General features: G+C 40.8%; 5 protein-coding genes and 1 long non-coding RNA gene across 6 annotated transcripts in view; 1 reads left to right on the top strand and 5 right to left on the bottom strand.

Annotated features, from left to right (window-relative positions):
• Positions 1-734: 734 nt before the first annotated feature.
• On the bottom strand, positions 735-18,051 carry LOC124149137 (RNA-binding protein 39-like). The gene is made up of 12 exons (XM_048397398.1): positions 17,893-18,051; positions 14,853-14,925; positions 12,968-13,008; positions 11,727-11,768; positions 10,383-10,577; positions 8,983-9,100; positions 7,779-8,069; positions 5,958-6,023; positions 5,051-5,255; positions 4,232-4,436; positions 2,489-2,673; positions 735-1,668 (listed from the first exon to the last, which is right to left on the bottom strand). The coding sequence occupies exons 2-12, from the start codon at positions 14,904-14,906 to the stop codon at positions 1,508-1,510; spliced, it is 1,563 nt and encodes a 520-aa protein (XP_048253355.1). The 5' UTR covers positions 14,907-14,925; positions 17,893-18,051; the 3' UTR covers positions 735-1,507.
• Positions 18,052-20,057: 2,006 nt separating this feature from the next.
• On the bottom strand, positions 20,058-40,430 carry LOC124148717 (tripartite motif-containing protein 2-like). The gene is made up of 3 exons (XM_048397399.1): positions 40,407-40,430; positions 35,906-36,197; positions 20,058-23,480 (listed from the first exon to the last, which is right to left on the bottom strand). Exons 2-3 carry the CDS (start codon positions 36,195-36,197, stop codon positions 21,700-21,702), a joined length of 2,073 nt encoding a protein of 690 aa, XP_048253356.1. The 5' UTR covers positions 40,407-40,430; the 3' UTR covers positions 20,058-21,699.
• On the top strand, positions 34,552-34,974 carry LOC125381149. Its single transcript, XR_007221707.1, has 2 exons — positions 34,552-34,684; positions 34,730-34,974. It is a non-coding gene; the product is annotated as an uncharacterized LOC125381149 (long non-coding RNA).
• Positions 40,431-49,216: 8,786 nt separating the features above from the next.
• On the bottom strand, positions 49,217-56,019 carry LOC124149056. The gene is made up of 3 exons (XM_048397403.1): positions 55,834-56,019; positions 51,293-51,563; positions 49,217-50,950 (listed from the first exon to the last, which is right to left on the bottom strand). Exons 2-3 carry the CDS (start codon positions 51,561-51,563, stop codon positions 49,323-49,325), a joined length of 1,899 nt encoding a protein of 632 aa, XP_048253360.1. The 5' UTR covers positions 55,834-56,019; the 3' UTR covers positions 49,217-49,322.
• Positions 56,020-58,061: 2,042 nt separating this feature from the next.
• Positions 58,062-66,451, bottom strand: LOC124148496 (tripartite motif-containing protein 2-like). The gene is made up of 3 exons (XM_048397400.1): positions 66,076-66,451; positions 61,035-61,326; positions 58,062-60,791 (listed from the first exon to the last, which is right to left on the bottom strand). Exons 2-3 carry the CDS (start codon positions 61,324-61,326, stop codon positions 59,107-59,109), a joined length of 1,977 nt encoding a protein of 658 aa, XP_048253357.1. The 5' UTR covers positions 66,076-66,451; the 3' UTR covers positions 58,062-59,106.
• Positions 66,452-70,109: 3,658 nt separating this feature from the next.
• LOC125381148 (E3 ubiquitin-protein ligase TRIM71-like) overlaps positions 70,110-72,089 on the bottom strand; it is a 5,876-nt gene continuing 3,896 nt past the window's right edge. Inside the window, exons 2-3 of the mRNA XM_048397402.1 lie at positions 71,971-72,089; positions 70,110-71,816 (exon numbers count right to left, since the gene is read on the bottom strand). The exon at positions 71,971-72,089 is cut by the window's right edge and continues 173 nt beyond it. Coding sequence (XP_048253359.1) covers positions 70,177-71,816; positions 71,971-72,089 — 1,759 coding nt within the window. The 3' untranslated portion in view covers positions 70,110-70,176. The remainder of the gene's footprint in view (positions 71,817-71,970) is intronic.

Below are 72,089 nucleotides of genomic sequence, written 5' to 3' on the forward strand. Positions count from 1 at the left end.
CATCACAAATCCCATTTGACATGAATATCATTGCTTTTTAAACTGTTGTAAATATAGAATTCTAAAACAAATTAGACTGAATACAAGCTACATGATGATCACATTACAGTATCTTTGAAAGGTAAACAACATAATTCATATTGGTATATTTAACCCAGCACACTAATGAAATTGTCTTCACCTGCGAATATTTAAAAAAAATCCTTTCATGTTAATTCACTTTCATTTACATCCATAGTTTACTTTTGTGATCCATCTACAGTAAGGCTAACAGAAAGAATAGATCAGAAAATACCTGGATCAACAAGCCATAATATTTTGTCAATATTCGGTATATAACGGATGACTTCTGTAACCAGTGAACAAGCCCCAAATATATGAGTTTGGTTATTGCCGCAGTGAAGAGCATTTCAGTCATGTAAGTGCACGTCAGTTGATGTGAGAGGAAAGACTTAATAGATGGTTTGAAACATGGTGCTGACAAACGTTAAACCACAATCAGGATGAATCTGGGATTCGAACCCATGACCACAGCTTTCTGGCACATCAAAGGGATGCAATCCTGAATGAATTGTGGCCACTTTGACTGTACCACACATACTCCTCTCCCAACATACAAGATAAAGTATTGTGCCCATATAGTGTTCTTTTATAGTCAACTAAACCTTTCCATCTGTACGTTCCTAAACTCAGCCTATGTTTTTGCCACCTTAATATCAATGAATATCACAATCTTAACACATATGGATCACTTTTATTTACAATAAAATACAGAACACTGTGTGTACAAAGACTACACTGATGAATGCTTAGGACAAATTCAATATATACACTGTACATGTCATGAAAAATGTTTCCAATGAGATAACATGATGTGGTTTAAAATCCTGATACTCCTTGGATAATAAAAACATTCAACACATCCTCAACTTTAAGAACCATTCTAATTTAACATGTCACTCAATAGATTTAACAGCCACATTTAAAATAATAGATGCATTAATTGATAACACAGAAAAATATACAACAAGAAATTGCAAGGCTAACATTATTCCCCCACATGAATGTGATCTATGCACAACAAACAGTTTATCTTACATGTGATAAAATAAACAGTAATACCTATAACTATTGAATGTGAGCTCAATGAATGAATTTGTGCTGAAATTATTGCTGCGTATGATAAAATTCCTTTGGTACATGACATTTGAAACCTTTCAAATTTCAGGACAAGAGATGAAAATGATAAGTCAATGGAAGTTACAAAAGTTCATATATTAAACTTCTGGCGAGATGACGAAGCATAGCAATTTTGGGGTAGAACACGCAAAAACTATACTCTTTTACTAATTGCATCCTTGGTCAATTCTACCCTCAACTGAAGACATTCCACCATCACGTCTACAGATAGATTCCTGTTTGACTTCCAGGAAGTCGTCATTAAATCCCTGATCAGTGTACACGGCGTGCAGCTGGGCCGCTTCACAAAACATCCCTGGTCATAGTCTCATCGAATCACTTGCTGCGGAACACCAGACATGAAGCCACTGAAACCAGCAGCTTGCAGAGCCTGTGCTGAGGGCATCAACAGGTGGTTAGCACGCACAGCATCAGAAAACAGTGCATGGTAGTTAGGCAGAGGAACATATGCTGCTGTGATCACTCGACCTGAAAGAGACATGTATTGTTCAGGACCCTGTTCCGCAAAATAATCATAGTGCTACAACTGTCACAAGTCTATGCTAAAGTATGGAAGTTACAATTACCTTACCGCTGCGATCACTTTGTGGAACGGGGCCCTGGGCTTTATCTAGGATTTCAAACTAATTGCTCATTGCAGAAAAGTTGGAATTGCTTTCAAAAATTTGCTCAATATTGGGATTAAACTAAAGTTTTTTATTTCCTGAAATTCATAGGTATCTTACCAATGTCTTCTCAGCATTGCATCTCATGCAATACTCTACAACTAGGCATGAAAACCTCTTCCTCTTTATCATGTTTATTATCCACATTATCAATGAAATATAAGTCTCTACAAGGACAATACACTAGTATTTCACCTATAACACGGCATGAATGCTCAATGTGGGAGGAGAGCCCAAAGTGAGGCAGGTCTTAGATCTTTAAAAATTCGGTGAAACTAACGAGCACAGGTATCGTGTCGACAAACCTAATACATCATCAGAACTTGGGTTTGAACCCATGAAAATGTTTGTCATACCCAAGACATGCAACTCTGCACAGAGAATTGTGGCGTCTGACACAAATGGACCACCTGTGCCCCCTAGTTTGGCGATTAGCAATTTAAAAGTAAAACTTATTGTTCCGACAAGTACCCAAATTGAAGTATCATTCAAGCTACAACATCATCAACCAAGTTCAACAGAATTAAATATAGGACTCCTGAAAAGTGTCCTGCTCCATGTGTCTATTTGCCTCAGGAGCAATGCAACTTGTGAAAAGGAAATGCAATATTTGAAATACGTACCTGCAAAGTACCTTCCATGAAGAGAGTTGACTGATGCAACAGCAGCAGCAATACTTGGACACTTGACATAGACATTGCCCTGTGGCGACGCCTTATCCACATAAATATGCAATACTCCACCATGTTTATTACATTCTTCTATCACATCATCTCGGATCTCTTGATCCCAGCTGCTTCGCGTCTCTCTGTGGATGATGCAACAAGAAGAGCTGACTAGGCATATTTGTAAAGTGAAGAGCACTGGGGCCTTGTGATATGAACAGCAACAATATACAAAAAAACAATAATTCTTTGTTTAACACAGTGGTGGCCTGGACCTGATCAACCAATGGTTGGTATGACAATGCTCTATGTTGTCAGAATGTGACAGGTAATAGTTCCCTGGTAGTCATTTGTCAACTCATAACATACAACCATTGTGACAACCAGAACCCAACTCTTTAATTCCTCTTGCATGAAGAACCAGGAAACACGTACGTGCTACAAGCTTCATGATCAGTCAAATTTGAGCATGTGACCTTAGGCAGCCAATCAAATTACAGCAATGGTACCGTCCTCGTGTTTGATAAATGTCAGATTTTGACGTAAGGTTTTTGCTAAATTGTGTTATTCTGAATGTTCAAAGCAGGAAATCACAATTTACATTAAAAATATGGAACTTCGTGGATGTGTCGTGCTAGGTTACGACCTGCGAGAAAGGATTTTTCATGCATATATTTTGGCATTAAACATCGTGTCTGAGACGAGAAATCGAGGTGATGAAAGACGATGTCATTTGACTTGCATTACACACGAACGCATGAAATGATGGAAATAACTTAGATGTAAGTTTGACAACTTTCAGATACATTTTTGTTGATTTTATTTATCACTTGTTATAATATATATAAAGATTTGCTTGAAACGTCCTAATTTTGCTCTTTGACATGTTCGACGTGGAGCCGTTGTCAAAGGGTGTGTCAGAGAATATTTTTTTCAATAACATTGCGGGAAATAGTAAATAATTTTTTAATCTATCGATAGTGAGTGAGTGAGTGAGTATGGTTTTACGCCGCTTTTAGCAATATCACAGCGGGGGACACCAGAAAGGGGCTTCACACATTGTACCCATTTCGGGGAATCGAACCTGGGTCTTCGGCGTGACGATCGAACGCTTTAACCACTAGGCTACCCGACCGCCTCTAATCTTTCGATAAAAAATGATAAATTGAAATGGAATACGTATTTCAGACATTGTGAAATGTGCTAGATTTTAATATATGAATGAAATGACAGGTGGGTTCATAAAATTATATACTATTTTGATGTGACTTGGCCGGTCTTCCACCCTGCGGTGTCCGGAGACTTGAGGCTTCTTGGCCCGTGTACCGGCCTACGGTGTTGAAAGAGTTAAACACTGTTAAGAAATAACTTTTCTACTCAAATTTTGTTTTTGTATGGTAGAACACTTTTTGGCTTACACCATGCAGTCGTTAGAGTTAGGTTTGCAGGGAAATGGGACACCATAGCCTTGACCCAGTCATTTCATACTTCAAGTCACACTATGTGTGGTCAAAAGAGGTCACAGGGTAAGCTTCATGGGTGTATAGATACGAAAGATTTGCATAAGTAAAACACATCCATCCTGGGTAACCAGGCAGTTTTGAATAAAACATTTGTTGACACAACTCTAGAAAATATCAAAACTTATGACAGACTAATTCTAATAACAAGCTTTGCATATCACATTTCAATTCTACTTACGTGTTAGGATCAAACATGTTGGAAAGCATGAAGCACTGTGTTGCTATAGGAGGGGCCCCGCCCCCTGCTGATGGGGCTTGCGTTGATGCCGCTGCTGCTGCTGACCCTGTAGCATTGGCCACAGCAGCAGTCAGGGTTGCACCTGGTGCAGTTCCAGCCTGATTCAATGCATTAGCTGCATACTGGGGGATTTGGAAGCCGGTACCTATGAAGACAGAGTAACAAGTAGTATTAGTTTTATCTATAATATATTGATTATTTATGTTTTTCTTTCCAACAAATTTCTTTAGGACAATGTTTGTTGTTTAATGCTGCACTCAGCAATCTTACTCCTATATGATGGTGGTCTGTAAATAATCAACTCAATCCAGTGATTGTCATCTTTAGCATAGATCTAGGCAATAGGGATACCATAACATGCATCAACTAAGTTTGTGAGACTGACCACCCAATCTGTTAGTTGTCTCTTATGACAAGCATGGGTTGCTGAACACCCAATTCAAACCCCGATCTTCAGGAACAATTAGTATATTCAGAGTGTATTACTTTTGATCCATTATACATTAATCATACATGATCAAATTTCGAAAAAAAAGATCCTTAGGGGTGTATTTTGTGTTTGAACAAGATCAGACTATTACAAGGAGCAAGAATTGTTTTTCTCTGCAGTTCTGCGTTCAGCAATCAACCATGACATACAATCATTTCAGTTGGCTCTTCCACAAGCATTGGTACTGGGGGCCTGCAATGCAAAGTAATCCCCCAAACATGGGTGTTTGAAACCCAACAATTTAAACAAACAGCCCTGATTACACATACCTTCAGCAAGCTTGGCCATAAGTTGGAGTCTGCCTGTGGCCCCGAGGTCAATACCAGCCCGATCCATCTCATCACTGTCCAGTATCGATGCTCCCTGACTCTCTGCTGTCCTTTCCGTAACATGACCTACTTTCATGGGTCGACCAGCAAGCTCGAACCCATTCAACTGTTCAAGAGCCTTCTTTGCATCTTCTGCATCAGTAAACTGAAACACCATTGATCATCGTTAAAAGGGGGAAGTCATAAGGTGTGCGTGTGAGTGTGTTCTAGTTCGGACTGATGCTTAGTTCATAGTGCTAGCCCACCAAGATACCTTGTCAGACTTCAACATGAATACTCCACAGGGTTAGAACTCAACTCAAGTGAACAATCTCAATTGGAAGGGGTGCTAATGTACGCAAGACTTATTTATTCGTGTATAATACGCACTCTTGTGTTATATGCACCCTGAAATTATGGGCAATTAAATTCTGGAAAAATATATCTGTCGTATATAAACAGTCAGGCCGTCAGCATAAACCACGAAATTTATCTTTCAACTCTGTTTCTTCCACAAAAATAATATTCTAATAAGAGCCCCCTATTTCTAATTTTGAGAGCGCCCTGGGTGCTTATAACGTTGAATACGGTAATTTAGAAAAACAACAATTTCCTATAGATCATTAGAAACAAATATGAAGATGTCCAAACAAATTCATGCTAATTTCTAATTTTGTAACATGTACCATGGGCCAGTGGCTTTAATATTAAAATAAAACTGTTAATCATTTAACTGGGTTTTACATTTTTACATAACATTTTATCAGTTCTAACTGTGTACCAAAAATGTTAAAATCGAGTCTGGTGATGAACTTAACCCACAATACATATTCATAAGATGACGTTCACATGAACCAACATTACCCACCGACATGAAGCCATAGCCTTGAGAGCGTCCAGTTTCATGATCCCGAATTAGTTTAATGTCATCAATCTGAAAGAAGGAGACAATTAGATATTAAATAAGACAAACATTAACATTTAAAAGAAAAATCTAAATCAATGTTCAAATTTAGGAATGTGATTAAAGGTATCTTTTTTATGATGAAGAAAAGATTCAGGAGTGCTTGGATTCCATTTACAAACAACAGTCATCAGAAAATGACAAATCCCCCGCCCCCCACAAATTTGAAATAACAAATCATCTGAATGTTATTTCTTAGTCCAACTTAAGAGAATTTCTATCTAATCTGTCTGTCTGGGGACAAGAGTAATCATTGAGGCATCAAAACAATCCCATGAATGTGGGTATTTGGAACTTTGTATTTCTATGTCAGGTACACAACAATATGAACAGTCAGGGTCAAACTGGTTGCCATGAGAAGGAAAAAATCCGTAAATTATAAAAAAAATCCCTAAATAGCAAATGGCAGCTTTGACAATCTGGTCTTCGTGTGTGCACAGTTTAAAGAAAGAGTACCTATGACTTTTAGAGAGATGGTTCAGATAAACACACCATTATGAACCAGTCAAAGTCAAACTTGTTTCCATAGAAACGGAAAAATCAATTCCTTTATAGCAAAAGGCACCACTTCAGCCCTTGATTAATACATGTAGCAGGGTTTTTTATGAAAGGTATTTCACGGTTTTCCAGTTGTGCTCTGGAAATGAAATCCACCACCCCTTTTGAGACTTAGGTCCAAATTGTTTCTATGGAAATTGAGAAAAACAAAAATGCCAAAAATCTGCAAATAGCACAGGCACCACTTTTAAAACAAGAGTCATCAGAAAGATGACATATCCCCCCCGGCAGCTGTCTGTAAAGTAACCACTAGTAAATGTGCAATTCTGTATGTAATGAGTCAACAGCTGAATGTTCTTTTAGAAGCATACATTGTTTAACCTACTGAATGGTTTTCGAATTCTGGCCCGGAAACGAACCCGTTCCCCAATGGAGACTAGGTCCAACTTCTTTACATAAAAATTGTAAAAAATAAAAATTCGTAAAAAAAATAATATCAAAAGGCACCACTCAGTATGTGCCTGATAGCTTTGCCAAGTTTCCATCAAATACACTGAATGGTTTTCGAATTCTGCCCCGGAAAGGAACCCCATCCCCAATTGAGTATGTCCAACTTCATTCCATAAAAATTTAAAAAAATAAAAATGAGAAAAATCCCAAAATATCAAAAGGCACCACTCAGTATGTGCCTGATAGCTTTGCCAAGTTTCCATCAAATACACTGAATGGTTTTCGAATTCTGCCCCGGAAAGGAACCCCATCCCCAATTGAGTCTATGTCCAACTTCATTCAATAAAAATTTAAAAAAATAAAAATTAGAAAATCCCAAAATATCAAAAGGCACCACTTCAGTATGTGCCTGATAGATTTGCCAAGTTTCGATCAAATACACTGAATGGTTTTCGAATTCTGCCCCGGAAAAGGAAATGATTACGGACGGACGGACAGACGGACGGACAGACAGACTGGCTGATCGCTATATCCCCCCGCATTATATGCCGGGGGGATAAAAAGAAAAAAGCAGTCAGTCTTAATGCCTGACACTAGTGACAAAGCTATTACAAGTTATTGAATCTTGTTAATTTAAGCTATGACACAACAAAAAAGAAGTTTCTGTTTAAAGTAAAAATTTATAAATATAGACAGTTTACAAATAGATGTTTTTTAATGACATATGTATTCATCATACAAGATATTTAACAGTTGATGAAGAAAGACATGTCTTACCTCACCAAATGGAGCAAAGATACCCCTCAACATATCTTCGGTAATGTTGAAATGAAGAGAGCCCACATAGAGTCTCATGGGACCTGACGTTCCCTTCTGCAATAAGCTTGTGCTGCTGGCAGTTCGGTTCTTCTCTGCCTGAGAACTCTGTACAATGATGGGAACACCCAGCAGCTTTTGATTGTTGAGACCCATTGCTAGAGGCACTGAATCAGTCTCGGCGAACTCCACATATGCAATGCCCTTTGACCGTCGAGTTTTGTTGTCTGTAATAAGACGTACATCTCGAACCTGCAAGATAAAAAAAAATTCAATTGTCACATTTTTACATCACATTCCATTCAAACAAGTCCATACACAAATTTTGTACATTTCATTTTGAGGGAGTCCTAATTTATTCTAAACACTTGTAACATTGGTGAATTCTCATAGTTTTAGAGCTTGTTACTAATGCATGATCAGGATGGTATCACAATAATGATAAAAATAGCAGTTAGAACACTGCAACACTATTGATGTGAACAAATGTGTTGTTGCTTGCTGACAAGGTGTGAGGTGAGGTGAAATTGGGTTTAACGTCGCGTCCAAGATTATTGCACTTATATAGCGACGTGCATGCACGTGTATGTGTGTGTGTGTGGCTGCTTGTACTAGTCAGGACTGATGCCGATTTATAGTGCTAGCTCACTGAGATACCATGCCGCAGTTTAACATGAATACCCCACTCAGACACAGTATACTGACTCCGAGCCGACCAGTCCTTGTTTTAGCCCCTTAATGCCGAGCGCCAGACAGGGTAACAACAAGTACAATCTTTTAACGTCTTTTTGTATGACGCGGCCCGGGATCGAACCCTGGACCTTCCGCTCTCCGGGCGGACGCTCTACCACAAGACCACGGAGGCGGTCTGACAAGGTGTGAAGGTGATGACTTGCGTACAAATATATTATCACCTAGCTTCAGAAATAGATATATATATAAAATGTAATTCCAAACCTGACATCCATCAAATACATTTGATTTGCAAAGTTGTTCCAGTTTTAATTACATGGATTTCAAAATTGCAGCAAAGGGATTGCAGCATGTTTCTCAAGGACATTGGTTCAGCATTTGGATTTGAACATCAAGAAAATTGAAAGGGCCACCTTGAAATCATTACTGGTTTATCATGATGCTTTCATTTGTGTGTGTGCGGCAACCTTACCTTTCCAACTGAAGAGAAGAATTCTTCCAGGTCCCTTGGTCTGATTCTTGCCGACAGCTGCATACAAAATATTGTCCGAGCATCCCTTTCTTCTGGTGTCAACTCGGGGAGGGTCTCTCTGTGGGAACAAAATCAATTAAAATTTGAGAAATTTAGGAATAAAACAGGTACCGTATATAACCGTGGATAAGCCGAATTTTGAGGACCAGAAAAAAGATTCTGAATGATGATCCGATAGATTACAACTTCCCGAAAGTTTGGAAGTTGCCACGACTAGAGCCATTATTGTTATAAATTATCAATAAACTTATTATTATACACCAATGTTGTCATTTAAAAAAAAATATTTATGAATGTTTCAATTGAATGTTCAAAGTTTATTGTTCTTCATTAACTCAACAATCTTTACATTTAACAATATATGTAATCCGCAGCTAAAATATATAATCCACAGATGAAATCGCCAATAGCTATTTTGCAAAAATCATAAATTGATAGTGAACAAGTATCTACCTTTATTGAAAAAGGCAAATAAACAACTGTAACGGCGAGTTATTCCATTCGCCATTTGCAAAAACATGTGATCAGCTGTTTCCTGTGACGTCACAAACGGTGACCACTGTGATTGCTTCCTGTTGTTTAAAAGGCAACACGGTACTCAAGGAAATGAGCACTGATAATAAAGGGGCCGATTGGTATTGTTATGTTGTTTACACACACAAACACTCTCAAGTTGTGGGTGCTTAGCGGTTATGTTTGGAGTAGGGGCTTAATTCCTTTGTTTTCGAGAGATTAGTTTAATAAACTGGAGAAGCCTGTGAGTAAGTGATGGTCATTTAATTTGATAATGTATATATGTTTTTATTTAGTTATTTGTACACAAAACAATAACCAAAAATACAATGATTTGAAACTAAACATTTGACTTGTGTTTTCATTTGTTAGTACATTTTCTCACAGGTTCATAATTCTATATACACCGATTCACAAAATGGCGCTCATAATGAGATTAAAAAAAGACAAGAGAAACAGCTTCCCACATTATGAAAGTGGATGACTGGTTTGTTAAATCTTTATTAGAAATAATAATGACTTTTTCAATATAATTACAACGTTTTTCATCTTATATTATTGAATATCTGCGAGTACCGACACATGTCTTGCAGTCCGACTTATCAGTGTTTTTTGCCTTTCACTTCCTGGTTCGGCTTATCTGCGGGTCATATCATTTTCTTACGTATTTCAATGGTCAAATTAACATCTCGGGTTATCTACAGGGTCGGCTTATCCGCTGTCATATACGGTAGGTGTTCAGATTGTATTGTATCAGAATATAATGATTCTGTGATCCACTAGTTCTGGTAAGGGAATCATCACAAGATGTTTTGAATTGTTCATACCTGACTGGACTTTTGCTTATACTTCTTGGTCGACGTCTTTCTTTTGATCGACTCCGCCTTTTTCTGATGGGAGATTTGCTTCTACGTCTTTCTTTCTCCTTGCTTCGACGTCGCCGATCTCTATCTCTGCTTCTGCTCCGCTTATCTCGGCTCTTGCTTCGACCTTCACCACCTCTTCGTTTCCTATCACGATCTCTGCAAAATAAATTACCAAAACATTTACAGTTTGAATTTGGTACAATGGTCCTCAAATACTCTACAAGTAATCATGTTTCTAACTCTGAATCCACATTCAAACCTAAAACCATCTTATTATGAGACATGAGGTCATATGGCAGTTACTATGACAAAAATTGCTCCAGCATATCTAGTGATTTTACACTAAATCATTCTACTTTTCTCCAACGTAAAACTAAACCTTTGTAGAGGTAAAACATTAGCCAACTTATACATAAGCATGGTTTACAAGTCAGACAAGCTAAATAATCACTTGCAAAATGATACTTAGAGAGGAATGTTAACATGTGATAGTGTTGCTCCCCTTGGCTTACATAATATAAGCAAACAATTTCTGTCTCCATTCTACAAAAAGTTCTTGCAAAGGTAGAAAGCCTGGACAGAACACTGATTATAGTCTTTGGGTTAACAAATGGAAAAGAAGAAGACAAATCCCCCCGTCCCACAAATTGGAAAGAACAAATTAATATGACTGTTACTTTAAGTACAACTTGATAAAATAATTCCTATCTAATCAATCTGTATACAAGGGTAGTTATTGACCTATAAAACAATACCATCATGGCATGGAATTGGGACTTGAAACTTTGTATTTGTATGTCAGGTACACAGCATCAAACTATAAAATCTAAATCTAAATTCTAAACATCGCTAAATTACAAAAGGCACCCAGTTGACCACCTGGTTTTTGTATGAGCAGTTTCAAGAAAGAGTACCTGTTAGTTTTAATGGTTAATACATATATACCAGGTTTTGATGACGAGTCTTTCAGAGTTTCCAAGTTGTGCTCCTGAAATGACACCTACACCCACCCCAACCCCATTAAGTCCAAATTGTTTCCATGGAAATCGAGAAATATGAAAATGCAAAAGGCGCCACTTCAGGATCTGTTGGATATATTTGCCAGGTTTTGTTGAAAAATATTGAATGGTTTTCGAGTTACTCTCTGGAAAAAAAACCATGGACGGATGGACGGACAGACGAGGTATCAACTATATCCCCCACATTATATGCGGGGGAGGATAAAAATAACAACATAACCTCATTGTTTACAAGTTACATGAAATAATCGTTGTGGTAGCACAAAATAAAAAGTTCTCATTTTACCTTTTCCTGTCACGGCTTTTACTTCGGCTCCTCTTCTTTCTGCTGAGAACAACATATCTAGTTCAACATATAATGTTAAACTTCATCTAATACCCAAAAGAGTCTTAAATTGTTAAACTTTAAGCTGAAGTTATGAATAATCACTTTTAAGCAGTTACATTAATTACCCAAAGAGACTGAGCAGTGAAATGGGAAAGCTGATTACAACTTTTGAAATCCTTGCTCATATTGGTATCTTATGACAATAGTTAACTAACATCCATCACACTCAATTTTATTTAGCAGCGCACTATAAAACACAATGCAAATACTGTTTCCAGAACTTGCAAAAATATAGTAAATTTGACAGCTCATATGCAGGCACTTATGAATCAGATTTCATAAACTGTTTGGCAAACAGCTCCCTATGAAATAAATACCTCATGGACACAATTAAGGAAACTCTGCATCAACCTCTGCAAGTAGCAGTTTGTTCTATGTCCCTTACTTCTATTCACTACAGTGAGCGAGTCCTGTACCCCATTGAACATAGGGCTCACATACCTGGTTAACGCTCAGGTTAGCATCAATTTCAAAGACCTTGCTCTTATAGCACTCAAAGAGATACCTATTTCAATATACAGAACAAATTACAATTAGAAAGGTGGCCGAAGAGTTGTTAAGATTCGGGATAGCTGCACCCTAGAAAGGAAATAAAACGCTGATGAATGACTCCATCATGAGCACAAAATCTGGAATATTGTAGTCATCTCATCCCTTCTTAAACGAGGGAAAGGACCATTTCCATTATTTGTGGTGATAGATCTTTCCTTTGAGAAACAGCCAAACAACAAAATTAATTTGAGAAACAGCATGGTCAACTTTTCTTCAGGATGTAGGGCTCCACACCCAAAAGCCTACAGAAACCATCATATGTTAGATTGAAACAGCTGGTATTCTGAAGAGAAGATAAATACTGGGAGTGTGTTCTACATAGTTGACACTATCTTGCTTCCAATACTTGCCTGAACACAACACTGTCTGACAGCTATCTGATCTATTTATTAGTCTGGACTTTCCCTCAACACTTTAAGGTCCATTGATAAACAATCCTGCCTTTCACAAGGTCATTGATTTCCTGGTGAGTTGGGGTGCAGGATAAACACCCTCAGCAGCTACTTCATTCCTTATAAACAACCTTTTGCACAACTCTGTCTACACTATGCAACTCATCTACAAAGATTACTGGTTTTAACACTAACCTTTTCTTATCTTCATGAGATCCACTTCCTTTTCTTTCTCCCTGCGAGGCCAAAACAGCACATTGATGAAATCAGCACAGCAATGGGTGAAGGAAGGAGAACAAATCACAAAGCATTAGTTCAGGTGCAAATTAAAAAGGCCCTGTTACAAATGTTACCCCTAGAATATCTGACATGTCCCACATTACCATATCTGGGCTGAAACAAAAGGTGTCAATTTATCAGCAAACTTTGGGACCCTAACACAGAAGATTGGAAACTTTCAAAATTTGAACTTCTTTCCATTCCTAATACTCATAGTTACTTTACTAGTGACAGACACTGGAGTTTATGACTGAATTTTGATGCTTGCCAACTATTAAGAACTGAGAATTGCGAACTGAAATTAGAAATACTGAAGACTCCTCTATAATTTGGAAAGTTTCCAATCTGCTTGCCAACATCACAACACTATCTTGTCGAGCACACATACAACATGATTCTTAGTATTGATGCAAGGTGATTAGAAATCCAGTTCTTTGTGGAGCGGACTTTGATGAATCATGGCATTAAGTCAGGATGCTAAGATTCCCCACCGGACGGGCTGGCTCCAACAGCTGCTGTCCAACGTCCATGTGTTATCTGAGGTGAGATGGAGGGGCAAAATTTCAGTTGGCTTTCTCATACTCAAATTATACAGAATAACAACTTATGTTTTTGTTTAAGAATGAAGTCACTTAATCAGCTGGAATAGAAGCTCTCATCTGAACTGGCAAATAGCTTAAAGCGATTTTGCTTGAAGTGGTCCCATTGAATCAGATGTGATCAATCTTGTTATTTGTATACATCTTCAGATAAATGTGCATGCATAGGTTTGGTACTTGGTCCATGGGATGGCACTTATCTCATTTGCGACTGTTACTTATTTGAAAACTTATACTTAATTATTGACCAATATACAAGAAACCATGAATACAAGTGAGATGCTTTTCTTGTTGTTGCAAGTGGGGGATACCTGGATTTCTGTCATGTATGCCATGAAGCACAGTAGGGGATAGCTGTACATGTAACAGAGTTGGCAATCTAAGACGAAAAAAAATCACCAGCATAAATATTGTATTCAGTCCAGTTGTAAAACAAGTTTTAACAAAGTTATTAACAGGACACTAACAGAACGCATCAAGAAATTCCCAATCCAAATTTTACAAACACAAAGCAAGTGCAAAACAGTCCTGTACATAATGGAACTAATCAACTTCATGAGAAGGATAAAATAAGGAATCAAACCAAATATATCCATGAAAAGAATGAGTACATATATTGTACTTTGCAAAACTGATACACACCACTGCACAATGTCCATATTACATAAGGATCTACATAATAACAGGTCTTGTGTATCTTAAAGAGGATCGCTCATACTCAATCACCTCACCTTGTCACAGATACAATTTTTATGCACCGTCTTGTCCAATTGTTTTTGATATCCTAAATTTTAACCTGTGTGATCTGTAACAATGTAAACCTGCTGCTAAAGTATATCATCATGATCATCTTTCACTGCACACTTGAAATATCCTGAAATATTACAAGTTGGTCACATCATGATAGTAAAACTCATGCATGCAACTAAATACTTACAAGGCACACTTGCAGCATAGCATATACGCTTACAAATGATATGTGAAAGCTGTCACTTCCCAAATCATGTTGTTACAACAAAGTATTAAATGCAAATAACTGTGCTTAGTGACTCTTTCAACCCATACTTTATCACATTTGCACAAATATGTCCATGTTGGACATTCAGAAATATCTTACATTTGACGTAACCTTTGAAATGCAACCTCTTTCAAATCATTGTGTTGGCCATTTAGAAATAGCAATGTCTCATATAAAAACGAACCTCTTTATTGAAGGGAGCCTCTAACATTGCCTCGACATCAAAATCCTCAGACATTGTTCCTGTTGAAGAAGACCTGTGTGGAATAAAGATATACAGTATTAGTATTAAGATACTGGAGCATTTGATATTGGATATTCAGCATTCTGACCCCTTCCCCCCTACACCCACACCCCGGTTGCTTTTTTTCCACCAAGGAATTGATGATATAATTCAGTTATAGATATTTTTAGCAGTAATATTTACCAATTTTGTATGCTAAAGTTGGGTATATAAAAGTATTAAAACAAGTATAAAGAGTGAGTGAGTGAGTGAGAGTATGGTTTTACGCTGCTTTTAGCAATATTCCAGCAATATCACGGCTGGGGACACCAGAAATGGGCTTCACACATTGTACCAATGTGGGGAATCGAACCGGGGCCTTTGATATGACGAGCGAACGCTTTAACCACTAGGCTACCCCACCTCCCCACAAGTATAAATAATCAACATTGTGATAACACAAAGGTATCAAAGCATGTTAGTAGTACAAAATTTCCTAATAAATGTTTTTGTTTCCACAGAACTTTCCAACCAGAAACCAGTATCATGAACCTTTGTCCAATGCAGTACTCTGGAACAGTAGTGTCGTTAATACTCCTAGCTAACAACTAGGGCTGTTACGATTCACTCGCGTATTCTGTGAAACGAACCGTATCCATTCATGAATTGAATTTGTTATTCTTGGTCACTAGAATCGAATATTCATCATGTTCATGAATATGCAGTCATGAGCATTTACATACCCTGACCCTTAAAATATTTTAATCCATCTCATTGTCACATTTGAACAGACACTAGTACCTGGATTAGTGAAGTATATTAATGTATAATAAATTATTAATTTACAAGCCATTTCAAATAATTATTTCGTTATTGATTCACTGAATATCATAAATAATACATCAACTGCTGACTTGTTATTGTATTCGTGAATAAATATTTGTATTTGTTACCCTATATTCATTATATGAATCGTATTCGCCTTATATTCGTTGCAGCCCTAATAACAACCAGTTATAACCACATCTGGTTTCAAACCAAAAAATAATGTATTTTATATTTTTACAATAGAATGTTTGGTGACTTTGACTATGAGGAATGTTAACAGAATAAGACAACGTCTACTTCACACAGTGACCTTGACCATCAAAGTCCCCAAAGTAATGTAGGAGGCACATGAGGTATGAATTGTCTAACATGTCACAAGCACAAGAAAAATCAGTGGTAGAAACTAACCGTTTTAGTCCACTAGTCCTTATGATGATAACGTATAGCAAATCCCTTTAAAATAGAAAATTTCTACTAGTCCTTAGTAAAAGTAATTTGAGGTAGCAGATGTTTATTGTTTTGAAGGTTGTTTAAAAAAAAAAAATTATATATGAGGGAAATGGTGGAATTGTACCGAAGCATGAATATATTGTGATACAGATTTAAAAGTTGCTAGTTATTATAAGTATTTAGGACTATTAATGTCCTCAAGACGAAATTGGTCCAAGGCTTGTAAGCACTACGGGCAACTAAGGCAATGTTTCCTGTTTAGGAATTATTTAAGGAAAACACATTTATCTTACTTTCCACAGCAAATTCTATATTTAATGGTAAAATTGCATTGTTATTGTTATTGTTATTATTATACGGCTCGGAAATAAGGGGCATTAAATATTATGATTCCATTGAAAAAGTTCATATTTTGTATTTTAAGCGATTTTTATGCATTGGTAAATGTGCTTCAAATAAGGTGCTTGGTGAAACAGGTCACTGTAGTATAGATATATACCCTGATACCTTAACTATTGAGCATTTGGGCAAGGACTATGTGACTAGTGCCAATTTCTAACACTGAAAAACCAATGGTGTTGTAGCTCTTTGAGCAAACACATCAAGCAGCCATGTTACAAGGCAATGATTGCTTCCAAATATACTATTGCTTTGTTCAGTCAGGGTTAGAACAATGTTTCTTTTCAACAGTAAAACATTATCTGATGGATATGACAATTGACATTCACGTAATGATAAAGCGGTAGTCCACAAGAAAGTGTTGCTGGCTCTTCCTGAAGATAACTCTCAGACAAGGGGACTGTAAACATAGACATCCCGTATTCCAATTACCAAAATTATTGACAGTCTACTAAGTCATGCAGCCTGATCAAACAACCATTCAGTTCTCTCTTACAAAGTGCAAAGGTTGGCTGGTGACCTACTGAAACCTAGAATACTCAGGTGTTCCCCAAATCTTTACTCCACATGGCTCTACTTCATTCAATACAGTTTTTGGATGTTAAATAGGTTCATATTCCTATCCCATCCAAAACCGAACCACTTGTCCAGCATGAATTAATTAAACTAACATTGCCTCCTGTTGGTGTTAGCACCACATGGGAAACAAATGGCATTTGCCTGAAGCATCTACTCTTCGTTATCAAAGGTTATCTGTATATTGGGTTTATCCTTCAGGACAAGCAAACATGACGCTTATTTAAGTGTTTCCAGTTCTAATCACAAACGCTGATATAAAAACTTTCTAGTAAACTGCAGGTATACTAGAATATAAACATGTAAATGTTTGTTTGCTCGCTGTGAGAGCTATATTTTCTATGAACCGTACCACCTTCATGCTGGTTATATTTTATCTAGTTACCCCTAGATAAAATATTGTATATATATATATATTGTTCTCTGTGATTACCGTCGTCTCTTGTCGACACCTTACGCAAAGTAACTGAGAATGAATTTGACGCCTTTTGAAAAATGAAAATCCAGCTCAGCACGAGGAGGTATATTTCGTGGTAATAGCAAGACACGAAGCATTTAGTGGAATCTACGATACCATGCCATATGAAGCTTGCGTCTTTGATACAAAATCACAAACACACAGAAGTGGTTGCCGATCAAAATGAGAACAAGGAAGATCAATTAATTTCGTTCTTCCAGTCTGCAAATGACCTAGTTTTTGAAACAACTCCAACATCATGCACACTCCAGTGTCAACAATAGCACTTACACAAAAATATACCAAACAAATCGTAGATACACTGTTCAGAACTTTGCACGTCTTTCTTCCAGTTCCTAATCGACGAGACGTGTATTTCAGATCGTAAACAAGGCTGTCGTTTGCAATACGTAATGGCTTCCAAATTGGGGTTTCCACGTGTCTGAACACGGTGGACCCGATCAGGGGAGGTAATAAATGCGGGTTTTGTTTTTCCCTACCGTCAGAAAAAGATATTAATTTTTCCAACACTATGATAGTGCCTTGAATCAAATTGTGACACTGTTCTTATGTGAAAGAATAATTTATATCCGATAATTTGAAGGTAGCAGGCGTTTATTGTTTTGAATGTTTTAAAAAAAATAATATTATATACGAGGGAAATGGTGGAATTGTATCGAAGCATGAATATATTGTGATACAGATTTAAAAGTTGCTAGTTATTATAAGTATTTAGGACTATTAATGTCCTCAAGACGAAATTGGTCCAAGGCTTGTAAGCACTACGGGCATCTAAGGCAATGTTTTCTGTTTAGGAATTATTTAAGGAAAACACATTTATCTTACTTTCCACAGCTAATTCTATATTTAATGGTAAAACTGCATTGTTATTATTATACAGCTCGGAAGTAAGGGGCATTAAATATTATGATTCCATTAAAAAAGTTCATATTTTGTATTTAAGCGACTTTTATGCATTGGTAAATGTGCTTCAAATAAGGTGCTTGGTGAAAATGGTCGCTGTAGTATATTTATATACCCCGATCTCATTAAAATCAGACACAAGTTCTCGCTACCGCTGAGGACATCCCATTACAGGTCATGTCAGAACGACTTTTCGCGAACTTTGACCGACCAATGAAAAAACTAACAGGAAGACAACAGTAGCCACTAAGAAGCAGTTTTCTTGAGCCTTGCGGTACTAGTTTCAAACTGGGGACCTCCATTCCAGACTATGCGTTTTAAAGTATTTCGAATCAGTCATACAGCCCGTAACTGTAGTTGTGTGTTAAGGTTTAGAGTTGGCACGACTAGGGTACATATTCCGCTACCAATGTAACAACATGCAACAAGATGTTCGTGCATGGATCTCACAAGCCAACGGTAATGAAAAAGTAGATTTAAATACACATAAACAAAGATTATTTAAAATGTAGATGTATTTCAGCAAAACTGGCACCACCAAATTTCCCCTATCTCAAGCATTATGCTAGTATTGAATCATTCATGATGAGCCAAAATACCCCCCCCCCCAAAAAAAAAACAAACAAAAACAAACCCCAAACCCACAACAACCAAAAAAACCAAAACAACAACACCAAAACAAAAACAACAACAAACCACACAAACAAACAAACAAAACCAAACAAAACACAACCCCCAAAACAAAACAACACATTGCAACAATGTAATTTTTGTGGCAGACAATTTCTTTTTTTTTCAAACAATAGGAAGCATAAATATTTTTTTTAATATTTTCGAGGACAATTTATTTTTTACGATAAAATCCCAAAACTGTCCCACGTACACGCTAGACCATTTCATATTCACATGTAACGTTTCTAAGTTTTATAACAGACAACGTTGTATGAACGTTATAACAGCGTTTATAGTTAGCTGGAAGCGAGTGTGAGAGTATGGTTTTACGCTGCTCTTAGCAATATTGAAACAATGTCACGGCGGGGGACACCAGAAATAGACTTCACACATTGTACCCATGTAGGGAATCGAACCCGTGTCTTCGGCGTGACGAGCGAACGCTTTAACCACCAGGCTACCCAACCGCTCCCAAAAGGGACTTAGAAAACATGTTACTTGAACCATTAAGGGTGTATACACAATTAAAGATCTCTGCAACTCAATAGACCTTATGACTTTTGAAAATTTCAGGAAGAAATATGTTGTTAAAGGTACTTGCTTCGACTTAGTAAAAAATTATCAGGAAAATTCCCAGGGCCCGGAGAGAGACTGTCAACAATACTGTCTGTGTTAGCCAGAACACCGGAAATAAGGTGCTGTTGAATTAGTACACCCGCAAAAGGATGCATAATATTCAACGATATACTTACGAAAGCACAAACTATATCAGCAGTATGTGAAAAAGGGAAAACATTACCGATATCTCACGACCAGGGAAGGTTACAGTTATAGAATATGAACAAAAGACACAAATCTGCTCGATTTCCAATAAAATTTATTCACCAAACTAAAATGAAATACAAAAGATGAAAATAATATACATAAACGTGTGTACTTTTTGTGAGGATGAACCGGAGAATAGAAAACATCTGTTTGGTTTCTGTAAGCACGTGAAAAGGTTTTGGAATGATCTAGGCTTGTTTATTAAAAGAATAGTTGATATCAATGATATCTTCACCGAATGTTGCAGTACTACTGGGAATTAATACTGGCTACAATTTCTTGAATAATATTATCTTATCCGCGAAAAGATATATCTGTATCTCCAGTATTGCATCAATAAACGTAACTTGGTTCTATTCTTAAGAAGGGTTAAAGATCTTGTTCATTGCCAGAAAAAAGCCGGATTACAAAGATTGAGAAACAATGGCGAATTCGATTAGTGAAATACTTCAAAAGAGATATTTGCTACGTATGTACATATACGCATTTATATACACGCTCCGACCATATATGCCCGGTGTAAATGTAATAAAATGAATATTTTACTGTGTAATACATTACATGCACTTTGCCTGACTGCATCTCACAGTCCTATACTTATCCTGACAATGTACGTTATAACAAATATTTCTAACATGTGGAAAGGTAACATCCTTCTCAAATAAGAATTTTTTTATTTTTTTTTCCAATTTTCCAGATTTGTTAGACCCGGTGCAAACAGCCACACGTTGAGTTGTTGGTTTTAATATACCACATATACTCGCTTTGTGGGTAGTTCAGTAATAATTCAGTAATGTCAGTTACATATAAAAACAAGTTTAGGATATTTCGCAAATCTTAGAAAACTGTGACACACCTGCCCCTAATTCTGAGTGAGTGAGTGAGTGAGGCTTTACGCCGCTTTCAGCAGTATTCCAGCAAGCTAACATCGTGGGCTTTACACATTGTGCCCATGTAGGAAACAAACCCGGGCCTTCGGCAAGACGAGCGTCCGTTTTAACTACTAGGCAACACCACCGTCCCCCGCTCTGTAAGTATTTTAGTAATATTGTAGTGATGTCAGGGATTTTATAAAAATGTTTAGTATATATCTGAAGTAAAATAAAAATATGTTTAGGGACGTCTGCTGAAATGTTTTTTAGTTCACTGCGACTCTCGAACAGTCGTGCACGTGGTGTTGTTATTACATATCTTAGTCAGTCTATCGTGGAGACGCAGAAAGTGCAGCTGATAATCATAGACTGAGATATACATCAAACAAGAGGTGAATAAATTCCAATTCTACCATGTGTTGTGTATTGCTTATATACCGCACAGGTGAACGGGCGTAGTAAACTCGTTCTCTGTCGCAAACGTCCCTACGCCGTGTGTCTGTCCACCTAGCACATTTATATGGACCAATACTCCCTTCTGTCTCCAACTATCATTTATGTATTTTAAAATACTTTATCTTAGCAGAAAGAAATACTCTCAATACAGAATTGCGGACGTAGTGTAAATTCTGTGCAAACACAATATGAACATATGTATAAACCTTGTTGCAGGCGAAAGCACTCACTCACGCACGCACGCACTCACTCACGCACGAACTCACGAACGCACTGACTGACTCACGCTCGCACGCACGCAACAGCTCAACAGTATTTCTCGAAGCACGTTCCATCATTGATCCAATGTTTAGTTCCCACACAAGAATGTCTGTATGACACCATTCCTCTGACAAACATACATCCGACCTTTCTCATCAGTACACATTCCATATGGATAACACATATGGTCCTGGGATGTCAGTAGTTCTTTTACAAACTTTCCTCTCTCCGTCAGATAGATGACTCTCTGCCTGTTGTGGTCTGCAACCAGGATGTCGCCTTTGCTGGTACTAGTGATACCATAGGGACACGCCAGTCCTGTGTATCCTGTAGGGCTGTACTTGAACACCACATCTCCCTCGTGAGTCAAACACATGACACATTTGGATCCATTGTCAGACACCAGGATGTTTCCTGTCCTCGTGGTACAGAGGAAGTCGGGACGCTTTAAGATGTCGTGACCCTCTTGGAGTGGACAGATTGACCTCAGGACATTTCCCGCCATATCCAGGATATCAATACAGGGAGACTGGGAACTAGCTGCTAGTGTTGATGGTGTCAGGGACGTTATGCCCCAGTACCTTTTGTTGGTTTTGATGGTTGATAGCAGCACCAGGTCAGGGTTGACTTGTACTGTTACAATCTGATGGGCATCTTGAACAGTGACAGCCACCTGGTTGTGTGTCAACTTCGTAATACCATAGGGAGATCCACCAAGCAGGAGCTCACTGTGACCTTGTTGATTGTTCCAGGTGTAGAAGGAATCCACACTGTGGTTAGACTTATCTGTGACTACAACCGTGTCAATACCATTAACCACAATCGCTACCACATCCCACGGCTCTGCCTTACATTTGCCCCTTTCACTTGTGACGTTAAGGGTGCCTTGTAAAACAGGAGTAACTCTCTGGCCCCGAAGCCCTACTATGTCTTTTGGCTGAGGAAGAGCAGCCTTCATTTCCCGCAAGTTAATGGTGTCTTGTAGCACAGGAGTCATTTTCAGGTCCAGCGCGTTAGTGGTGCCCTGTGACACAGGAGTAGTTTTCAGGTCCAGCACACCCTCATACAGGACGTCTATCTCACCCAGCTGTAGATCGTCCAGAGATTTACTTAGCTTGTCCGTGTACTGTCTGACCATAGCTATTCTCTCTCTCTCCTTCAGGTCTGAGTCTCCGACAGCTTCCACATCACCCGCCTCACACCCCTGATACATCTCATACACATCCATGTCACACTCCGATTGTAGAGCCTGGTCAATCAGCTCAGCCTGTTGTTGGTACATCTGTACTGACATATCACCTGACTTAATATCTGCCTTCAGTTGTCCAAGGTGTTTGTCTGACATCTCTTTCAGTTGATCAAGAAGATCCTTTTCCCGGAGTTTAATCCGTTCTATCGCTTTGACCTTTGCTGAGTTAATATCTGATTCCATTTGTTTAAATCGACAAGTTTCGTCCTCCAGCTTTGACTTCTTTGTCTCAATCTCTTTGCTGATTTCGTCTTTTCTCCGTGACAGATTGCCCGTCGCCCGCGTCAGTACTGCTTTCATTGCCCGTATCTCCACTCCCAAGCTGACAACAGACTCACATTTCCTGTGGTAGATTGTACAACAGGTTTGACAAACTGCTTTCTTGCAATCTTTACACAACAACTTGATGCTTTCATCCGTGTGTTCTTTACACATGACCGTTCGTCTTCGTTTGACCTTGACCTCCCCAGAAAGGTCAGTGACGTCATGATGACGAGTAGCTGGGATGAGACTGTGAACTTTGACACATCTTCCACACAGTGCATCATCACACACATAGCACCAAACAGAGGCAGGAGTTGTCTCCCCTTCCACTTTACAATAGCTGCAGTTGGTTGTATCTGAAAGATGAGGTTATACGTTATTAGTGTTTAACATACAATACACTGATGTACCAATGCCTGATTGTACAAAGTAACTAAATACAAATAATATTTGAAATCATAGCTGCCAAAAACTAATATTTCTATGGTGCTTGGAATTCCAGAATACTGTTTAGAACCTCACACGCTGATATTTGGCGTCAATAATGGAAGTCAAGAAGCACCAAAAGAAATTGTATGATATCTGAGAAATAATCAAGAATATACTGAGCCATTGTATCATACGTGAGTATTTTACATTTGTCTACCTTTAGAGGCTGGGCCAAACGCGTCCAAGAGTCCCTGGATGACAAAGATAGGATTGACATCATCCGCCCACTCCTCCACTGGTCTCTCAGGAGCAGACACTTTCGTCATCTTGTTGCAGTATGGACAGAGGAGGGACTTGGCTCTGATGGCTTCTGGTCTGGTCTTGGTGTAGTTGACGACACATTTCCGACAGAAGGTGTGGTTACACACAAGTGTGCAGGGATTAGTGAAGACATCAGAGCATATGACACAGGTTAAGTAATGTTCAGTGAGCTTCTGAGAGGTCGCCATCTGAAAGAGGACGAACAGTCTTGAAGTTCTCATCACCACACCCGTTGTATCAAATGTGGCAATCCCAAAATAAACTTTGAATACTTCAACTTTCAAAGCACCGATCAGTTAAGTATAAGGTCACTCAGAATTACATGTACGCTCGGTAAGTGAAAGAAATAATTCGATGTTGAGGAAACAGGTTTTCTGTTGTGAAAAGGGGATTCATGTTAACCAATTTGAAGTCCAGTAGGTCTGATATCCGCACTTTAAACTTGATTGTTGAGGAGCACACGGGTGGCCCGATCATACTAGGCGTCGCAATGATTAAACCGCGCAGAGTTGCGTCCCTTAGGCGTTGCAGTAACCTAAGATCGTTGGAATCCCAGATTGGTTCTGATTCTGTTTCTTGATTTGTCAGCATCATACCCGTGCTCGCGCATTTCGCATTTTTGTATATCAATACACATTAATAAATATCCCTTCTAGTCATAAACTGCTCTTTTTAACTGACTAAAGTGACCACAGAAAGCCTATACAAGACATCGTAAAATCCTGAATTCTAACTGTTTCCCCATCAGTATCGATAAAAAATAAGTAAAAAAAATAATTTGAAACACGCTTTTTTTGGTTGTTTTTTTGTTAATGCCAGTCATCATAATTCTCGATTAATATCCCACGGACCTGTTAATAATAGATATGATGAGCAACGACCCACAACGCCGGGGCACGATGACACACTGTCAACCCAGACACTGAGTCTAACCACCCAATTCACTTTGTCACTGCATCCTGCAGTCACCATATACGATATATATTCAACAGGTAACCTGACGAAATGTGAGTATAGAGGGCGCTTTTCTATTGCATACTTCGAATTCATGTCTTCTCAATGTTTGAATTAATAGGTGGAATCATATGAATAATGCTTCCACGGTATTAGCGCTAGATGATGGTTTGTCTCATAGTGACTGACTGAGTATAGTTTTACGCCGCCTTGAGCAATGTTCCAGCAATATCACCAGGACACCAGAAATAGGCTTCACACATTGTACCCATGTGGGGTATCAAACCAGGGTCTAATAGCTGGAATATATTGCTGAGTGCGGCGTTAAACAACCAACCAACCAACCAACCAACCAGCCAGGGTCTAATAGCTGGAATATATTGCTGAGTGCGGCGTTAAACAACCAACCAACCAACCAACCAACCAACCAACCAGGGTCTAATAGCTGGAATATATTGCTGAGTGCGGCGTTAAACAACCAACCAACCAACCAACCAACCAGCCAACCAGCCAACCAGGGTCTAATAGCTGGAATATATTGCTGAGTGCGGCGTTAAACAACCAACCAACCAACCAACCAACCAACCAACCAACCAGGGTCTAATAGCTGGAATATATTGCTGAGTGCGGCGTTAAACAACCAACCAACTAACCAACCAACCAACCAGGGTCTAATAGCTGGAATATATTGTTGAGTGCGGCGTTAAACAACCAACCAACCAACCAGGGTCTTTGGCGTAACAAGCGAACGCTTTAACCACAAGGCTACCCCACAGTCTCTTGTCTCACACTGAAGTGATTTAAAGTATCAAGGTGATAATAATGATTTGTCCACATGAAACATAAATAGATCAAAACCGGTCGTCTTTGATCTCGAATTTAATCAGCGAAACGTCTGATCTGATAATAGCAGATTCATCCATTCATGACATATCACTTATTATTCAGATATTGTCAAGTCAGTGAGTGTGTATGGTTTTACGCTGCTTTTAGCAATACCCAGCAATATCACGGCGGGGAACACCAGAAATGGGCTTCACACATTGTACCCATGTCGGGAATCGAACCCGGAATGTCGGCGTGACGAGCGAACTCTTTCACCACTAGGTTACCCGACCGTCCCAGACATTGTAAAGAGTTCGCGTATGGTCGTGGGAGATGGCAACGGATGGCGTGGCAGTCATAAGCCATACTGGACGGTTTGATTAGAGAGTTACCTCTAGCAGAAGAATTTTTAAATAGAGTTTGCAGGAAGAGTATTATGCATGCGTGTTTACCTTTTCAGCTATAGACAAATCTGTAATGAGTGTCCGATTACTGCCGATGTCCAGATACTACCGAACTCTCTACATGGAGATATAGATTGTGCAAAACATTCATTGGCGACAAGACCGAGTGTCCAAGGCCCAAGTGTGGTATGAACTGTGTTTACTCCATGCATACACCACGTCAACGATAACAGCTCGGATTCGTTAAAAGACTTTTTCATCAAACATTTCTTGGGAAATTTTAAAAGGATTTTGACTAGTCTGGCTTGCTAGAGGGAGAACTGAGAACGCCAGAACATGATATCATTATCATAACGAAAGTAGGGTATAAATATCTAACTTCCGGGTTGGCAACGAAGAACCAATACAGAACACAATCAGGTTAATTACAGTGTAATTACAACAGTGTGTTAATTTTTCACTAACAAGCAGTTCGTGACAATATATATACATATCTATGAACACTCGGATATCGTGTTTTAATCTGAACAGTGAATAGCGCGATGGAATGACCCAGTTCATAACGAAAGTAAGCACACGAAATAATCGAAACTTTGAAATCACAAAACAGGGAATTCCTGACAGAAGGCAACACGTGTACCCTACGAGACTGTTTGTCAGGTACTTCCTGACCCAAGAAATTCAGAAATCAACACACGTCCTTCGGGGGTATGATATACTCATCTCCGAGTTCCCAGCAAACCCACACCTACCTTGCAGTTGGCCTCAGTCCACAGTTACGCCCCCACTCGTTTTACCCGGAAGGAAAATAGGAGAATATAGTGCCCAATGTAAATTGGCTGTTCAGCCTGTACCAAGGATTTAGAGTGACTTCTGATAGCCTAAATGAAAGATTAGACATTGTATTATGTTGTATGTTTTATCGACAATCTGTACATGGTATTGACACCAGCTTCGCATGATTTGATCCCAAGTTCAAGGCCGTTGTGTGTGTTTCGGCTAATAACTACCTGTGACCATTGTTGACAGTGGTTACTGCGAAATCAAGATGGTGGTCTTTGCCGATACTTTGCGGTTTAAGATAGATATTCTTTATTTCCTCCAATTGAATGAAGATAACAATATGCAGATATAATTATGTTACATGTTTAACGTGAATTGGGGTTATATTTACACATACAAGTTCTTAGCAGGTATCGCCATATCCTAATAAAGCGGCTTACATTAATTATTACTTCTGCCCACACATCTCTTTCAAGTTCCATAATACATTCTACTAGACATCCACCAAGTAAAAACTCAAGAATGACATTTCTCCTAGATTTTAACAAAAATATTTACATCCAGGATATCACATATGGTGTTCAAAAAGTAAATTTGGGTCATTCATATTGATGGTACAAGACATAAACACGTGCTTTACAATATCATTGGCAACAGTTTTACAATAGCATTCTCTAGAGACAGTTTCAGCTGATCCGTAGAATACAAGTCTTGCAATATTAGTTAAATGGTCATACTTCTCCATGGCTAGTTTCCAGAGATAGTGTTTATTACTTGATCTTATACTAACATATCTTGACAGACTGAGTCTTGAATTAAGGTGGACTTAAAATACACCATCTTGATGAGATTTAAAAGTATAAATCATGGCCTTGGACCAGCATTTCTTATTAATAAATTAACAATTATTGACATAGTTAACAACTGTACCATTTAGGTTATACTTCTGTTCAAACTGTAGCATATTATATTTCGGAGAATTTCTACTCCTTAGATTGCATGTAAAACTATCTGTACATGCACATAAATTGACCCAGGCTAACTAGAAACACTACTTTAAAACCACAGTTATACTTTGCAGTATATAGCCTTCCTTAGAAGTAGAGTGCTCTTTTATCTATGTAATACTGTAGTGGCATGATGCTGATAGCATCCGATACAACAATACTGGGAGTACGCCTGTGTTGCCCCTGAACCTTTTTACAAAATTGACGTACAACTTCAAGCATTTCATAGAGGCCACATGATAAGATTACCCTCTCCCATATACGTGCTGCAGATATAGGATGGAGACCACCAAAATACAACCCATTATTATGATAAGTGTTGATGATTACATGCAACTCTTCACATGCAGATTTTGTACGTTCAAGAGATGATAAACACCTGCATATTTAATAGATTTCCTTTATGCAACATACATATCGCCAATTGATACAAAAGTGGTTTGAACCTTATTGTTTCAGCATCCAAAGTATAGTGAATGAGTGAGTGAGTATGGTTTTACGCCGCTTTTAGCAATATTCCAGCAATATCACGGCAGGGGACACCAGAAATGGGCTTCACACATTGTACCTATGTCGGGAATCGAACCCGGGTGACGAGCGAACGCTTTAACCACTAGGCTACTCGACCGCCCCATATCCAAAGTATAGAACTGCACTCCTGCTTACATTATAATTTAGCTGCCACCTATCAGCATAGTTTTGAACATCAAGAAGATTTTGCCGGCCTTTATAAGAGATAGTCAACAAAGAAGTGTCGTCAGCAGTAATTATTGTGGGCCGTCATGTCGCTGTAGATAGCAAATCATTGTGGTCTGAGGCCAGTTCGGTCATCCACGGCGGTGTAGAGGGAAACTGTACCCCTTGTGTAAAATGTTCTCCTAAATTTAGATCTTCTGGTTACCTTTCTACAAAGTGATCTTATTACTATGGCTGTGGTAAGTCCATGCAAACATGCGTGTTATACCGTGATTAAGAACGACGCCATCTGCCAAGTTGCAGTTATGAAATGCGGTGTATTAACGGGAGACGTCGAGAGGCCGTGTAAATAAAGCAGAGCAGTACACAGCATTTAATTAATTTAATTTAATTAATTGATACGTTTAATGCAGACGTTGTGCTTTTGACATATGCAGAAAGGGAATTCCAAAGAGGGGAAGTTAGGTCACGTGTTACTATCGATCTTCCAGCCTTTTAGTATGACTCGTTGACTTCCTATAACTACTGTTAGCTGAAAAGAGTGAGTGAGTGAGTGAGTATGGTTTTACGCCGCTTTTAGCAATATTCCAGCAATATCACGGCGCAGGACACCAGAAATGGGCTTCACACATTGTACCCATGTCGGGAATCGAACCCGGGTCTTCGGCGTGACGAGCGAACGCTTTTACCACTAGGCTACCTGACCGCCCCTAGCTAAAAAGAAGAACAGTACATATCGTTGCAGGACGCATAAATGACAATTCTTCAAGTTGATGGATGCAACATAGTTGAATCCACAGTGATTCATTTGGTAAATACATGTGTTTAGTTTTGAAGTATAGTACATGTAGCTATACGTTGACCCTCTAAATATATGATATATACGTCAATGATGTCAATCACTGGATTGTCTGGTCCAGACTTGATTATTTACAGACCGCCGTCATATAGCTGAGTGCGGCGTTAAACAACAAACTAACTACTGTAACAACAGGTAGCACCCGCAAATCACACAATTTTCATAAAATGTAAGTGCTTGTTTGTTGCCGGACTCCACATAGCCGTCTTCCTGAAAAAACACGGGATTCATCCGATGGCACACAACTCCCTGCATTTGGTATCGCCACGGAAATCGTCATGGTAGAATGGTTATGAATTGTGTTTTGCACTCTGTGCGGCGTTATTTGAATGACTTTCTTAACTTTTGAGATATATAATTGTTCATTTTAAAATCAATTTAAAGAATTATACCATTGTAAATTACCTATATGAGTGTTCAAAAATATTACTGATATCACGCAGTGAGTGAATGTTGTTCTGCGCTACAGTCGGCTATAGTCCAGCTGTATCACGTGATCGATCCCTCAATCGAGTCTGGACCAGTGATCGACAGCATGACTATCAAGGTGCGACGTGAGGCCTTGATCACACGTCACGGATCCTGGCTACTGATCTCCTTTTGAGCCTCCTCTTGAGATAAGCATTACAGGAACCTGGGATCGGGATTCAGGATAAGCAATTATGATGGTAAGGATGACTTGAGTAAGTGATTCAGGTGACTTTGGAAACCAACGAGCTTGCGTATGGTGCTGACAAACCAAGAAGAATTATAAGGGCAGATCTGAGATTCCAACCCACAAACGAAGGATTCTTGCAGGCCTTGATGCAACTGTATGCAGAACAAAATCGGGCGCCTTAGACAACTGTGACCCCTAGTCCTGAATGAGTGAATTAATGAGATTTCGTTTAACACCGCTTTGAACAATATTTCTGTAATATGAGGGCGTGTCAGTTTAATGTCGGAGTGAAGCTCTGTTGAAGTTATGTAGGTCTTAGACATGTACCACTTTGATGTTTTTGAAAGAAAGAAATTGATAGCTGTACATGCTGATTGTCTTGAAATAAATGCCTTGCCTTTGCATGTGTATGTGACGGGGGCCACCGGTGGGGCAGGATACGCTCCCATTTCCGGAACACCTGGTATCATCACTTTCTGAGAGTGACTCAGACACATGCTTATAGTTTAGTCGGCAGAGTGGACTCTGCATGTTTTGTGGAGTGTTCTTTTGATTATGGATATGGTTTTGTAGCTTTAATTCAGTTTTGAAGGAAAAACATCGTCGGTTCCTGCCAAAGAAACAAATTGAATGTCTTCAAACAGTGACCGAATCTTTATCCAGCAAAACATCCAGCACCACTCAAACAGAACACCAAGGTATGTGTCAGCTTGGGTTGTATGGTCCAGTACCAATCAAACAGAACACCAAGGTATATGGCAGCTTGTGTTGTATGGTCCAGCACCAATCAAACAGAACACCAAGGTATATGGCAGCTTGGATTGTATGGTCCAGCACCAATCAAACAGAACACCAAGGTATATGGCAGCTTGGGTTGTATGGTCCAGCACCACTCAAACAGAACACCAAGGTATATGGCAGCTTGGGTTGTATGGTCCAGCACCACTCAAACAGAACACCAAGGTATATGGCAGCTTTGGTTGTATGGTCCAGCACCACTCAAACAGAACACCAAGGTATATGGCAGCTTTGGTTGTATGGTCCAGCACAACTCAAACAGAACACCAATGTATATGGCAGCTTGGGTTGTATGGTCCAGTACCACTCAAACAGAACACCAAGGTTTATGGCAGTTTGGGTTGTATGGTCCAGTACCACTCAAACAGAACACCAAGGTATATGGCAGCTTAGGTTGTATAGTCCAGTACCACTCAAACAGAACACCAAGGTATATGGCAGCTTGGGTTGTATGGTCCAGTACCACTCAAACAGAACACCAAGGTATATGGCAGCTTGGGTTGTATGGTCCAGCACCAATCAAACAGAACACCAAGGTATATGGCAGCTTGGGTTGTATGGTCCAGCACCACTCAAACAGAACACCAAGGTATATGGCAGCTTGGGTTGTATGGTCCAGCACCAATCAAACAGAACACCAAGGTATACGGCAGCTTTGGTTGTATGGTCCAGCACCACTCAAACAGAACACCAAGGTATATGGCAGCTTGGGTTGTATGGTCCAGCACCAATCAAACAAAACACCAATGTATATGGCAGCTTGGGTTGTATGGTCCAGTACCACTCAAACAGAACACCAAGGTTTATGGCAGTTTGGGTTGTATGGTCCAGTACCACTCAAACAGAACACCAAGGTATACGGCAGCTTAGGTTGTATAGTCCAGTACCACTCAAACAGAACACCAATGTATATGGCAGCTTGGGTTGTATGGTCCAGTACCACTCAAACAGAACACCAAGGTATATGGCAGCTTGGGTTGTATGGTCCAGTACCACCCAGAACACCAAGGTATATGGCAGCTTGGGTTGTATGGTCCAGTACCACCCAGAACACCAAGGTATATGGCAGCTTGGGTTGTATAGTCCAGTACCACTCAAACAGAACACCAAGGTATATGGCAGCTTGGGTTGTATGGTCCAGTACCACTCAAACAGAACACCAAGGTATATGGCAGCTTGGGTTGTATAGTCCAGTACCACTCAAACAGAACACCTAGGTATATGGCAGCTTGGGTTGTATGGTCAAGTACCACTCAAACAGAACACCAAGGTATATGTCAGCTTGGGTTGTATGGTCCAGTACCACCCAGAACACCAATGTATATGGCAGCTTGGGTTGTATGGTCCCTAGGGAGGGAGAATGAAACTGGAGTGCGCACTCTTCCATTGACCGGGGTAATAATGTAGCGCTTTAAGCACGCTTTAGGGTGTGGAGCTGACGCCTTATTATGATGTACAATATTAAAATATTCAATGATATAACATGGTCGTTTCATGGCCTGATTCTTCTATGTATCATGTACCTCATTCAGAAGTAAAAGGCAATTATACTTGTCGTAAAAGGCGACCAACGGGATCGGGTGGTCAGACTCGCTAACTTGGTTGATACATGTCATCGATCCCAATTGCACGGATCGATGCTCATGATGTCAATCACTGGATTGTCTCGTCCAGAATCGATTATTTACAGACCGCCGTGAAATAGCTTGAATATTGCTGAGTGCGGCGTAAAACAACAGACCAACACCATTCAGAAATATCAGCACCGTCGTCTTGAGGGCATTTCATTTCTAAGTTTATTACATTAGAATACTAAAAGCAATAGTATTATTTAAGAAATAAACCCGTGTTTTCATATACAGTCAAGTCTCGCTAATCCGACAATCGGCTTTATTGACAAACAAAAACAAACATGGGTTAATTCACAAGAATAGAGCTGCACCAATGATAAAGGTGACGCAGCGCATATACTACTAATAAACAGCGTACAGAAGGGCTTCTCTGCAGCGCCAGTCCGATTGGTTCAGCCTTGTTATTGACTGATAGGTACCACGTGGGCGAACTTGCGAACACACAAAGCAGTGACGTCACGGTTAGTAGCGCATTAATGAATGAGGACGGGTTGTTTTGACTGTTAGATTATAACTACTTCTTTAAAAAGAAACATATCTTTCTAGGAACAAGCAAAATGTACAGTGTCATTGAAAATATGATTATGGAGCGAGTGAGCAAATATTTCACTGCTGCTAGTACTATTTTAGTTATACATGACATGGAACGATGAAATGGCTTTACACATTCCGACCATTTGGTGAATCGAACCCAGGTCTTATAATCACCCTACCAGTTAGTTCGTTGTGACGTCATCGGCTATTAACAAAAACGGAATAAACAATAGTCAAATTAAATTCAAAACGCCAGAGAACCTGTGTCTTCAACCTGCCGGCTGAGACGTGTACGAGAGTAGTACGCGGATATAGAAACATTGTGATATGTCTTTGCTTATAGGAGAAAACATATCAACACGTTTTTGAAGTACACATATCTAAAGAATGTTAAGTATTGTTACTTATTCATGTATGAAACCGTATGCCTCCATAGAAAAGTGTGAACTTTGAGTTATTTACGCACACTGGAATATGTTTCGGCAGGTATTTGAGGCTGATTATTCTCAGGCGATCACGTTTTATATTTACAAGTCCACCTATCGCGCGCGCACACACAGACACACACACGTGCACACACACACACAAACGTGCACACACACACACACATATATATATACATACACACACACACACGTGCACACACACATATATATACACACATACACACACATATATATACACACATATACATATATATACACACACACACATATATATATACACACACACATATATACATACACACGCACACACACACATATATATATACACATACACACACACGCATATACATATATATATTATATATATATATATATATATACACACACACATTCAGTTGCTACACAAGAAGGTCTGTATGACACCCCCTTAAGACAAACATACACCCGCCCTCTCACATCAACATATATTCCACGTGGGTTCTGAATACAGTCTTTGGATGCCAGTATATGTTTTACAAACTGTCCTGACTCCGTCAGATGGATGACACTGTGTAGAGAGAAGTCTGTCACCAGGATGTCACCTGTGCTGGTACTTGTGATACCATGGGGACACTTCAGTGCCGTGTCTCCTGTAGGGCTGTAGTTGAACACCACATCTCCCTTAGGGGTCAGACACACGACACGCTTGGTTCCCCAGTCAGACACCAGGATGTTTCCTGTCCTCGTGGTACAGAGGAAGTTGGGACATTGTAAGATGTTGTTACCTTTGTGGAGTGGACTGATTGACCTCAGCACGTTTCCCGTCATATCCAGGATATCAACACAGGGAGGAGACTGGGAACTAGCTGCTAGTGTTGATGGTGTCAGGGACGTTATGCCCCAGTACTCTTTGCGGGTTGTGATGGTTGACAGCAGCACCAGGTCAGGGTTGACTTTTACTGTTACAATCTGATTGATGTTCCAGACAGTGGCGGCCACCTGGTTGTGTGTCAACTTCGTAATACCCCACGTATATCCACCAAGGAGGAGCTTACTGTGACCTTGTTGATTGTTCCTGGTATAGAAGGACTTCACACAGTGGTTAGATTGATCTGTGACTACAACCGTGTCAATACTATTAACAACCATCTCTGTCACATCACGTGGCGTTACGTCAGATTTGTCGCCTGCTACTCTGACGTCAATGGTGTCCTGTAACACAGGAGTAGCCTTCAGGTCCAGCACGCTAATGGTGTCCTGTAACACAGGAGTAGCCTTCAGGTCCAGCACACCCTCATACAGGACGCCTATCTCACCCAGCTGTAGATCGTCCAGAGATTTACTCAGCTTATCCGTGTCCTGTCTGAATGTGACCTTGGTTATTCTTCCTCTCTCCTTCAGTTCTGCGTCTCCGACAGCCTCCACATCACCCGCCGCACATCCCTGATACATCTCATACACATCCATGTCACACTCAGATTGTAGAGCCTGGTCTATCAGCTCAGCCTGTTGTTGGTACATCTGTACTGACATATCACCTGACTTTATGTCTGCTTTCAGTTGTCCGATGTGTTTGTCTGACATCTCTTTCAGTTGATCAAGAAGATCCTTTTCTCGGAGTTTAATCCATTCTATAGCTTTGACCGTTGCAGAGTTAATATCTGATTCCATTTGTTTAAATCGACAAGTTTCGTCCTCCAGCTTTGACTTCTTTGTCTCAATCTCTTTGCTGATTTCGTCTTTTCTCCGTGACAAATTGCCCGTCGCCCACGTCAGTACTGCTTTCATTGCCCGTATCTCCACTCCCAAGCTGACAACAGACTCACATTTCCTGTGGTAGATTGTACAACAGGTTTGACAAAGTGCTTTCTTGCAATCTTTACACAACAACTTGATGCTTTCATCCGTGTGTTCTTTACACATGACCGTTCGTCTTCGTTTGACCTTGACCTCCCCAGAAAGGTCAGTGAGGTCATGATGACGAGTAGCTGGGATGCGATTGTGAACTCTGACGCATCTTCCACACAGTGCATCATCACACACATAGCACCAAACAGAGGCAGGAGTTGTCTCCCCTTCTTCAATACAATAGCTGCAGTTGGTTGTATCTGAAAGATGAAGTTATACCTAAAGAGTGTTTAACACGCAATACACTGATGTACCAATGACTGATTGTACAAAGTTACTAAATACAGATAATATTTGAAATTATAGCTGCCAAAAACTAATATTTCTATGGTGCTTTGAATTCCAGATTACTGTTTAGAACCTCACACGCTGATATTTGGAGTCAATAATTGAAATCTTAGCTGCCAACAAACAACTCATATTTCTTGGATGCTATTTAGTCAATGTGTTTGGTTGTGTTGTCAAATAAAGCGCCTACAGAAACTGTATGACATTTGTGAAACAGTATCATACGATCATATGATACGCAAGTGTTTTACACGTGTCTACCTTTAGATCCTGGACCAAATGAGTCCAAGAGTCCCTGGATGACAAAGCAAGGTTTGACGTCATCCGCCCACTCCTCCACTGGTCTCTCAGGGGCGGACACTTTCGTCATCTTGTTGCAGAATGGACAGAGGAGGGACTTGGCACTGATGGCTTCTGGTCTGGTCTTGGTGTAGTTGACGACACATTTCCGACAGAAGGTGTGGTTACACACAAGTGTACAGGGATTAGTGAAGACATCAGAGCATATGACACAGGTTAAGTAATGTTCAGTGAGTTTCTGAGAGGTCGCCATCTGAAAGAGGACAAGAAGCATTGAATTCCTCATCACTACACCCCGTGCATAAAACATGGCTATCTCAAAATAAACTATGGACATTTCAATCCTGAAAATACCGACCAGTTCATTGACCGAGTCAATCGGTGAATTATGAAAACAATCGTTAATGAAAAACCTTCGATGTTTTGAACTTTTAGGAAAAGGTTTCCTATTGGGAAAATGAGATTGATGATTACCCAATCTAAAGTCGACTAGGTATGATGATATCCACAATTCAAACATGATTGGTAAGGGAAAACCTGCAATTCACCGTTCTGAGTTGCATCCATTAGGCGTTGCAGTACCTACGATCGTAGGAATCCTAGAATGGCCCTGATTATGTTCCTAGGTTTTCCCGCAACACACCCGTGATCGTGGATTTAGTCAAAGTGGTAAACGTCTAAAACATACAGGCTTTTCTCCCATATCAAACTGATATTTCGTGAAACAACTGAAATATAGTTCAAAGCGGCGTTAATCCCAACTCACTCACTTACTGATTGCTCAGATCACAATATATTATTATTATACTGTTTCTTAGCCTTGTTTGGCTCAAATAAACATTTGTATGATTATCCTTTTGTGTACAGATAAATAAATAACCCTAATAACCACACGCACTGTCAGTATAACTGTTCGAGGTTAATTGGCTAAAGTGAACACACGAAAGGAATATATACCACCATGACATTGGAAAATCCTGCATTGTGATTGGTTTCCTAGCGGTATCCAAAATAAGTAACAAAATATTAATTGAAATTGTGTGTTGTTTCTTTAACGCCAACGACAGCAAAATAAGACTATATCCCATCCACCTACAATCCCAGATTTGTCCTGATACTGTAACCATGCTCGTGAGTTTCGCTTCTTTGCTTTTGAAAAATATAAATACAGATAAATAAATAACTCTACTAACATAAACTGTTTGATTTATTTGACTAAAGCGAACACACAAAACGTATATAATGCCTTCTGCCATGACATTGTATTATTGTATTATCGGCACGCTTATTGGTTCCCCATCAGTATCGAAAATAGCAAGAAAATATTTCGAAACACGGTTTTGTTGTTTCTTTTTCAACGTCAGTCAGCAAAATATTCGAACTGTATCCAGGAGACCCGTATGAGCAATGCCCTACGTCGTCTGGACACGATGCCATGCAGTCAACCCAGACATTTAGTCTGACCACTCAACCCACTTTGTCACCTTACTGCATCCCGGAATCATCATTGGGTTCCTGGCACATAACAATCATTGCTCACTAACTTATTGTCAGAACTGATTGGGAAATCGCTGATACCAAGGGAGATACCACTTGCTGCTGGTTTCAGAATTGACAACAGGCAAAGAACATCTTGTTCAGGCTGAACCTGGATACCACTATCTTGACGACAGCTTCGGTAGTACCCGGACCCGGTCGGCAGTACCCTGACACGGTCGGCTGTACCCGGACACGGTCGGCAGTACCCGCACCCGGTCGGCTGTACCCTGACACGGTCGGTATTACCCGGACACGGTCGGCTGTACCCGGACACCGTCAGCTGTACCCGGACACGGTCGGTAGTAATCGGACACGGTCGGCTGTACCCGGACACGGTCGGCTGTACCCGGACACGGTCGGCTGTACCCGGACACGGTCGGCTGTACCCGGACACGGTCGGTAGTACCCGGACACGGTCGGCTGTACCCGGACAGCAGAGAGGCTGTAGTCGGACACTTCATGGTCTTTAATATTCTTTTTCAAAATGCACGGAAACAGACTAGAATGAAATATAAACTTTGAAACATATACTTCATTTTCAAGAAGTCTTATCATAAATGACTGGTCAGAGGCTTAGTTTAACGTTGTTCGCTCCGACAGGTACATCGATCGAACAGATGAAGTAAACAATCAACTTGAACGATTTCTAAAAAAAAGATTATATGATGTGACTCACAGCAAGACGTAAGTCTAATTCTATATAAAAAAGTAGAATTAACACCACATATTACCTCCATCAACCCTGCGTCATGCAGATCCTGAATGCGTTCTTGAATAAAATGCCTCTCTGTCGACACAATAAAACCCGTCCAGCTCAGCACCATTGCCTCTAGTTGGGCCACCATGGGTATAAAATGCAGTTATTTGTTTGTTGTCCCAAACTTTGGTACGCGACTGACGAATGCACAAGCAATATCTGGAACTAATTTGGTGGTGGACGCTCCTCCGCATCTACACCATGTCTGTGTGTATCCGCTAATTCTAGCATCACGATCTTCACTGTGTTCCTACAGAACCTGTTCTCGGGTTAAAACAACATCTTCAAGGCCATAAATGGAAGTGGTCTCACGTACAATAACGTTATTCCTATTCACAGAAAGAAAATATACAAGTACTTAAGTTTACAATGACGAGTCGTGTTCCAACTATATCTCGGACACAACATACATATGCTACAATATAATCCTGTTTAGGCAGCTTATATCAATGTAAGATGCAACTTTATGATACGTTGTTTGTTTGTTGTTTAACGTCGCACTCAGCAATATTCCAGCTATATGACGACGGTCTGTAAATAATCGAGTGACATCATGAGCATCAATCCACGCAATTGGGATACGATGACATGCATCAACCAAGTCAGCGAGCCTGACCACCCGGTCCCGTTAGTCGCCTCTTGCGACAAGCATAGTCGCCTTTTACGGCAAGCATGGGTTGCTGAAGACCTATTCTAACCCGGATCTTCACGGGTCCAACAACTTTATGATAGTTATCTATGCATTATAAATACAACTACATGTGTATTTATATAAATGACACATGACTAACACAATAATGTCGGACTTGTATGGCCAATTGGGATAGTTTATCCGCTTCTTCAGATATAATTGAGGGAAGACCTTTGTGATATTCCTTTGGCTCTTTTGGTTTTATACTTTTCGCAACAACTGCCGCTTTTTGATTTTCAAGGTTCTACGAGGATTACCCGCGCTTACGCTTATTGTAAAATATATCAGTATAATTAAATAAATAGAACTGCTTTTTCAGATATAAGAAAAAACCCCGAAAAATACAAATAATTACACCTATTTACATTTAAAAAAACGAATATCTACTTTGATGTATAAATAGGTTGTATGTAGACATCTAAATAAAATTATTTGTCACCATATGTGCAAATATATAGATTTCATTTCATATTATTGAATTATTTTTGAGTGGTGGTGTTGAATGCTTAGTTATTTGATTTTTTTATAACGCTACTATAGAACATTTGGTTGCATGTAACCAGTGATGATGTAGTGAGTGAGTGAGTATGGTTTTACGCCGCTTTTATGTAACCATTGATAATGTAGGATGGCGTGGCAGTGAAGTAGGAAAGCTGATACTGGACGGTTTGTTTTGAGAGTTACCACCACCAGACGTATTTTTAAATGGAGTTTGCAGAAAGAGGATTATGCATGCGTGTTAATTTTGTGTTCTGACTGTTTACCTTTTTAGCTACAAACACATGTTTGCTGAGTGTCCGATTACTGCCGATGTCCAGATACTACCGAACTCTCTACATAGAGATATAGATTGTGCAAAACATTCATGGGCTAAGGCGACAAGACCAAGTGTCCAAAGTCCAAGTGTGGAATGAACTGTGTTTACTCCATGCGTAAACCACGTCAACGATAACAACTCGGATTCGTTAAACGACTTTTTATTAAACATATCTTGGGAAATTTTAAAAGGATCTTGACCAGTATGACTTGCTAAAGAGAGAACTGTGAACGCCAGCACTCGATATCATTATCACAACGAAAGTAGGGCATATATATCTAACTTCCGGGTTGGCAACGAAGAACAAATACAGCACACAATCAGGTTAATTACAGTGTAATTACAACAGTACGTAAAGTTTTCACAAAAAGCATTTCATGACTATATATATACATTTCCATGAACACTCGGATATCGTGTTGTAATCTGAACAGTAAATAGCGCGATGGAATGACCCAGTTCATAACGAAAGTACAAACACGCGAAATGATTGAAACTTTGAAATCACAAAACAGGGAATTCCTGATAGAAAGCAGCACGTGTACCCTACGAGACTGTTAAGAAGGTACTCACTGACCCAAGAAATTCAGAAATGAATACACGTCCTCCGGGGGTATGATATACTCATCTCCGAGTTTCCCAGCAAACCTACACCTACCTTGCAGTTGGCCTCAGTCCACAGTTACGCCCCTATCCGTTTTACCCGGAAGGAAAATAGGAGAATATAGTGCCCAATGTAAATTGGCTGTTCAACCTGTACCAAGGTTTTAGAGTGACTTCTAATAGCCTTAATGAAAGATTAGACATTGTATTATGTTGCATTTTTTATCCACAATCTGTACATGGTGTTGACACCAGCTTCCCATGATTTGATCCCAAGTTCAAGGCCGTTGTGTGTGTTTCGGCTGATAACTGCCTGTGACCATTGTTGATAGTGGTTACTGCGAAATCAAGATGGTGGATCTTTGCCGATACTTTGCGGTTTAAGATAGATATTCTGTATTTCCTCCAATTGAATGAAGATAACAATATGCAGATATAATTATGTTACATGTTTAACGTGAATTGGGGTTATATTTACACATGTTCATAAACATACAAATTCTTAGCAGGTATCGCCATATCCTTATAAAGCGGCTTACAGTAATTATTACTTCTGCCCACACATCTCTTTCTAGTTTCATAATACATTCTTCTGGACATCCACCAAGTAAAAACTCAAGAATGACATTTCTCCTAGATTTTAACAAAAATATTTACATCCAGGATATCACATATGGTGTTCAAAAAGTAAATTTTGGTCATTCATATTGATAGTACAAGACATAAACACGTGCTTTACAATATCATTGGCAACAGTTTTACAATAACATTATCTAGAGACAGTTTCAGCTGATCCATAGAATCCAAGTCCTGCAATGTTAGTTAAATGGTCATACTTCTCCACGGCTAGTTTCCAGAGATAGAGTTTATTACTTGATCTTATACTAACATATCTTGACAGACTGAGTCTTGAATTAAGGTGGACTTAAAATACACCATCTCGATGAGATTTAAAAGTATAAATCACGGCCTTGGACAAGCATTTCTTATTAATAAATTAACAATTATTGACATAGTTAACAAATGTATCATTTAGGTTATACTTCTGTTCAAGCTGTAGCATATTATATTTCGGAGAATTTCTACTCCATACATTGCATGTAAAACTATCTGTACAGATAAATTGACCCAGGCGAACTAGAAACATTACTTTAAAAACACAGTTATACTTTGCATTGCATAGCTTTCCTAAGAAGTAGAGTGCTCTTTTATCTATGTAATACTGTAGTGGCATGATACCGATAGCATCCAATACAACAATACTGGGAGTGCGCCTGTGTTGTCCCTGAACCTTTTTACCAAATTGACGTTGTACAACTTCAAGCATTTCATAGAGGCCACATGATAAGATTTCCCCCTCCCAGATACGTGCTGCAGATATAGGATTCAGACCACTAAAATACAACCCATTATTATGATTAGTGTTGATGAGTACATGCAACTCTTCACGTTCAAAAGATGATATACACCTGCATATTTAATAGATTTCCTTTATGCAACATGCATATCGCCAATTGATACATAAGTGGTTTGAAGCTTATTGTTTGAGCATCCAAAGTATAAAACTGCACTCCTGCTTACATTATATTTTAGCTGCCACCTATCAGCATAGTTTTGAACGACATCAAGAAGAATTTGCAGGCCTTTTTAAGAGATAGTCAACAAAGTAGTGTCGTCAGCATTAATTATTGTGGGCCGTCATGTCGCTGTAGATAGCAAATCATTGTGGTCTGAGGCCAGTTCGGTCATCCACGGCGGTGTAGAGGGAAACTGTACCTCTTGTGTAAATTGTTCTCCTAAATTTAGATCTTCTGGCTACCTTTCTACAAAGTGATCTTATTACTATGGCTGTGGTAAGCCCATACAAACATGCGTGTTATACCGTGATCAAGTACGACGACATCTGCCAAGTTGCAGTTATAAAATGCGGTGCATTAGCGGGAGACGTCGAGAGGCCGTCTAAATAAAGCAGAGCAGTACACATTTCTTTTTGATTGATACGTTTGATGCAGACGTTGTGCTGTTGACATATGCAGAAAAGGAATTCCAAAGAGAGGAAGTTAGGTCACGTGTTACTTTCGATCTTCCAGCCTTTTAGTATGACTCGAGACTTCCTATAAATACTGTTTTTTAGCTAAAAAGAGTGAGTGAGTGAGTGAGTGAGTATGGTTTTACGCCGATTTAAGCAATATTCCAGCAATATCACGGCGCAGGACACCAGAAATGGGCTTCACACATAATACCCATGTCAGGAATCGAACCCGGGTCTTCGGCGTGACGAGCGAACGCTTTTACCACTAGGCTACCCGACCGCCCCTAGCTAAAAAGAAGAATAGTATATATCGTTGCAGGACGAATAAATGAACATTCTTCAAGTTGATGGATGCAACATAGTTGAATCCACAGTGATTCATTTTGTAAATACATGTGTTTAAATTTGAAGTATAGTACATGTAGCTATACGTTGACCCTCTAAATATATGATATATACGTCAATGATGTCATTCACTGGATTGTCTGGTTCAGACTTGATTATTTACAGACCGCCGTCATATAGCTAAGTGCGGCGTTAAACAACAAACTAACTACTGTAACAACAGGTAGCACCCGCAAATCACACAATTTGCATAAAATGTAAGTGCTTGTTTGTTGCCGGACTCCACATAGCCGTCTTCCTGAAAAAACACGGGATTCATCCGATGGCACACAACTCCCTGCATTTGGTATCGCCACGGAAATCGTCATGGTAGAATGGTGATGAATTGTGTTTTGCACTCTGTGCGGCGTTATTTGAATGACTTTCTTAACTTTTGAGATATATTATTGTTCATTTTAAAATCAATTTAAAGAATTATACCATTGTAAATTACCTATATGAGTGTTCAAAAATATTTCTGATATCACGCAGTGAGTGAATGTTGTTCTGCGCTACAGTCGGCTATAGTCCAGCTGTATCACGTGCTCGATCCCTCAATCGAGTCTGGACCAGTGATCGACAGCATGAGTATCAAGGTGCGACGTGAGGCCTTGATCACACGTCACGGAGCCTGGCTACCTAATCTCCTTTTGAGCCGGCTCTTGAGATAAGCATTACAGGAACCTGGGATCGGGATTCAGGATACGCAATTATGATGGTAAGGATGACTTATGTAAGTGATTCAGGTGACTTTGGAAACCAACGAGCTTGCGTATGGTGCTGACAAACCAAGAAGTATTATCAGGGCAGATCTGAGATTCCAACCCACAAATGAAGGATTCTGGCAGGCCTTGATGCAACTGTATGCAGAACAAAATCGGGCGCCTTAGACAACTGTGACCCCTAGTCCTGAATGAGTGAATTCATGAGATTTCGTTTAACACCACTTTGAACAATATTTCAGTAATATCAGGGCGTGTCAGTTTAATGTCGGAGTGAAGCTCTGTTGAAGTCATGCAGGTCTTAGACCTTTACCACTTTGAGGTTTTTCAAAGAAAGAAATGCTGGATGTCCTGAAATAAATGCCTTGCCTTTGCATGTGTATGTGACGGGGGCCACCGGTGGGGCAGGATACGCTGCCATTTCCGGAACACCTGGTATCATCACTTTCTGCTGGTGAGTCAGACACAAGCTTATAGTTTAGTCGGCAGAGTGGACTCTGCATGTTTTGTGGAGTGTTCTTTTGATTATGGATATGGTTTTGTAGCTTTAAGTCAGTTTTGAAATAAAAATATCGTCGGTTCCTGCCAAAGAAAGAAAATGCACGTCTTCAAACAGTGACCGAACCTTTATCCAGCACAGCATCAAGCACCACTCAAACAGAACACCAAGGTACATGGCAGCTTGGGTTGTATGGTCCAGCACCAATCAAACAGAACACCAAGGAATATGGCAACTTGGGTTGTATGGTCCAGCACCACTCAAACAGAACACCGAGGTACATGGCAGCTTGGGTTGTATGGTCCAGCACCACTGAGAACACCAAGGTATATGGCAGCTTGGGTTGTATGGTCCAGCACCACTCAAACAGAACACCAAGGTACATGGCAGCTTGGGTTGTATGGTCCAGCACCACTCAAACAGAACACCAAGGTACATGTCAGCTTGGGTTGTATGGTCCAGCACCACTCAAACAGAACACCAAGGTATATGGCAGCTTGGGTTGTATGGTCCAGCACCACTCAAACAGAACACCAAGGTACATGGCAGCTTGGGTTGTATGGTCCAGCACCACTCAAACAGAACACCAAGGTACATGTCAGCTTGGGTTGTATGGTCCAGCACCACTCAAACAGAACACCAAGGTATATGGCAGCTTGGGTTGTATGGTCCAGCACCACTCAAACAGAACACCAAGGTATATGGCAGCTTGGGTTGTATGGTCCAGCACCACTCAAACAGAACACCAAGGTACATGGCAGCTTGGGTTGTATGGTCCAGCACCACTCAAACAGAACACCAAGGTACATGGCAGCTTGGGTTGTATGGTCCACCACCACTCAAACAGAACACCAAGGTATATGGCAGCTCAGGTTGTATGGTCCAGCACAACACAGAACACCAAGGTGTATGGTAGCTTGGGTTGTATGGTCCAGCACCACTCAAACAGAACACCGAGGTATATGGCAGCTTGGGTTGTATGGTCCAGCACCACTCAAACAGAACACCAAGGTACATGTCAGCTTGGGTTGTTTGGTTCAGCACCACTCAAACAGAACACCAAGGTATATGTCAGCTTGGGTTGTTTGGTCCAGCACCACTCAAACAGAACACCAAGGTACATGGCAGCTTGGGTTGTATGGTCCAGCACCACTCGAACAGACACCAAGGTATATGGCAGCTTGGGTTGTATGGTCCAGCACCACTCAAACAGAACACCAAGGTATATGGCAGCTTGGGTTGTATGGTCCAGCACAACACAGAACACCAAGGTACATGGCAGCTTGGGTTGTATGGTCCAGCACCACTCAAACAGAACACCAAGGTATATGGCAGCTTGGGTTGTATGGTCCAGCACCACTCAAACAGAACACCAAGGTATATGGCAGCTTGGGTTGTATGGTCCAGCACCACTCAAACAGAACACCAAGGTATATGGCAGCTCAGGTTGTATGGTCCAGCACCACTCAAACAGAACACCAAGGTATATGGCAGCTTGGGTTGTTTGTCCAGCACCACTCAAACAGAACACCAAGGTACATGTCAGCTTGGATTGTATGGTCCAGCACCACTCAAACAGAACACCAAGGTATATGTCAGCTTGGGTTGTATGGTCCAGCACCACTCAAACAGAACACCAAGGTACATGGCAGCTTGGGTTGTATGGTTCAGCACCACTCAAACAGAACACCAAGGTAAATGGCAGCTTGGGTTGTATGGTCCACCACCACTCAAACAGAACACTAAGGTACATGCCAGGTTGGGTTGTATGGTCTAGCACCACTCAAACAGAACACCAAGGTATATGGCAGCTTGGGTTGTATGGTCCAGCACCACTCAAACACCAAGGTATATGTCAGCTTGGGTTGTATGGTCCAGCACCACTCAAACAGAACACCAAGATACATGGCAGCTTGGGTTGTATGGTCCAGCACCAATCAAACAGAACACCAAGGTATATGGCAGCTTGGGTTGTATGGTCCAGCACCACTCAAACAGAACACCAAGGTATATGGCAGCTTGGGTTGTATGGTCAAGCACCACTCAAACAGAACACCGAGGTATATGGCAACTAGGGTTGTATGGTCCAGCACCACTCAAACAGAACACTAAGGTATATGGCAGCTTGGGTTGTATGGTCCAGCACCACTCAAACAGAACACCAAGGTATATGGCAGCTTGGGTTGTATGGTCCAGCACCACTCAAACACCAAGGTATATGGCAGCTTGGATTGTATGGTCCAGCACCACTCAAACAGAACACCAAGGTATATGGCAGCTTGGGTTGTATGGTCCAGCACCACTCAAACAGAACACCAAGGTACATGGCAGCTTGGGTTGTATGGTTCAGCACCACTCAAACAGAACACCAAGGTATATGGCAGCTTGGGTTGTATGGTCCAGCACCACTCAAACAGAACACCAAGGTATATGGCAGCTTGGGTTGTATGGTCCAGCACCACTCAAACAGAACACCGAGGTATATGGCAACTAGGGTTGTATGGTCCAGCACCACTCAAACAGAACACTAAGGTATATGGCAGCTTGGGTTGTATGGTCCAGCACCACTCAAACAGAACACCAAGGTATATGGCAGCTTGGGTTGTATGGTCCAGCACCACTCAAACACCAAGGTATATGGCAGCTTGGATTGTATGGTCCAGCACCACTCAAACAGAACACCAAGGTATATGGCAGCTTGGGTTGTATGGTCCAGCACACTCAAACAGAACACCAAGGTATATGGCAGCTTGGATTGTATGGTCAAGCAACACTCAAACAGAACACCAAGGTATATGGCAACTAGGGTTGTATGGTCCAGCACCACTCAAACAGAACACCAAGGTACATGGCAGCTTGGGTTGTATGGTCCAGCACCACTCAAACAGAACACCAAGGTATATGGCAGCTTGGGTTGTTGGTCCAGCACCACTCAAACAGAACACCAAGGTATATGGCAACTAGGGTTGTATGGTCCAGCACCACTTAAACAGAACACCAAGGTATATGGCAGCTTGGGTTGTATGGTCCAGTGGGAGGGAGAATGAAATTTGAGTGCGCACTATTCCATTGACCGGGGTAGTAATGTAGCGCTTTAAGCACGCTTTAGGGTGTGGAGTTGGCGCCTTATTATGATGTACAATATTAAAATATTCAATGATATTACAGGTTCGTTTCATGGCCTGATTCTTCTATGTATCACGTACCGCATTCAGAAGTAAAAGGCGATTATACTTGTCGTAAAAGGCGACTAACGGGATCGGGTGGTCAGGCTCGCTAACTTAGTTGATACATGTCATCGATCCCAATTGCACTGATCGATGCTCATGATGTCAATCACTGGATTGTCTAGTCCAGACTCGAATTTTTACAGACCGCCGTCATATAGTTGGAATATTGCTGAGTGCGGCGTAAAACAACAGACCAACATCATTCAGAAATATCAGCTCCGTCAAGTCTTGAGGGCATTTGATTTCTAAGTTTATTACATTAGATTACTAAAAGGAATAGTATTATTTAAGAAATAAACCCGTGTTTTCATATACAGTCAAGTCTCGTTAATCCGACAATCGGTTTTATTTGACACTGATGATAGGAACCGATTTCATAACTTCTTTTTAGACCCCTTAATGTAGATCGGTGTTACGTGTATTATTTAATATTTGAATCCCAACGCACTTGTGTGTTGTGTCAAACTTTACATTCCTCGTTAGTACATAGGGAAATAATAACAGAGAAACAAACATGGGTTAATTCACAAGAATAGAGCTGTACCAATGATAAAGGTGACGCAGCGCATATACTACCAATTAATAGTGTACAGAAGCAGGGTATGAAACTCCCAAAATTTTCAGCCAGACCACAGGACTGGCTAGCTGAAATACTTGCCAGCCCTGACCAAAACCTGCCTGCCCACTATAATCATATGTTTCTCAGGATAATTTAATTAAAACTTTAAATCGAATTCATTGAACATGAAGTAATGCAAGAAAAGAAATAGCAAACACTTTTTAGGTCAGATTTGTATTTAATATCCTAGAATACATCATGTAAATTATGCTTATCATCGGGAAATATTTAGAATATTTTTACATATGAAATATAACCCGACCGTCGGGCAGGGGGATTTGAAAATCTGGCAGCCCGAGTTGAAATCAACACGTCTCGGACGGTCGGGGAGGCAGGTATTTCGAACACTGACAGAAGGGCTTCTCTGCAGCGCCAGTCACATTTGGTTCAGCCTTGTTATTGACCGATAGGTATCACGTGGGAGAACCTGCTAATACACAAAGCAGTGACGTCACGGTTAGTAGCGCATTAATGAATGAAGACGGGTCGTTTTGACTGTTAAATTAGAACTACTTCTTTAAAAAGAAATATATATTTCTAGGAACAAGCAAAATGTACAGTGTCATTGAAAATATGATTATGGAGCGAGTGAGCAAATATTTTCACTGCTGTTAGTACTATTTTAGTTATACATGGCATGGAACGATGAAATGGCTTTACATTATCCGCCCATTTTGTGAATCGAACCCAGGTCTTATAATCACCTTATCACTTTACTTCGTTGTGACGTCATCGGCTATGAACAAAAACGGAATAAACAATAGTCAAATTAAATTCAAAACGCCAGAGAAGCTGTGTCTTCAACCTGCCGGCTGAGACGTGTACGAGAGTAGTACGCGGATATAGAAACATTGTGATATGTCTTTGCTTATAGGAGAAAACATATCCACACGTTTTTGAAGTCCATGTATCTAAAGAATGTTAAGTACTGTTACTTATTCATGTATAAAACTGTATGCCTCCATAGATAAGAGTGAATTTTGAGTTATTTATGCACAGTGGAATCTGTTTCGGCAGATACTTGAGACTGATAATTCTCAGGCGATCACGTTTTATATTTACAAGTCCACCTATCGCGCGCACACACACACACGCACACACACACACACACACATATATATATATACTCACATGTGCACACACACATATATATATATATACACACACACACATAAATATATATATACACGTGCACACACACACATATATATACACACATACACCCACATATATATATACACATATACACACACACATATATATATATACACACACACACATATATATTTACGTGCACACACACATATACACACACACACACATATATATATATATATACACACACACGCACACACACACACGCACGCGCGCGCGCACACACACACACACACACACACACACATTCTTGCTGACTTGTAGTTGCAGCAGTTCATCAGTGTTCTCGAAGCACGTTGACAGAGGTGCTTGGATCCTTACGTCCCATCTTCAGTTGCTACACAAGAACGTCTGTATGACACCCTTGTCAAGACAAACATACACCCGCCCTCTCACATCAACATATATTCCACGTGGGTACTGGATACCGTCGTGGGATGTCAGTAGATGTTTTACAAACTGTCCTGACTCCGTCAGATGGATGACTCTGTGTAGAGAGATGTCTGTCACCAGGATGTCACCTGTGCTGGTACTTGTGATACCCTGGGGAGTCTTCAGTGTTGTGTCTCCTGTAGGGCTGTAGGTGAACACCACATCTCCCTCGGGGGTCAGACACGCGACACGCTTGGTTCCCCAGTCAGACACCAGGATGTTTCCTGTCCTCGTGGTACAGAGGAAGTTGGGATATTGTAAGATGTTGTTACCTTTGTGGTATGGACTGATTGACCTCAGCACGTTTCCCGCCATATCAGGGATATCAACACAGGGAGGAGACTGGGAACTAGCTGCTAGTATTGATGGTGTCAGGGACGTTATGCCCCAGTACTCTTTGCGGGTTGTGATGGTTGACAGCAGCACCAGGTCAGGGTTGACTTTTACTGTTACAATCTGTTTGATGTTCCAGACAGCGACAGCCACCTGGTTGTGTGTCAACTTTGTCAGACCCCAGAGATATCCACCAAACAGGAGCTTACTGTGACCTTGTTGATTGTTCCTGGTGTAGAAGGACTTCACACTGCGGTTAGAATTATCTGTGACTACAACCGTGTCAATACCATTAACAACCATCTCTGTCACATCACGTGGCGTTACGTCAGATTCTTCGCCTGCTACTTTGACGTTTATGGTGTCCTGTAAGACAGGAGTAGCCGTCAGGTCCAGCTCACTCTCATACATGACGTCTATCTCACCCAGCTGTAGATCGTCCAGAGATTTACTCAGGTCCGTGTCCTGTCTGAATGTGACCCTGGCTATTCTTCCTCTCTTCTTCAGATCTGCGTCTGCATCACCCGCCTCACATCCCTGATACATCTCATACACATCCATGTCACACTCCGATTGTAGGGTCTGGTCTATCAGCTCAGCCTGTTGTTGGTACATTTGTACTGACATCTCACCTGACTTAATGTCTGCTTTCAGTTGTCCGATGTGTTTGTCTGACATCTCTTTCAGTTGACAAAGAAGATCCTTTTCTCGGAGTTTAATTCGTTCTATCGCTTTAACCGTTGCAGAGTTGATATCTGATTCCATTTGTTTAAATCGACAAGTTTCGTCCTCCAGCTTTGTCTCAATCTCTTTGCTGATTTCGTCTTTTCTCCGTGACAGATTGCCTGTTGCCCGCGTCAGTACTGCTTTCATTGCCCGTATCTCCACTCCCAAGCTGACAACAGACTCACATTTCCTGTGGTAGATTGCACAACAGGTTTGACAAACTGCGTTCTTGCAATCTTTACACAACAACTTGATGCTTTCATCCGTGTGTTCTTTACACATGACTGTTCGTCTTCGTTTGACCTTGACCTCCCCAGAAAGGTCAGTGACGTCATGATGACGAGAAGATGGGATGCGATTGTGAACTCTGATGAATCTTCCACACAGTGCATCATCACACACATAGCACCAAACAGAGGCAGGAGTTGTCTCCCCTTCTTCAATACAATAGCTGCAGTTGGTTGTATCTGAAAGATGAGGTTATACGTTAAGAGTGTTTAACACGCAATACACTGATGTACTAATGACTGATTGTACAAAGTTACTACCTACAAATAATATTTGAAATCATAGCTGCCAAAAACTAATATTTCTATGGTGCTTGGAATTCCTGAATACTGTTTAATAATCAATAATTAATAGTCAATAATTGAAATCTTAGCTTCCAACAAACAACTCATATTTCTTGGGTGCTATTTAGTCAATATGTTTGTTTGTGTTGTCAAATAAAGCGCCTTCAGAAACTGTATGACATATGTGAAACAGTATCATACGATCATATGATACGCAAGTATTTTACACGTGTCTACCTTTAGATCCTGGACCAAATGAGTCCAAGAGTTTGACGTCATCCGCCCACTCCTCCACTGGTCTCTCAGGGGCAGACACTTTCGTCATCTTGCTGCAGAATGGACAGAGGAGGGACTTGGCACTGATGGCTTCTGGTCTGGTCTTGGTGTAGTTGACGATACATTTCCGACAGAAGGTGTGGTTACACACAAGTGTACAGGGATTAGTGAAGACATCAGAGCATATGACACAGGTTAAGTAATGTTCAGTGAGTTTCTGAGAGGTCGCCATCTGAAAGAGGACAAGAAGCATTGAATTCCTCATCACTACATCCCGTGCATAACACATGGCTATCTCAAAATAAACTATGGACATTTCAATCCTGAAAATACCGACCAGTTCATTGACCGAGTCAATCGGTGAATTATGAAAACAATCGTAAATGAAAAACCTTCGATGTTTTGACATGTAGGAAATAGGTTTCCTATGGAGAAAATGAGAATCATGATTACCCAATCTAAAGTCGACTAGGTATGATGATATCCACAATTCAAACTTGATTGTTAAAGGGAAAACGGGTGGCTGGTCGTGTTAGGCGCTGCAATTCGCCATGCCGAATTGCATCCATTAGGCTTTGCAGTACCTACGATCGTAGGAATCCCAGAATGGCCCTCATTATGTTCCTCGGTATTCCCGCAACACACCCGTGATCGTGGATTTAGTCAAAGTGGTACACCTCTAAAACATACAGGCTTTTCTCCCATATCAAACTGACATTTCGTGAAACAACTGAAATATAGTTCAAAGGGGCGTTAATCCCAACTCACTCACTTACTGATTGCTCAGATCACAATATATTACTTATTCTGTTTCTTAGCCTTGTTTGGCTCAAATAAAAATTCGTATGATTATCCTTTTGTGTACAGATAAATAAATAACCCTAATAACCATACGCACTGTCAGTATAACTGTTCGAGTTAATTGGCTAAAGTGAACACACGAAAGGAATATATACCACCATGACATTGGAAAATCCTGCATTGTGATTGGTTTCCTAGCGGTATCCAAAATAAGTAACAAAATATTAATTGAAATTGTGTGTTGTTTCTTTAACGCCAGCGACAGCAAAATAAGACTATATCCCATCCACCTACAATCCCAGATTTGTCCTGATACTGTAACCATGCTCGTGAGTTTCGCTTCTTTGCTTTTGAAAAATATAAATACAGATAAATAAATAACTCTACTAACATAAACTGTTTGATTTATTTGACTAAAGCGAACACACAAAACGTATATAATGCCTTCTGCCATGACATTGTATTATTGTATTATCGGTAGCTTATTGGTTCCCCAGCAGTATCGAAAATAGCAAGAAAATAATTCGAAACACGGTTTTGTTGTTTCTTTTTCAACGTCAGTCAGCAAAATATTCGAACTGTATCCAGGAGACCCGTATGAGCAATGCCCTACGTCGTCTGGACACGATGCCATGCAGTCAACCCAGACATTTAGTCTGACCACTCAACCCACTTTGTCACCTTACTGCATCCCGGAATCACAATTGGGTTCCGGGCACATAACAATCATTGCTCACTAACTTATTGTCAGAACTGATTGGGAAATCGCTGATACCAAGGGAGATACCACTTGCTGCTGGTTTCAGAATTGACAACAGGCAAAGAACGTCTTGTTCAGGCTGAACCTGGATACCACTATCTTGACGACAGCTTCGGTAGTACCCGGACCCGGTCGGCTGTACCCGGACACGGTCGGCAGTACCCTGACACGGTCGGCTGTACCCGGACACGATCGGCAGTACCCGCACCCGGTCGGCTGGACCCTGACACGGTCGGTATTACCCGGACACGGTCGGCTGTACCCGGACACCGTCAGCTGTACCCGGACACGGTCGGTAGTAATCGGACACGGTCGGCTGTACCCGGATACCGTCGGCTGTACCCGGACACGGTCTGCTGTACCCGGACACGATCGGCTGTACCCGGACACGGTCGGCTGTACCCGGACACGGTCGGTAGTACCCGGACACGGTCGGCTGTACCCGGACAGCAGAGAGGCTGTAGTCGGACACTTCCTGGTCTTTAATATTCTTTTTCAAAATGCATGGAAACAGACTAGAATGAAATATAAACTTTGAAACATATACTTCATTTTTAAGAAGTCTTATCATAAATAACTGGTCAGACGCTTATTTTAACGTTGTTCGCACCGACAGGTACATCGATCGAACAGATGAAGTAAACAATCAACTTGAACGATTTCTAAAAAAAAGATTATATGATGTGACTCACAGCAAGACGTAAGTCTAATTCTATATAAAAAAGTAGAATTAACACCACATATTATTTCCATCAACCCTGCGTCATGCAGACCCTCAATGCGTTTTTGAACAATATGCCTCTCTGTCGACACAATAAAACCCGTCCAGCTCAGCACCATTGCCTCTAGTAGGGCCACCATGGGTATAAAATGCAGTTATTAGTTTGTTGTCCCCAAACTTTGGTACCCGACCGACGAATGCACCAGCAATATCTGGAACTAATTTGGTGGTGGACGCTCCTCCGCATCTACACCATGTCTGTGTGTATCCGCTAATTCTAGCATCACGATCTTCACTGTGTTCCTACAGAACCTGTTCTCGGGTTAAAACAACATCTTCAAGGCCATAAATGGAAGTGGTCTCACGTACAATAATGTTATTCCTATTCACAGAAAGAAAATATACAAGTACTTAAGTTTACAATGACGAGTAGTGTTCCAACTATATCTCGGACACAGTATACATATTCTAAAATATAATCCTGTTTAGGCAGCTTATATCAATGTAAGATGCAACTTTATGATACGTTGTTTGTTTGTTGTTTAACGTCGCACTCAGCAATATTCCAGCTATATGACGACGGTCTGTAAATAATCGAGTGACATCATGAGCATCAATCCACGCAATTGGGATACGATGACATGCATCAACCAAGTCAGCGAGCCTGACCACCCGGTCCCGTTAGTCGCCTCTTGCGACAAGCATAGTCGCCTTTTACGGCAAGCATGGGTTGCTGAAGACCTATTCTAACCCGGATCTCACGGGTCCAACAACTTTATGATAGTTATCTATGCATTATAAATACAACTACATGTGTATTTATATAAATGACACATGACTAACACAATAATGTCGGACTTGTATGGCCAATTGGGATAGTTTATCCGCTTCTTCAGATATAATTGAGGGAAGACCTTTGTGATATTCCTTTGGCTCTTTTGGTTTTATACTTTTCGCTACAACTGCCGCTTTTTGATTTTCAAGGTTCTACGAGGATTACCCCCGCTTACGCTTATTGTAAAATATATCAGTATAATTAAATAAATAGAACTGCTTTTTCAGATATAAGAAAAAAACCCGAAAAAATACAAATAATTACACCTATTTACATTTAAAAAAACGAAAATCTACTTTGATATATAAATAGGTTGTATGTAGACATCTAAATAAAATTATTTGTCACCATATGTGCAAATATATAGATTTCATTTCATATTATTGAATTATTTTTGAGTGGTGGTGTTGAATGCTTAGTTATTTGATTTTTTTATAACGCTACTATAGAACATTTGGTTGCATGTAACCAGTGATGATGTAGTGAGTGAGTGAGTATGGTTTTACGCCGCTTTTATGTAACCAGTGATAATGTAGGTTAGCTAGGCAGTGAAGTAGGAAAGCTGATACTGGACGGTTTGTTTTGAGAGTTACCACCACCAGACGTATTTTTAAATGTAGTTTGCAGAAAGAGGATTATGCATGCGTGTTAATTTTGTGTATTGGCAGTTTACCTTTTTAGCTACAAACACATGTTTGCTGAGTGGCCGATTACTGCCGATGTCCAGATACTACCGAACTCTCTACATAGAGATATAGATTGTGCAAAACATTCATGGGCTAAGGCGACAAGACCAAGTGTCCAAAGTCCAAGTGTGGAATGAACTGTGTTTACTCCATGCGTAAACCACGTCAACGATAACAACTCGGATTCGTTAAACGACTTTTTATTAAACATATCTTGGGAAATTTTAAAAGGATTTTAACCAGTATGACTTGCTAAAGAGAGAGCTGTGAACGCCAGCACTCGATATCATTATCACAACGAAAGTAGGGCATATGTATCTAACTTCCGGGTTGGCAACGAAGAACAAATACAGAACACAATCAGGTTAATTACAGTGTAATTACAACAGTACGTAAAGTTTTCACAAAAAAGCATTTCATGACTATATATATACATTTCCATGAACACTCGGATATTGTGTTGTAATCTGAACAATGAATAGCGCGATGGAATGACACAGTTCATAACGAAAGTACAAACACGCGAAATGATTGAAACTTTGAAATCACAAAACAGGGAATTCCTGATAGAAAGCAGCACGTGTACCCTACGAGACTGTTAAGAAGGTACTCACTGACCCAAGAAATACAGAAATCAATACACGGCCTTCGGGGGTATGACATACTCATCTCCGAGTTTCCCAGCAAACACACACCTACCTTGCAGTTGGCCTCAGACCACAGTTACGCCCCCACCCGTTTTACCCGGAAGGAAAATAGGAGAATATAGTGCCCAATGTAAATTGGCTGTTCAACCTGTACCAAGGTTTTAGAGTGACTTCTAATAGCCTAAATGAAAGATTAGTCATTGTATTATGTTGCATTTTTTATCCACAATCTGTACATGGTGTTGACACCAGCTTCCCATGATTTGATCCCAAGTTCAAGGCCGGTGTGTGTTTCGGCTGATAACTACCTGTGACCATTGTTGATAGTGGTTACTGCGAAATCTATATGATATGATATATACGTCAATGATGTCAATCACTGGATTGTCTGGTTCAGACCCGATTATATACAGACCGCCGTCATATAGCTGAGTGCGGCGTTAAACAACAAACCAACTACTGTAACTACAGGTAGCACCCGCAAATCACACAATTTTCTTAAAATGTAAGTGCTTGTTTGTTGCCGGACTCCACATAGCCGTCTTCCTGAAAAAACACGGGATTCATCCGATGGCACACAACTCCCTGCATTTGGTATCGCCACGGAAATCGTCATGGTAGAATGGTGATGAATTGTGTTTTGCACTCTGTGCGGCGTTATTTGAATGACTTTCTTAACTTTTGTGATATAATATTGTTCATTTTAAAATCAATTTAAAGAATTATATCATTTTAAATTACCTATATGAGTGTTCAAAAATATTTCTCATACCACGCAGTGAGTGAATGTTGTTCTGCGCTAGTCTGCTATAGTCCAGCTGTATCACGTGCTCGATCCATCAATCGAGTCTGGACCAGTGATCGACAGCATGAGTATCAAGGTGTGACGTGAGGCCTTGATCACACGTCACGGTGCCTGGCTACCTAATCTCCTTTTGAGCCGGCTCTTGAGATAAGCATTACAGGAACCTGGGATCGGGATTCAGGATACGCAATTATGATGGTAAGGATGTCTTGAGTAAGTGATTCAGGTCACTTTGGAAACCAACGAGCTTGCGTATGGTGCTGACAAACCAAGAAATATTATCAGGGCAGAACTGAGATTCCAACCCACAAATGAAGGATTCTGGCAGGCCTTGATGCAAATGTATGCAGAACAAAATCGGGCGCCTTAGACAACTGTGACCCCTAGTCCTGAATGAGTGAATAAATGAGATTTCGTTTAACGCCGCTTTGAACAATATTTCAGTAATATCAGGGCGTGTCAGTTTAATGTCGGAGTGAAGCTCTGTTGAAGTCATGCAGGTCTTAGACGTTTACCACTTTGATGTTTTTCAAAGAAAGAAAATGATAGCTGTACATGCTGGATGTCCTGAAATAAATGCCTCGCCTTTGCATGTGTATGTGACGAGGGCCACCGGTGGGGCAGGATACGCTCCCATTTCCGGAACACCTGGTATCATCACTTTCTGATAGTGACTCAGACACATGCTTATAGTGTAGTCGGCACAGTGGACTCTGCATGTTTTGTAGAGTGGTCTTTTGATTATGGATATGGTTTTGTAGCTTTAAATCAGTTTTGAAACAAATTGCAGGTCTTCAAACTGTGACCGAACTTTATCCAGCAAAACATCCAGTATCACTCAAAGGGAGCGGAGAATGAGTGAGTGAGTGAGTATGGTTTCTACGCCGCTTTTAGCAATATTCCAGCAATATCACGGCGCAGGACACCAGAAATGGGCTTCACACATTGTACCCATGTCGGGAATCGAACCCGGGTCTTCGGCGTGACGAGCAAACGCTTTAACCACTAGGCTACCCGACCGCCCCTAGCAGAGAATGAATGGGTTGTATGGTCTAGTACCACTCAAAGGGAGGGAGAATGAAACTGGAGTGCGCAATATTCTGTTGACCGGGGTAATAATGTAGCGCTTTAAGCACGCTTTAGGGTGTGGAGTTGACGTCTTATTATGATGTACAATATTAAAATATTCAATGATATTACATGGTCGTTTCATGGCCTGATTCTTCTATATATCCCGTACCTCATTCAGAAGTAAAAGGCAATTATACTTGTGGTAAAAGGCGACTAACGGGATCGGGTGGTCAGGCTCGCTCACTTGGTTGATACATGTCATCGATCCCGATTGCACGGATCGATGCTCATGATGTCAATCACTGGATTGGCTAGTCCAGACTTGATTATTTACAGACCGCCGTCATATCGCTGGAATATTGCTGAGTGCGGCGTAAAACAACAGGCCAACATCATTCAGAAATATCAGCTCCGTCAAGTCTTGAGGGCATTTGATTTCTAAGTTTATTACATTAAATTACTAAAAGCAATAGTATTATTTAAGAAATAAACACGTGTTTTCATATACATTCAAGTCTCGTTAATCGGACAATCGGCTTTTTTTGACACTAATGCAAGGAACCCATTAGATCAGGGCTATTTAGACCCGTTAATGTAGATCGGTGTTACGTGTATTATTTATATTTAATATTTGAATCCCAAATCACTAGTCTGTTGTGTCAATCGTTACATTTGTCGTTAGTTTATAGGGAAATAATAACAGAGAAACAAACATGGGTTAAATCACAAGAATAGAGCTGTACCAATGATAAAGGTGACGCAGCGCATATACTACTAATCAACAGCGTACAGAAGGGCTTCTCTGCAGCGCGTCACATTTGGTTCAGCCTTGTTATTGACTGATCATAGTAATACATGACATGGAACGATGAAATGGCTTTACGCATTCCGACCATTTGGTGAATCGAACCCAGGTCTTATAATCACCTTATCAGTTTAGTTCGTTGTGACGTCATCGGCTATTAACAAAAACGGAATAAACAATAGTCAAATTAAATTCAAAACGCCAGAGAACCTGTGTCCTCAACCTGCCGCCTGAGGCGTGTACGAGAGTAGTACGCGGATATAGAAACATTGTGTTATGTCTTTGCTTATAGGAGAAAACATATCCACACGTTTTTGAAGAACATGTTTCTAGAGAATGTTAAGTACTGTTACTTATTCATGTATAAAACTGTATGCCTCCATAGATATATATTCACACATACACACACACACATATATATATATATATATATACACACGTTCACACACACATATACACACACACACACACATATATATATATATATATACATACATACACACACACACACGCACGCACGCACGCACGCACGCACGCGCGCGCGCGCACACACACACACCATCCTTGCTGACTTGTAGTTGGAGCAGCTCATCAGTGTTCTCGAAGCACGTTGACAGAGGTTCTTGAATCCTTACATCCCATGTTCAGTTGCTCCAATAGAACCTCTGTATTGCACCCTTGTTAAGACAAACATACACCCGCCCTCTCACATCAACATATATTCCATGTGGGCTCTGAATACCATCTTTGGATGTCAGTAGATGTTTTACAAACTGTCCTGACTCCGTCAGATGGATGACTCTGTTTAGAGAGTAGTCTGTCACCAGGATGCCACCTGTGCTGGTACTTGTGATACCATAGGGAGACTTCAGTGCTTTGTCTCCTGTCGGGCTGTAGGTGAACACCACATCTCCCTCGGGGGTCAGACACACGACACACTTGGTTCCACCGTCAGACACCAGGATGTTTCCTGTCCTCGTGGTACAGAGAAAGTTGGGATATTGTAAGATGTTGTTACCTTTGTGGAGTGGACTGATTGACCTCAGCACGTTTCCTGTCATATCCAGGATATCAACACAGGGAGGAAACCGGGAACTAGCTGCTAGTGTTGATGGTGTCAGGGACGTAATGCCAAAGTACTCTTTGCTGGTTGTGATGGTTGACAGCAACATCAGGTCAGGGTTGACTTCTACTGTTACAATCTGATTGATGTTCCAGACAGTAACGGCCACCTGGTTGTGTGTCAACTTCGTAATACCCCAGGGAAATCCACGAAGCAGGAGCTTACTGTGACCTTGTTGATTGTTCCTGGTGTAGAAGGACTCCACACTGCGGTTAAAATGATCTGTGACTACAACCGTGTCAATACCATTAACAACCATCTCTGTCACATCACGTGGCGTTACGTCAGATTTGTCGCCTGCTACTTTGACGTTAATGGTGTCCTGTAACACAGGAGTAGCCTTCAGATCCAGCACGCTAATGGTGTCCTGTAACACAGGAGTAGCCGTCAGGTCCAGCTCACTCTCATACAGGACGTCTATCTCACCCAGCTGTAGATCGTCCAGAGATTTACTCAGCTTGTCCGTGTCCTGTCTGAATGTGACCCTGGCTATTCTTCCTCTTTTCTTCAGTTCTGCGTCTGCATCACCCGCCTCACAACCCTGATACATCTCATACACATCCATGTCACACTCCGATTGTAGGGTCTGGTCTATCAGCTCAGCCTGTTGTTGGTACATCTGTACTGACATATCACCTGACTTAATGTCTGCTTTCAGTTGTCCAAGGTGTTCGTCTGACATCTTTTTCAGTTGATCAAGAAGATCCTTTTCCCGGAGTTTAATCCGTTCTATCGCTTTAACCGTTGCAGAGTTAATATCTGATTCCATTTGTTTAAATCGACAAGTTTCGTCCTCCAGCTTTGACTTCTTTGTCTCAATCTCTTTGCTGATTTCGTCTTTTCTCCGTGACAAATTGCCCGTCGCCCGCGTCAGTACTGCTTTCATTGCCCGTATCTCCACTCCCAAGCTGACAACAGACTCACATTTCCTGTGGTAGATTGTACAACAGGTTTGACAAACTGCTTTCTTGCAATCTTTACACAACAACTTGATGCTTTCATCCGTGTGTTCTTTACACATGACCGTTCGTCTTCGTTTGACCTTGACCTCCCGAGAAAGGACAGTGACGTCATGATGACGAGAAGATGGGATGCGATTGTGAACTCTGATGCATCTTCCACACAGTGCATCATCACACACATAGCACCAAACAGAGGCAGGAGTTGTCTCCCCTTCTTGAATACAATAGCTGCAGTTGGTTGTATCTGAAAGATGAGGTTATACGTTATTAGTGTTTAACATACAATACACTGATGTACCAATGACTGATTGTACAAAGTAACTAGATATAGATAATATCTTAGCTGCTAACAACTCATATTTCTTGGGTGCTATTTAGTCAATATGTTTGGTTGTGTTGTCAAATAAAGCGCCTACAGAAACTCTATGACATATGTGAAATAGTATCATACGATCATATGATACGCAAGTATTTTACACGTGTCTACCTTTAGATCCTGGACCAAATGAGTCCAAGAGTCCCTGGATGACAAAGCTTGGTTTGACGTCATCTGCCCACTCCTCCACTGGTCTCTCAGGGGCGGACACTTTCGTCATCTTGTTGCAGAATGGACAGAGGAGGGACTTGGCCCTGATGGCTTCTGGTCTGGTCTTGGTGTAGTTGACGATACATTTCCGACAGAAGGTGTGGTTACACACAAGTGTACAGGGATTAGTGAAGACATCAGAGCATATGACACAGGTTAAGTAATGTTCAGTGAGTTTCTGAGAGGTCGCCATCTGAAAGAGGACAAGAAGCATTGAATTCCTCATCACTACACCCCGTGCATAACACATGGCTATCTAAAAAAAAACTATGGACATTTCAATCCTGAAAATACCGACCAGTTCATTGACCGAGTCAATCGGTTAATTATGAAAACAATCGTAAATGAAAAAACTTCGATGTTTTGACATGTAGGAAATAGGTTTCCTATGGAGAAAATGAGAATCATGATTACCCAATCTAAAGTCGACTAGGTATGATGATATCCACAATTCAAACTTGATTGTTAAAGGGAAAACGGGTGGCTGGTCGTGTTAGGCGCTGCAATTCGCCGTGCAGAATTGCATCCATTAGGCTTTGCAGTACCTACGATCGTAGGAATCCCAGAATGTCCCTAATTTTGTTCCTCGGTATTCCCGCAACACACCCGTGATCGTGGATCTAGTCAAAGTGGCACACGTCTAAAACATACAGGCTTTTCTCCCATATCAAACTGATATTTCGTGAAACAAATGAAATATAGTTCAAAGGGGCGTTAATCCCAACTCACTCACTTACTGATTGCTCAGATCACAATATATTACTTATACTGTTTCTTAGCCTTGTTTGGCTCAAATAAACATTTGTATGATTATCCTTTTGTGTCCAGATAAATAAATAACCCTAATAACCATACGCACTGTCAGTATAACTGTTCGAGTTAATTGGCTAAAGTGAACACAGGAAAGGAATATATACCACCATGACATTAAATAATCCTGCATTGTGATTGGTTTCCTAGCGGTATCCAAAATAAGTAAGAAAATATTAATTGAAAGCACTCCTTTTCAAACACGCTTGTGTTTTTTTTTAACGCCAGCGATAGCAATATATGACTATATCCCATCCACCTACAATCCCAGATTTGTCCTGATACCGTAACCATGCTCGTGAGTTTCACTTCTTTGCTTTTGAAAAATATAAATACAGATAAATAAATAACTCTACTAACATAAACTGTTTGATTTATTTGACTAAAGTGAACACACAAAACGTATATAATGCCTCCTGCCATGACATTGTATTATTGTATTATCTGCATGCTTATTGGTTCCCCATCAGTATCGAAAATAGCAAAAAAATAGCAGAAACATGCTTTTGTTATTTCTTTTTCAACGTCAGTCAGCAAAATATTCGAACTGTATCCAGGAGACCCGTATGAGCAATGCCCTACGTCGTCTGGACACGATGACATGCAGTCAACCCAGACACTTAGTCTGACCACCCAATCCACTTTGTCACCTTACTGCATCCCGGAATCACCATTGGGTTCCGGGCACATAACAATCATTGCTCACTAACTTATTGTCAGAACTTATTGGGAAATCGCTGATACCAAGGGAGATACCACTTGCTGGTGGTTTCAGAATTGACCAACAGGCAAAGAACGTCTTGTTCAGGCTGAACCTGGATACCACTATCTTGACGGTAGCTTCGGTAGTACCCGGACCCGGTCGGCAGTACCCGGACCCGGTCGACTGTACCCGGACACGGTCGGCTGTACCCGTACCCGGTCGGTAGTACCCGAACACGGTCGGCTGTACCCGGATCCGGTCGGCTGTACCCGGACACGGTCGGTAGTACCCGGACACGGTCGGTAGTACCTGGACACGGTCGGCTGTACCCGGATCCGGTCGGCTGTACCCGGACACGGTCGGCTGTACCCGGACAGGGTCGGCAGTACCCGTACACGGTCGGCTGTACCCGGACACGGTCGACTGTACCCTGACACGGTCGGTTGTACCCAGATACGGTCAGCTGTACCCGGAAACGGTCGGTAGTACTCGGACACGGTCAGCTGTACCCGGACACGGTCGGTAGTACCCGGACACGGTCAGCTGTACCCGGAAACGGTCGGTAGTACTCGGACACGGTCGGCTGTACCCGGACACGGTCGGTAGTACCCGGACACGGTCTGCTGTACCCGGACCCGATCGGCTGTACCCGGACACGGTCGGTAGTAGCCGGAGACGGTCGGCTGTACCCGGACACGGTTGGTAGTACCCGGACACGGTCGGCTGTACTCGGACACGATCGGCTGTTCCCGGACAGCAGAAAGGCAGTAGTCGGACACCACAGTCTTTTAATATTCTTTTTCAGGTACATCGATCTAACAGATAATGTACACAATAAATGTGAACGATTTCTAAAATAGATTGTCTGATGTCACTCACAGCAAGCCGTTTTTATATTAAAAACGTAGAACTAACATCACAGATTATCGCCATCAACTCTGCGCCCTGCATAATCTCAATACGTTCTTGGAAAAAACAATAAAGGACCACCGTCTCCGGTTGGGTATAAAATGCAGTTATTAGTTTGTTGTCCCTAAACACTGGTAAAAAAACTTGGCCAACTGCTTTGGTACCCGACCGACGAATGCGCCAGCAATATCTGGAACTAATTTGGTGGTGGACGCTCCTCCGCGTCTACACCATGTCTGTGTGTATCCGCTAATTCTAGCATCACGATCTTCACTGTGTTCCTACAGAACCTGTTCTCGGGTTAAAAAATCTACAAGGCAATAAATGGAAGCGGTCTCACGTACAAAATATGATACCGATTGAAAGAAGAAAAGATACAAGTACTTAAGTTTACAATAACGAGTAGTGTTCCAGCTATATCGCGGACACAGTATACATATGCTACAATATAATCCTGTTTAGGCAGCTAATATCAATGTAAAATGTAACTTTATGATAGTAATCTATGCGTTATGGATACTAGTACATATATATTTATGTAAATGACACATGACTAACACTATAATGTCGGACTTGTATGACCAATTGACATAGTTTATCCTCTTCAGATATAATTGAAACCCGTGAAGATCCGGGGTAGAATAAGTCTTCAGAAACCCATGCTTGTCGTAAAAGGCAACTAACAGGATCAGGTGGTCAGGCTCGCTGACTTGGTTTGATACATGTCATCGTATCCCAATTGCGTGGATCGATGCTCGTGATATCAATCACTGGATTGTCTGGTCGAGACTCGATTATTTACAGACCGCCGTGATATAGCTGTAATATTGCTGAGTGAGCGTTAAACAACAAACAGACAAAAACACATAATTGAGGGAAGGCCTTTATGATATTCCTTTGGCACTTTTGGTTTATACTTTTCGCTACAACTACCGCTTTTTGATTATTATTGTAAAATATATCAAATATATTTAAATAAATAGAACTCCTTTTACAGATATGAAAAAAATCCGAAAAAATGAATACAAATAATTACACCTATTTACATTTAAAAAAAGAAAGAAAATCTACTCTGATATATGAATAGGTTGTATATAGACAAATAAATATAATTATTTGTCACCATATGTGCAAATATATAGATTTCATTTCATGTTATTTAATTTTTTTTTGAGGGGTGGTGTGGAAGGCTTCGTTATTAAAAGAAATATAACGTTACTATAGAACTTTTGGTTGTATTTAATCAGTGATAATGTAGGATGGCGTGGCAGTAGGAAAGCTGATACTGAACCGTTTGTTTTGACAGTTTCCTCCAGCACACGTATTTTTAAATGGAGTTTGCAGAAAGAGGATTATGCATGCGTGTTAATTTTGTGTATTGGCAGTTTACCTTTTCAGCTACAAACAAATGTTTGATGAGTGTCTGATTACTGCCGATGTCCAGATACTACCGAACTCTCTACATGGAGATATAGATTGTGCAGAACATTCATCGGCTGAGGCGACAAGACCAAGTGTCCAAAGTCTAAGTGTGGTATGAACTGTGTTGACTCGATGCATACACCACGTCAACGATAACAGCTCGGATTCGTTAAAAGACTTTTCAATCAAACATATCTTGCTAAAGGGAGAACTGAGAACGCCAGAACACGATATCATTATCATAACGAAAGTAGGGTATAAATATCTAACTTCCGGGTTGGCAACCAGGAACAAATACAGAACACAATCAGGTTAATTACAGTCTTATTACAAGAGTGTGTTAAGTTTTCATTAACAAGCATTTCATGCACATATATATACATTTCCATGAACACTCGGATGTCGAGTTTTAATCTGAACAGTGAATAGCGCGCTAGAATGACCCAGTTCATAACGAAAGTGCAAACACGCGAAATGATTGAAACTTTGAAATCACAAAACAGGGAATTCCTGATAGAAGGCAGCACGTGTACCCTACGAGACTGTTAAGAAGGTACTTCCTGACCCAAGAAATACAGAAATGAATACACGTCCTTCGGGGGTATGATATACTCATCTCCGAGTTTCCCAGCAAACACACACCTACCTTGCAGTTGGCCTCAGACCACAGTTACGCCCCCACCCGTTTTACCCGGAAGGAAAATAGGCGAATATAGTGCCCAATGTCCGGGTTGGCAACCAAGAACAAATACAGAACACAATCAGGTTAATTACAATCTTATTACAGCAGCGTGTAAAGTTTTCATTAACAAGCACTTCATGACAATATATATACATTTCCATGAACACTCGGATGTCGAGTTTTATTCTGAACAGTGAATAGCGCACTAGAATGACCCAGTTTAATAACGAAAGTGAGCACACGAAATAATTGAAACTTTGAAATCACAAACCAGGGAATTCCTGATAGAAAGCAGCACGTGTACCCTACGGGACTGTTTGTCAGGAACTCCCTTACCCAAGAAATTCAGAAATCAATACACGGCCTTCGGGGCATGAAATATTCATCTCCGAGTTTCCCAGCAAACATACACCTACCTTGCAGTTCGGTCGTCCACGGCGGTGTAGAGGGAAACTGTAACCTCGGTGTAAAATATCCTCCTAGATTTAGATCAGCTGGTTTCCTCCTGCTTACATTATATTTTAGCTGCCACCTATCAGCATAGTTTTGAACGACACCAAGAAGGTTTTGCAGGCCTTTATAAGAGATAGTCAACAAAGTATTGTCGTCAGTATTCATTATGGTGGGCCGTCACGTCGCTGTAGATAGCAAATCATTGTGGTCTGAGGCCAGTTCGGTCGTCCACGGCGGTGTAGAGGGAAACTGTACCTCTGGTGTAAAATGTTCTCCTAAATTTAGATCTTCTGGCTACGTTTCTACAAAGTGATATTATTTCTATTGCTGTGGTGAGTCCATGCAAAGATGTACGACGACATCTGTTGCAGTTATAAAATGCGATGTATTAACGGGAGACGTCGAGAGGCCGTGTAAATAAAGCAGAGCAGTACACAACATTTCTTTTTAATTGATACGTTTAATGCAGACGTTGTGCTGTTGACATATGCAGAAAGGGAATTTCAAAGAGAGGAAGCTAGGTCACATGTTGCTTTCGATCTTCCAGCCTTTTAGTATGACTCGATGACTTCCTATAAATACTGTTTTTTAGCTAAATGACTTTCTTAACTTTTGAGATATATTATTGTTCATTTTAAAATCAATTTAAAGAATTATACCATTGTAAATTACCTATATGAGTGTTCAAAACTATTTCTGATATCACGCAGTGAGTGAATGTTGCTCTGCGCTACAGTCTGCTATAGTCCAGCTGTATCACGTGATCGATCCATCAATCGAGTCTGGGCCAGTGATCGACAGCATGAGTATCAAGGTGTGACGCGAGACCTTGATCACACGCCACGGAGCCTGGCCACCTGATCTCCTCTTGAGCCGGCTCTTGAGATAAGCGTTACAGGAGCCTGGGATCGGGATTCAGGATACGCAATTATGATGGTAAGGATGACTTGTGTAAGTGATTCAGGTGACTTTGGAAACCAACGAGCTTGCGTATGGTGCTGACAAACCAAGAAGTATTATCAGGGCAGATCTGAGATTCCAACCCACAAACGAAGGATTCTTGCAGGCCTTGATGCAACTGTATGCAGAACAAAATCGGGCGCCTTAGACAACTGTGACCCCTAGTCCTGAATGAGTGAATTCATGAGATTTCGTTTAACGCCGCAGTGAACAATATTTCAGTAATATCAGGGCGTGTCAGTTTAATGTCGGAATGAAGCTCTATTGAAGTCATGCAGGTCTGAGACCTTTACCACTTTGAGGTTTTTCAAAGAAAGAAATGCTGGATGTCCTGAATTAAATGCCTTGCCTTTGCATGTGTATGTGACGGGGGCCACCGGTCGGGCAGGATACGCTCCCATTTCTGGAACACCTGGTATCATCACTTTCTGATGGTGAGTCAGACAGAAGCTTATAGTTTAGTCGGCACAGTGGACTCTGCATGTTTTGTGGAGTGTTCTTTAGATTATGGATATGGTTTTGTAGCTTTAAGTCAGTTTTGAAATAAAAATATCGTCGGTTCCTGCCAAAGAAAGAAATTGCACGTCTTCAAACAGTGACCGAACCTTTATCCAGCACAGGATCCAGCACCACTCAAACAGAACACCAAGGTACATGGCAGCTTGGGTTGTATGGTCCAGCACCATTCAAACAGAACAACAAGGAATATGGCAGCTTGGGTTGTATGGTCCAGCAACACTCAAACAGAACACCAAGGTATATGGCAGCTTGGGTTGTATGGTCCAGCACCACTGAGAACACCAAGGTATATGGCAGCTTGGGTTGTATGGTCCAGCACCACTCAAACAGAACACCAAGGTATATGGCAGCTTGGGTTGTATGGTCCAGCACCACTCAAACAGAACACCAAGGTACATGGCAGCTTGGGTGGTATGGTCCAGCATCACTCAAACAGAACACCAAGGTACATAGCAGCTTGAATTGTATGGTCAAGCAACACTCAAACAGAACACCAAGGTATATGGCAGCTTGGGTTGTATGGTCAAGCACCATTCAAACAGAACACCAAGGTATATGGCAGCTTGGGTTGTATGGTCCCTAGGGAGGGAGAATGAAATTGGAGTGCGCACTATTCCAATGACCGGGGTATTAACGTAGCGCTTTAAGCACGCTTTAGGGTGTGGAGTTGACGCCTTATTATGAGGTACAATATTAAAATGTTCAATGATATTACAGGTTCGTTTCATGGCCTGATTCTTCTATGTATCACGTATCTCATTCAGAAGTAAAAGGCGATTATACTTCTCCTAAAAGGCGACCAATGGGATCGGGTGGTCAGGCTCGCTAACTTAGTTGATACATGTCAACGATCCCAATTGCACTGATCGATGCTCATGATGTCAATCACTGGATTGTCTAGTCCAGACTCGAATTTTTACAGACCGCCGTCATATAGTTGGAATATTGCTGAGTGCGGCGTAAAACAACAGACCAACATCATTCAGAAATATCAGCTCCGTCAAGTCTTGAGGGCATTTGATTTCTAAGTTTATTACATTAGATTACTAAAAGCAATGGTATTATTTAAGAAATAAACCCGTGTTTTCATATACAGTCAAGTCTCGTTAATCCGACAATCGGTTTTATTTGACACTGATGATAGGAACCGATTACATAAGTGCTATTTAAACCCCTTAATGTAGATCGGTGTTACGTGTATTATTAAATATTTGAATCCCAACGCACTAGTGTGTTGTGTCAAACGTTACATTTCTCGTTAGTATATAGGGAAATAATAACAGAGAAACAAACATGGGTTAATTCACAAGAATAGAGCTGCACCAATGATAAAGGTGACGCAGCGCATATACTACTAATCAACAGCTTACAGAAGGGCTTCTCTGCAGCGCCAGTCACATTTGGTTCAGCCTTGTTATTGACTGATAGGTATCACGTGGGAGACCTTGCGAACACACAAAGCAGTGACGTCACGGTTAGTAGCGCATTAATGAATGAAGACGGGTCGTTTTGAGTGTTAAATTAGAACCTACTTCTTTAAAAAGAAACATATCTTTCTAGGAACAAGCAAAATGTACAGTGTCATTTAAAATATGATTATGGAGCGATTATTTTCGAGTGAGCAAATATTTTCACTGCTGCTAGTCCTATCATAGTAATACATGACATGGAACGATGAAATGGCTTTACACATTCAGACCATTTGGTAAATCGAACCCAGGTCTTATAATCACCCTATCAGTTTAGTTCGTTGTGACGTCATCGGCTATTAACAAAAACGGAATAAACAATAGTCAAATTAAATTCAAAACGCCAGAGAAGCTGTGTCTTCAACCTGCCGGCTGAGACGTGTACGAGAGTAGTACGCGGATATAGAAACATTGTGACATGTGTTTGCTTATAGGAGAAAACATATCCACACGTTTTTGAAGTACATGTATTTAAAGAATGTTAAGCACTGTTACTTATTCATTTATGAAACTGTATGCCTCCATAGATAAGTGTGAAGAGTTATTTACGCACAGAGGAATCTGTTTCGGCAGATACTTGAGGCTGATTATTCTCAGGCGATCACGTTTTATATTTACAAGTCCACCTATCGCGCGCGCGCACACACACATACAAATGTATATATAAATATATATATATATATATTTATACACACACACACGTGCACACACATACACACATGTATACACACAAACACACACATATATATATATATATATATATATATATATATATATATATATATATATATATATATACAAACACACGCACACACACACATATATATATACACACATACACACACATATATAAAAATAAATATACATACATACATACATACATACATACATACATACATACATACATACATACATACATGCATGGATGCATGCATTCATGCACGCACGCACGCACGCACGCACGCACGCACGCACGCATGCATGCACGCACGCACGCACGCACGCGCGCGCGCGCACACACACACACACACCATCCTTGCTGACTTGTAGGTGCAGCAGCTCATCAGTGTTCTCAAAGCACGTTGACAGAGGTTCCATGATCCTTACATCAGATGTTCAGTTCCTGCACAAGAAGGTCTGTATGACACCCTTGTTAAGACAAACATACACCCGCCCTCTCACATCAACATATATTCCTCGTGGTTTCTGAATACCGTCTTGGGATGTCAGTAGATGTTTTACAAACTGTCCTGATTCCGTCAGATGGATGACTCTGTGTAGAGAGAAGTCTGTCACCAGGATGTCACCTGTGCTGGTACTTGTGATACCCTGGGGAGACTTCAGTGTTGTGTCTCCTGTCGGGCTGTAGGTGAACACCACATCTCCCTCGGGGGTCAGACACACGACACACTTGGTTCCCAAGTCAGACACCAGGATGTTTCCTGTCCTCGTGGTACAGAGGTAGTAGGGATATCGTAAGATGTTGTTACTGTTGTGGAGTGGACTGATTGACCTCAGCATGTTTCCCGTCATATCCAGGATATCAACACAGGGAGGAGACCGGGAACTAGCTGCTAGTGTTGATGGTGTCAGGGACGTTATGCCCCAGTACTGTTTGCTGGTTGTGATAGTTGACAGCAGCACCAGGTCAGGGTTGGCTTCTACTGTTACAATCTGATTGATGTTCAGGGCAGTGACGGCCACCTGGTTTTGTGTCAACTTCGTAATACCCCAGGGAGTTCCACGAAGCAGGAGCTTACTGTGACCTTGTTGATTGTTCCTGGTGTAGAAGGACTTTACACTGCTGTTAAATGGATCTGTGACTACAACCGTGTCAATACCATTAACAACCATCTCTGTCACATCACGTGGCATTACGTCAGATTCGTCGCCTGCTACTTTGACGTTTATGGTGTCCTGTAAGACAGGAGTAGCCGTCAGGTCCAGCTCACTCTCATACAGGACGTCTATCTCACCCAGCTGTAGATCGTCCAGAGATTTACTCAGCTTGTCCGTGTCCTGTCTGAATGTGACCCTGGCTATTCTTCCTCTCTTCTTCAGATCTGGGTCTGCATCACCCGCCTCACATCCCTGATACATCTCATACACATCCATGTTACACTCCGATTGTAGGGTCTGGTCTATCAGCTTAGCCTGTTGTTGGTACATCTGTACTGACATCTCACCTGACTTAATGTCTGCTTTCAGTTGTCCGATGTGTTTGTCTGACATCTCTTTCAGTTGACAAAGAAGATCCTTTTCCCGGAGTTTAATCCGTTCTATAACTTTGACCGTTGCAGAGTTAATATCTGATTCCATTTGTTTAAATCGACAAGTTTCGTCCTCCAGCTTTGACTTCTTTGCCTCAATCTCTTTGCTGATTTCGTCTCTTCTCCGTGACAAATTGCCCGTCGCCCTGGTGAGTACTGCTTTCATTGCCCGTATCTCCACTCCCAAGCTGACAACAGACTCACATTTCCTGTGGTAGATTGTACAACAGGTTTGACATACTGCTTTCTTGCAATCTTTACACAACAACTTTATGCTTTCATCCGTGTGTTCTTTACACATGACCATTCGTCTTCGTTTGACCTTGACCTCCCGAGAAAGGACAGTGACGTCATGATGACGAGAAGATGGGATGCGATTGTGAACTCTGACGCATCTTCCACACAGTGCATCATCACACACATAGCACCAAACAGAGGCAGGAGTTGTCTCCCCTTCTTCAATACAATAGCTGCAGTTGGTTGTATCTGAAAGATGAGGTTATACGTTATACATTATTAGTGTTTAACATACAATACACTGATGTACCAATGACTGATTGTACAAAGTAACTAGATATAGATAATATGTGAAATAGTATCATACGATCATATGATACGCAAGTATTTTACACGTGTCTACCTTTAGATCCTGGACCAAATGAGTCCAAGAGTCCCTGGATGACAAAGCTAGGTTTGATGTCATCTGCCCACTCCTCCACTGGTCTCTCAGGGGCAGACACTTTCGTCATCTTGTTGCAG

This window comes from Haliotis rufescens, unplaced genomic scaffold, assembly GCF_023055435.1.
Source record: "Haliotis rufescens isolate VD_foot unplaced genomic scaffold, xgHalRufe1.0.p SCAF_17, whole genome shotgun sequence".
In the NCBI taxonomy this organism is placed as follows: domain Eukaryota; kingdom Metazoa; phylum Mollusca; class Gastropoda; order Lepetellida; family Haliotidae; genus Haliotis; species Haliotis rufescens.

Bases quoted from the DNA above. Each gene is read 5' to 3' on its own strand.
- LOC124148496 (XM_048397400.1), bottom strand. From the start codon at position 61,326: ATGGCGACCTCTCAGAAACTCACTGAACATTACTTAACCTGTGTCATA. The intron at 60,792-61,034 runs GTAGACACGTGT...CTCATCTTTCAG, and splicing joins ATTTGGTCCAGGATCTAAAG to ATACAACCAACTGCAGCTAT.
- LOC124148717 (XM_048397399.1), bottom strand. From the start codon at position 36,197: ATGGCGACCTCTCAGAAACTCACTGAACATTACTTAACCTGTGTCATA. The intron at 23,481-35,905 runs GTAGACACGTGT...CTCATCTTTCAG, and splicing joins ATTTGGTCCAGGATCTAAAG to ATACAACCAACTGCAGCTAT.
- LOC124149056 (XM_048397403.1), bottom strand. From the start codon at position 51,563: ATGGCGACCTCTCAGAAACTCACTGAACATTACTTAACCTGTGTCATA. The intron at 50,951-51,292 runs GTAGACACGTGT...CTCATCTTTCAG, and splicing joins ATTTGGTCCAGGATCTAAAG to ATACAACCAACTGCAGCTAT.
- LOC124149137 (XM_048397398.1), bottom strand. From the start codon at position 14,906: ATGTCTGAGGATTTTGATGTCGAGGCAATGTTAGAGGCTCCCTTCAAT. The intron at 10,578-11,726 runs GTAAAATGAGAA...TTTATTTTGCAG, and splicing joins AAAAGCCGTGACAGGAAAAG to AGATCGTGATAGGAAACGAA. The intron at 2,674-4,231 runs GTAAGTAGAATT...CATCATCCACAG, and splicing joins AACATGTTTGATCCTAACAC to AGAGACGCGAAGCAGCTGGG.